This window comes from Furipterus horrens, unplaced genomic scaffold, assembly GCF_987537825.1.
Source record: "Furipterus horrens unplaced genomic scaffold, mFurHor1.1.pri manual_scaffold_7, whole genome shotgun sequence".
In the NCBI taxonomy this organism is placed as follows: Eukaryota; Metazoa; Chordata; class Mammalia; order Chiroptera; family Furipteridae; genus Furipterus; species Furipterus horrens.
The window spans coordinates 47,062,355-47,134,443 of NW_028327177.1; the positions used below are offsets into that span (position 1 = coordinate 47,062,355).

The 72,089-nt window shown below is 37.9% G+C and overlaps 1 protein-coding gene and 1 pseudogene across 1 annotated transcript; one reads left to right on the top strand and one right to left on the bottom strand.

Annotated features, from left to right (window-relative positions):
• Nucleotides 1-3,421: 3,421 nt before the first annotated feature.
• On the bottom strand, nt 3,422-21,718 carry LOC150004397 (S1 RNA-binding domain-containing protein 1-like; annotated as a pseudogene).
• On the top strand, nt 21,569-55,466 carry BPNT2 (3'(2'), 5'-bisphosphate nucleotidase 2). The gene is made up of 5 exons (XM_090283675.1): nt 21,569-22,261; nt 34,723-34,885; nt 36,229-36,324; nt 53,259-53,420; nt 54,936-55,466. The coding sequence occupies exons 1-5, from the start codon at nt 21,875-21,877 to the stop codon at nt 55,202-55,204; spliced, it is 1,077 nt and encodes a 358-aa protein (XP_090139801.1). The 5' UTR covers nt 21,569-21,874; the 3' UTR covers nt 55,205-55,466.
• Nucleotides 55,467-72,089: the final 16,623 nt, after the last annotated feature.

The following is a 72,089-nucleotide window of genomic DNA, read 5'->3' on the forward strand; positions in this document are numbered from 1 at the left end:
GTAGTGCCTAGATAATTTAAAATTGGATGCCTTGTTTATTTAGTTTTCCATGCCTCTAAATGGAGTTGAAACAATATAGAACCAAGCAATTAAATTAATGTGCTTTTCTTTCCAACATCATGTCAAGAATGGTGAAGGGTCTCAGGTTTTACTCTACTTTCAAGCTACCAAGTGAACCTGCCACAGTGTCGTGGTTTCTACCAGAAGACTGAGACTCCTGGGTCAGAGACAAAGGAGCTTATTACCCAAGGCACAGCAAGCAGCCCGAGCTTCATGTTCCTGTTGCTTCCACTTGTCCCTCATATCTCATGAGCACAAGGTGGAATAGCACATGTGGATGCTGAGAACTCAGTGGCTTGCATCACAGTTGAGAAACCCTGAGCTTAAAAAATCCCTTGATCTTTTATAATGGTCTACAAGTAAAGTTATCCCATTTATACCCTGTAGGATGATATTGTCCTTACTATCTGGACAGCAAACAAACCTGTCCTCTGCTCCAGTGGAGTCACTATCACTATTATTCAGGCTGTTCAACTACGCAAACTGCATTGAAAAAGAAATCTAAAACAAAAGTTGTCAGTCCCTATACTCTGAAGATATACAAAATACAAGAGATCCACAAAGAATGGTCTCCTAGTAGACCATAGGATTTTATTAGGGAAAATAATTAATACCTCTAGAACATTAAACTAATCAGTAAGTATTTTTTAAGTATATTTTATTGATTATGTTGTTACAGTAGTTCTAATTTTTTCCCCTTTGCTCCCCTCTGCCAAGTACCCCCCTTTCCTCCAGCAATCTCACCCCCCCTTAGTTCATGTCCATGGGTCGTGCATATAAGTTCTTTGGCTTCACCCTTTCCTATATTATTCTTAATTTCCCCCTGTCTATTTTGTACCAACTGATTATGCTTCTTAGTCCCTGCACCATATCCTCATTTCTCTTCCTTCTCCCTCCCAGCTGATAACCCTCCAAATGATCCCCATACCTATGATTCTGTTCCTATTCTGGTTTGCTTAGTTGAATTTTGTTTTTATTTTTTAGATTCAGTTGTTGATAACTGTGAGCTTGTTGTCATTTTTGTGTTCATAGTTTTGATCTTCTTTTTCTTAAGTCCCTTTGACATTTCATATAATAATGGCTTAGTGATGATGAACTCCTTTAGCTTCACCTTGGCTGGGAAGCACTTCATCTGCCCTTCCATTCCAAATGATAGCTTTGCTGGATAGAGTAATTCTGGTTGCAGGTTGCTTTTCATCACATTGAATACTGCTTGCCAGTTCCTTCCTACCTGCAAAGTGTCCTCTGAGAAATCAACTGATAGTCCTATAGGCACCCCCCTGTAGGCAATTCTCTGCCTCTCTCTTGATGCCCTCAGGACTCTGTCTTTATCTTTCACCTTTGGCATCTCAGTCATGATGCGTCCTGGTGTGGTCCCCTCTGGGTCCAGCTTGCCTGGGACCCTCCGTGCTTCCCAGACCTGTAGTCCATCTCCTTCGCAAACTTTGGGAAGTTTTCCTCATTTTTTTCAATTCTTTCTTCCTCATTCTGCAATGGTTGACTGTTTTTTTCTTCCTTATGTTCTAACTCATTGATTTGAACCCCAGTTTCCTTCCCTTCATCATTGGTTTTGTGTGGATTTTCCTTTATGTCACTTAGCATAGCCTTCACTTCTTCTCTTATGCATCTGCCATACTCAAGCATATCTCTCAAGCCTATGAGCATCTTTATCACCAGTGTTTTGAATTCTGCATCTGTTAGGTTGGCTATGTCCTCGTCACTTAGTTCTCCTACTGGAAACTTGATCCATTCCCCCTTTTGGGCCATACTTCTCAGTCTTCTCATCGTGACAGGCTCCTGTGTTTCTTTGCCTCTGCATCCCAGGTAGAGCTGTCACATCTGTTACATTGTAAGGGGCGGAGCCTTAGGGATTTGTCAATACAGGGCGACCTGCCCCACCACGCTGCAGCGCTATATGTGGGGGAGGGGTCCAAGAAGGAACAATGCCACCTGCCCAGCACTCACCCTCGCTCCAGGCACCTCGCCCACCTCTGCACCAGACCAGCGCCCCTTTAGCTGTTGCCCTGGTCGTCGTTCCCAGAGTGGTGGGTCTGCAGATGCCCTAGGACTATGGGGGACCTTTAAACAAGTGGACTCTGCTGAGACTGGCAGTTTCTGCCTCCACCCCAACCCCCACTGGTCTGCACAGTCAGAAGCAACAAGACTTAATTTTCCCTGGTGCTGGGATCAAGAACTTCGAGGTCCAGTGAGGAGCTGGGAACACTCCCCAGGTATCCCCTCTGACTCTAAAATGTGTGACTGCACTTCCATTGGCCCGCTGCTGCCACTGCTGCTGCCACCACCACACCATGTCCTCTCTGCCCCAGCCCCACCCGTTCCACCTATCTGGATGAGTATTTCTTCCCCACATCTTTGTTTTCTGGACTTCCATGCAGTTTCACCCTCTGGAAGTTCTGGTTGTTTCTAGTTTTGAGGTAGTTGCACTCCTTCTTAGTTGTGGAGGGAAACACAGCGCCTCTGTCTATGCCTCCATCTTGGCCAGAAGTCCAATCAGTAAGTATTTATGGAATGAACACTGTATACTCAGCACTTCTGTAGGCATTATGGTGGATGAAAAGCCCATGGCTTCCAGATTCAAGAAACTTAGAATTTACAGGGACTACCTGACCCAAAACAATAAGGAGCAATACGGGACAAGCTAAAGTTAAATTTGGAATAATTTATTCATTCATACACATAAGTATAAAATACTTAGTATAAATTTAAAATTTAGTGTTGACTGTATGACAGGCAATAATCAAAGCCCTTTACATTTATTTTTTTCACTAGCCATAAAACTTTATTGAAGTTATAAGTACATATAGACTTCTGAAAAATGTTTTGAGCCATCCACTTGATGGCTACAAACACATCAGGATCTGTCTTATTGGTATAGTTTTGTTTTGCTTGGCAAGGGAAAAACCAAGAAGCAAATCCAAAAGGCCTGATTTTTAAAAATCTATAAAAAGGGATTTACCTTGGTTACCTCTCGCACACATCCAAACCAGAGGTCAGGTTTGCAACCCGAGTATGTGCCCTGACTGGAAATTAAACCAGTGGCCTTTTGGTTTGCTGGACAACACCCAATAAACTAAGCCACTCTGCTCTGGGCTGAATTCATTCATAACTCCATCAAGAATTTTGACCTTGACCATAGTGTCTTCATATTTTCTCCACAGTTAATTGCCAGAATCTGATGATGCTGGATGTTTCTCATGTTGCAGAAAAAAAATTCTGGTAAAGATGAATCTTATCAACATCCACTGCATAATTCAAATCAAGATGACAATTCCATACAAGTCCAGTAAGACAAGGTGGCAAGTAGAAGTGAAATAATCTCTTATACAAAATGCAAAAGGAATCAAAGGTAAATTACAAAAGATAAAATTTTGGTCAGAAAATCATTACTACATAAAGCTACATAAGGATGCCTATAGGTTGTTTTCTTAATTGTCCCAACCTACAGATCTTTCAAGCAGACTATGCTCCTCTCAAAATCAACTTTATCAAAATCTGTTCAAAAGTCAAAGCTTTTAGGCTGGCTGAGACCATCTAAGATGATCTGTAAGATTTGTGCTGTTACTTATAATTTTTCTGCAGTTTTCTCTATTCCTTCTTTTTCAAAGAATGACTTTATTTTTTGTTACATTTCAGGCTTGCCAATCTCACACAGTGTTTCTTCAATGAATGATAAAAACCTCATTGCTATATCATATGATCCCAGTTGAATACAATTTGGGTCCAAAGGAACTGGCTCCAGTATAGCATTTGATGCAGTTTTGCTCTTCTTGCCCTGCTTCTCATTTGTGACCTCAACACCTGCTGGAGCTGTCATGGCAACTCCCTGTCTTGGACCTGTAGATTCAGTTGCTGACTACTGCAAAATTTTTGAATATAATGCTGGTTAATTCTGATGAAGCCAACACACTGTTGGAAAGATTTTGGACTTAGTCCTTTCACTTTCTTCAGCTGTTCTCGGTTGATGAAGGGCTCATTTTTCTCTTGCCATTGAATACTCTGAGTATTTTTGGCTCAGTTGGCACTGAGTCCTGTAATATGCCTTAACAAAACTCCTGAACAGATGTTAATATCCACTCTCACAAAGCTGACACATTCTTCTACAGCACTGGCCAGTGTTGTCTGGAGTAAAGTTTGGGATACATCATGCTGATACATTTCAACTCCAACATGTTTTGTTCGATTTTCACCAGCTCAGCTAACGGATCTTGTACATATCTTGTTATGAAAACTGTACTTCTCAAATTAGAGTCCAGTCCTGACATCTCTTTGTTAGCTCCAGGGCTGACACTATAGGCTAATGCTCCTGCTTCACTGAGGATACACTAAACAATATCCAGTAGCGCAGAGTATCTTTTCATTACCATGTCAGCAAAGTAAGCTTCTGTTTCCCAGCAGGCAGTTCCATTTCCAAACACTGCTGTGCTGCAGTTGAAATCCAGCAAAAAAAGGCCTTTTTATTTTCTCAGCCTCTTCAAAGCCTTGTCCATAATGCAAGTAAACCAAATCAGCACCAAGTATCTGAATGGTAAGAGAAATTATAGCTAATTTGCAGCCATGTTTGTAACCAGGCCTGGAACAAGGTTTGTTAAAAGGAGTTGACAAAGTTTCCATCCAAACATCATTACCGACTCCTTCTCTGCATGTAATATTAGTTTGGCTACAAATTCTCTACAGAGGAGAGGATAAATAAAGCACTTAAAGAATCATCCATTGACTTGTGTAAGGTTCTTATTAACTCTTGCCTTGCAAAGGGTCATGGTCTCCACTTGTTTTAGATCCACCACCTATAGAATTCACTCTTTTTATTTTTATTTTTAGAGAGAGGGGAAGGGAGGGGGAAAAAGAGGGAGAGAAACATTGATCAGTTACCTCTCTCACACATCCCAACCAGAGACCAGGCTTGCAACCCGAGTATGCGCCCTGACTGGAAATCAAACCAGTGGCCTTTTGGTTTGCTGGATGACACCCAATGAACTAAGCCACACTGCTCAGGGCTGAATTTGTTTGTAACTCCATCAAGAATGTTGACCTTGACTGTAGAATCTTCATATTTTCTCCACAGTTAATTGCTAGAATCTGATGATGCTGAATGTTTCTCATGTTGCAGGAAAAAATTCAGGTAGAGATGAATCTTATCAAAATCCTTCTCATTTACTTTTTAAAAGAACACTTTGTCAGAGATGATGGAATAGAAATATATTTATTTGGGCACAATTTCCTTTGAAGTCACGTGTGTATCTGTCTTTAGCAATCATGTCTGCTAAAATATGCTGCTCTCGCGTTTCAGTGTCCTGGAGTGTCAAAAGCCCTTTTATGTTGGGTCGAACATAAGACAGCAGATAGCGCTTCCTTGGATATTCAAAGTGTCCAGGCTCCTCCCCTAATCCCAACTGTCTTGCTCTCTGGGCTTTGGTGCCTTGGCTCCTGGTTTTACAAGGGGTGGAGAGACCTAAAAAAACAGAATTTATTTATAAAAAATTGTGTTATTTATTTTTACGTATTTAAATTTCAGTCATCTTCAAAGTACTCTCCATTTGAAGCAATACACCTATCCAGATGTTTTTTCCACTGCTCAAAACAGTTTCTGAACTCATCACTTTTGAGGCCTTTTAATGCTTCCACCATTTTCTGTTTCACCTCTTCCAGATCATCAAAACATTTCCCTTTGAGGATGTTTTCATCAGAGAAACAAACAAACAAAAATGTCACTCAGGGCAAGATCAGGTGAATAGAAATGACGGGGTATGGGGTGGGTCATGATATTTTTGATCAACAATTGCTAAACCGTCAGCACTGTGTGGGCAGGTGCACTCATAAATCACCCATCATGAAATGGGCAAAAGTGTTGAAAGAGTATTCAAAAAAAAAAAAATTCACTGAAGCTGAACGTAGCCTCTCACAACAATGTCAGCTGGTACACTGATACAGATGAGCTCCTAGAACACTAACCTAGTGGGTTAAGCCTGTACTTCAAGGAGTCTGCCCTCCAGAAGATTATTCCAGTTTTTTTGGGGGGGGTGTTATACCCTCGTATATGGAGGTGACATGTTTTCTAGTTCTTCAAAAATTTTACAGTTCAGCAAGGCTCAAGAGCTTAACCATCATGTAAGTTCTAGCATGTGAGTCACATTCTAACTAGTAAAGGAATGAGTGAATTCAGAAACTAATTATGGCTAGCAACAAAATAAACCTCAGGATAAGGGAGTAGAGAGTGGAGGTCAGAGAAGGTGTGTATGTCATGTCAGAGCAGAGGTCTTAAGATATGAGAAAAGAACCAAGCTAAGCTCTGCAGAAATAGCATTCCAGGGGAAGGGAACAGTATGAATAGGTAAAGACACTGTTTCAAGCTTGAGCTTCATACGAAAATTAATTTTCTATCTGAAATTTCTCAAGGCCCCAATGCCTACCCTATTTATGACCTCTTTTCCATTATTTGCATTTTTTAAAAATTCCTTCACAGTTTCCCTTCTCTGTTTCTCTCACTTCCTTCTTTTGTTAATTTCCTACATGGCTATCATGAAGGATGAGCACAGGAGAGAGGATCAGGGAAAGGAAATGGAGGGAAAGTAGAGAAAATGTGAAAGAAAGACTTAAGATATGATATGCTACTGTGGATGCTGCCTACTCTCATATAATATGCTGAATTTGTAAAGCTAGCATCCTCAGAAACTTAATACTCATCCCCTTCCTTCCTCCCCTGGCTAGTAAGAAGATCAGAGACAAGCTTTGTGCTCAAGTTGTATCAGCGTCCCTTAGCCCAGGTGTTCTGGCATAAATAATTCTTCAAATCCCATAATTTCATTTCTTTAGTCTTATATATTGAATTTATACTTCTTTTACATTACAACTCAGTATTTTGGGGTGTAGCTATAAATAGAAACACATTTAAATAAATACATAAGCACATATGGATAGGCCCATGGGTTGGGACTCCCATACTGGTTCTAAGGGGATTTACATTTTTTAAAATCCTTGGAACCCCTTTACCCCATGTGAATAAGCATGGACTAACTTCCTGGTGGAGAGTTCCAGTCTTCCAAGTTTTCCCACCATCCTCGGTGAGGTTTGAGATCCCTAAGTGAAGTCATCCTGGACCCTCCAGCTGGACCAGACAAAAGCACTATCTATCCAGAATATAGAACAGTGAGAAATAATAAATGTTGGTCTTATGTCACTGAGTTTTGCCATGATTTGATATACAGAAAAAGGTAACTGAGAAAAGTAATAGCACTTTCTCAAGTAAAATTCTCGAAAGTATATATACAGTCATAATCAACATTATACAAGTATTATTTTTTAAGTATATTTTACTGATTATGCTGTTATAGTTGTCCCAATTTTTCACTCTTTGCTCCTCTCTACCCAAGACCTCCTACCCTCCAGCAATCCTCCCCTTAGTTCTTGTTCTGGGTCATATGTGTAAGTTCTTTGGCTTCTTCCTTTCCTATACTATTCTTAACATCCCACTGTCTATGTTGTTCCTACAAATTATACTTCTTAATGCCTGCACCATTTCCCCCATTCTCCCTCTTCCCCTTTCCAGCTGAAAACCCTCCAAATTATTGCCATAACTATAATTCTATTTCTGTTCTGGTTGTTTGCTTAGTTTGTATTTGTTTTTGTTTTTTAGATTCAGTTGTTGATAGTTGTGAGTTTGTTGTCATTTTAATGTTCATAGTTTTCTTCTTTGGTTGTAGGCCCTTGCTTTTTATACTTTTAATACTTTTCACCAGCCCCTTCTTGCCTGCAAAGTTTCTTTTGAGAAATCAGCTGACAATCTTATGGGAACTCCTTTGGAGGTAACTCTCTGCTTTTCTCTTGCTGCTTTTAAGATTCTCTCTTTATCTTCAGCATTTGGCATTTTAATTATGATGTGCTTTGGTGTGGGCCTCTTTGGGTCTAGCTTGTTTCAGACTCTCTGTACTTCCTGGACTTGTATATCTATTTCTTTCATCAAATTAGGGAAGATTTATTTCATTATTTTTTCAAATAAGTTTTCAATTTCTTGCTCTTCCTTTTCTTCTGGCATCCCTATGGTTCAGATGTTGGCATGTTTGGAGATGTCTCAGAGTTTCCTAAGCCTTTCCTAATTTTTTTTTGCATTCTTGTTTCTTTCTGTTCTTTTTGAATGTTTATTTCTTCCTTTTGTTCCAAATCATTGATTTGAATCCTGGCTTCCTTCCTTCACTGTTGGTTCCCTGTATATTTTTCTTTATTTTGTTTTGTGAAACCTTCTTTTCTTCCTTTGTTTTTTTGCCATACTCAATTAGTTCTCTGAGCATCCTTATCATCAGTGTTTTGAACTCTGTATCTGATAGATTAGCTATCTCCATTTCATTTACTTCTTTTTCTAGGGTTTTGTTCTATTCTCTCATTTGGGCCATATTTCTTTGCCACCTCAATTTGGCAGCCTCCCTGTGTTTGTTTCTGTGTATTAAGTAGGGTTGCTTATAGTCCCTTTCTTAGTAGCATGTCCTATGTAGCAAAGGCACCTATAAATTGTATGGGGCAGAGCCTTAGGCAATTGTCAGGGCAGGACAACCTGCTTCACTACTTTGTGACTCTGTGAGTGGTGGAGGGCTCATAGAGGGGACAATGTCACTGCTTGGAACCTGGTGATTTGTCCAGCACTCACCACATTTCCGGTCACTTCGCCCACTTCCTGTATGTAATTGGTGCCCTTCCAGCTGCTGTCCTGAGGTTTGCATAGGTTCTAAGACTGTGTCAGCCCTTTAAGTGGTAAAAATTGGCAGTTTCTCCCACCAACCCAACCCCCACTGTTTTTTCACAGCCAGAGGTAATGAGGGTTTATATTCCCAGTACTGGAACCCTGGGCTGTGTGGTCTTGCCTGGGGCTGGGATCACTCACTCCCAGGGTATCCCTCCAAATTTTTATCTACCACATATGAATGTGGGACCTTATGTTCTGCCATTGCCACCAATGCTGCTTCTCCATGCCACACCACCTCTCCACTCTGACTCGGTGACTCTGCCCCTCCTACCTGTCTAAATGAATGTGGCTTCTTTAAATCCTTGGTTGTTGGCCTTCTATATAGATCAATTTTCTGAAGATTCTGGTTGTTATTTGTTTTTGAGATCTGGTTGTAACTCTTTCTATGGTTGCATGAGAGGCAAACTGTGTCTACCTATGCCTCAATCTTGATTGGAACTATATATGAGTATTATTAATAAACTATTTAACTTTTCACTAATTTAACTGGTTCATAATTTTATTACTAAACTTTCCTCAGAGTATAGAAGGATGCTTATTAGATGTGAACAGGGCAGGAAATTGAAAACAATATAATAAGGGTGAAATATATGTTTGAAAAGCCAAAATTATAAGATATATTTAAATTAAAATTTATTAATATAAAATATGGAGTCCTGTATTTTGCTGTATAGTATCTTTAACATACATATAGCATGGCTTTCTCTGTCTTGACTAAAATATTTGAGAGTAAATATTTAGGGCAAATTCTCTCCCTTGATGCAGAGGAGATGAGGATAAAAAACACAAGAAAATACCAAAGACATCTACAGACCATCATTAAATATTACATTAGAATTGGCTAACTGTTCTAATAAATAGATCCCAAAATATGTAATTGCTGACACATAAGCAGGAACTATTTATTGCTTATGTAACAGTGCTGGGAAAGTGAGACAATTTGGCTGTGTGGTCTTCCTCTATATAATCTTTCAGGAATTCAGGCTGGCTGACCAAGCTCTTCCATCTTCAGCATGTGGCTTACAATATCCCTTGTCCCAATATCCAATTCAACTCAATATCCCTTTTCTATTTCAGCTGGCCAGAGTGGGAAGGAATCTTGAAGGATCCCATTTGAGAGATATTGGTGTAGCTTTGCAATAGTAAGAATCACTCTCTATTCCATGGGCTAGAACTCAAGTACATGACTATCCAACTATAAGGGAAGCCAGAAACTCTAGTTAAGTGATGTGTTAGGAAGAAAGGAACACGGAATTTGGCGAGCAGGCAGCCTTTTGCACCCCAGCATCTTACATGCATGCATACCAACCCACTATTCCTTCCCATCCTAATCTTCTGATGAATTCACTCATTTCCCTGCCAGAACTTTGCACCTTGATTGTGCCCACCATCATTAATAAGCTCAATACTACATTAACCAGGTGAACTACAGAGAAAAAAAAAAAACTTTAAGATCACATTAACTGAGAAAGCTTTATTCAGTACAAATCAATAGTGGATATGACTGCAAGTAAGCAAAAAGTTCACCAATATCAGTCTGGTGTCCAGAATGAGAGATGAACCATTTTCTTTTCAATGATTATCTCAGACATAAGACATTTTATTCAGTGTTTATATTATACCTGCAAAGGATAAGGTGGGTCAGAAAACCAAGCCATAGGGAGAGGAGCTAAAAGAACTGGAGTTATTCAGATAGAAGACCAAAGAAGAATCAATGGAGAGGCCACAACTGCTTTCTCAGACTACAGAATTACCAAAGGAAAAAAAAAAGTCTTTTAAGATATTCTTTCATTTGATCTATTTTTCTAATTTTAGCATGCTTTTGTCACTTATATGGGCATTAGCATTTGCTCATGTTTTTAAAAAGTAATTATAAACATCATTTCCCAAGAACACATACTGTTTCATTGGGAAGATATATCATAGCCACTCACTGTTGAAGATTTAGAATGCTTCCAAGTTTTCAATATTATAAATATCATTGGGATATACAATATTCCCTTACTTATCTTGGGTATTATGTTCTAGACCCCCCTGCAATAGGTGAAATCCACAGAGTAGAAACCTTACACTTATTTTAGTATTTATATATATATATATTAAGGCTTTATAAACCCTTCCCACACACTTATAAACCATTACCAATCCCTTATTAACCTTTCCCACTCCCTTATTAACCTTTTCCACACTTTTATAAACACTACTTATGTTCTTAAACATATTCTACAGTCTTAAACCTACATAACTTTAACGATATATGTATACAGTACTGCAAAATCCCGCAATATAACAAAAAATCTGCGATAATTAAATATATTTTTAAAATCCCGTGATACAGTGAGTCTGCAATAAGTGAACCGCGATATACAGAGGAACTACTGTATATTTATGTGCAGAAGCCTTTTTTCAATTAATTTAATCAAAGTGCTGTCTACACAAATAAAGTTTCTTCATACATATGCTAAATTGTTTTTAATATTTTTCTGCCACTGGAAAATGCCTAAGAATCCATGTTTTATCAAACCATTACCATTTGGTATTACTTTAAAAATATTTTCTAATAGAGAGAAAATTCCTATCTTGTTTTATTTAATCTGCATATCTTTGAGTATTAGTGAGGTTGGACATTTTACCAAGTTTATTAACCACTTATATTTCCACATCTGTGAATTCTTTTCTACATAATTAGGCCAATCTGTCTTAGTGTTTTCCTTATTGATTTGTATGATGTAATTATGACAAAAGTATTTCATTTCTTTGACTTTGTTATTATTCATTATTTTGTCTATGGAAGCTTTAAATTCTAGGGCATTCAAAAATTTTAAACTCTTCTATTTTTTCCAATGTGTTTTAATATAAGAAAACTATTTCTAATTTAAAGGATCAGTAAATATACATTGATATTTTCTTCCATTTTTGGAGTTTGGGGGATTTTGTATATTTAATTTCTTAATTAAGCTATAACAGTATTTTCAAGATCTTAGGTTGTCTAAAGCTTTATTTCAAGCTTAGAAGTGATTTCCCCAAATAGTCATCTTCAAATATTTAAATGGATATTATGTGTGCATAATGTGTGTTGGAGAATTAAATTGGCTTTGCATAGTTCAAAGAGAAAGGATTAGAACCAATGAATTAAACTATAAATTTTGGTTTTTTTAAAGCAAGAACATTCTAAATTACTATGATATTTAAAATATGCCTCTTTTTTCCCAGGCATAAGGCATCATGTAATCAATCATCTGGTCAAGTCTGTTCCAGGTGCTGAGGAAGTTACAAAGAAAAGGACTAGATTACAAGCTTTTGAGAACTAATCATTCCAATACATAAAACAACTGACTTTAATTTAAAACATATTTAGTCAAAAGCAAACCTGTGCCAGCTGCCACTATCCAGTTAGCCTGGTCAGACCAGGCGCATGTGAACAGGGATGGGGAGTTGGCTAAGAGGCCAGAGCCCCTGGAGGGAAATGGCAGAGGGTGATGTCATCCTTGGTCATCGAGGATTCCTCCACAAGCACAGGACAGTGGCCCAGAAGCCAAAGGCAAAAGCCTTGCAAAGGGAGAGGGCATGAGAAAGGGAAGCAGGGGATAACCTGCCCCTCCCTGCAGGATAACTTGGAGTGTGCAGATCCTGGCAGCCTCCCAGTCTCAGCCAGTCTCCAATGAATCATGGCAGCCTGACCCAAAGTCCCTTGTCCTTAAGAAAGGGCCCTCCTCAACCAAACTAGCCTAGGGAACCCAACATGTACCAAATTTCTAAGGAAAGTAGATAGCAAAGTGTGCCCTTTACAGTGTACGAGAAATGCAAATAAAGAATGAGCATTTGAGGAAAATAATCTCTTGGCTGCTGGACTGTGTTTCTTTGGTTGTATGAAACTAGATCATGGTGGTGGAGTGTAATGATTATGGTGCATAAATAACTAGGAACACAATGCAGTGCTAAATTGAACAGTAAAGGTTGGGAGCACAATAGCCATTCAGAGAATGGGCTAATGAGAGTAGACTGGAGTGGGAAGAGGGCCAACCCCACGGACTTGGAGGACTGCTTAGACTTGGCCAGGCAGAGAAAGGCAGGAGGGTGCACAGCAGAAGGGAAAACAGCTTCAGCAACCAAAAGAAGCACCCATTGTTTACAATCTCAAATAGTTATTAAGGGAAAACAAAACACTTGACTTTGCTTTTGCATCTTTATTCTTTCTTTAACCGCAGCCTCAGGACTTCTTTCCTGGACATCTAAGCTTTGACTGAAGTCTGCCTTAAGTGCTCTAGCTTAGGAAGTGTGCATTTATCCCTCCTTCTGTTGCAGCCTTGCTGTAATTGATGTCCACATGTGATTTCACTTCTAAATGTCACTCTAGTTTTTCTTATGCAGGTCAATCTTTGAAGGACCTTAGGTCACAAATCCAGCCAGATTGAGAATTTAGTTGACCCTGATTATTTATACTCATTTGCCATGAACTCCTTCAAAAGGAACATCAGTTTGCCTGTTCCCTAGTCATCTGCATTCTAGTTGGACTAGTGGAAGGGATGTCTTTACTCCCTTGCTTATTTGATATTTATTTCCACTTTTGTAAGTTAGTAGGGAGAATGGGCCTGCAGACTGTGCTAGACAGAAATAGAAGGCACTTCTTACCTTCTTAAAACAGTACACTAGGATCATCTTGTTGGGACATGCAGTTTTAGCATATCATGATCTTGGCAGAAATGCAGATGTCAGCTCTGCCCCTCTACCCGATTTTGTCTCCAGAGTTACATTAACATTACATGCGGAATCTGTTTCTTGGTTTCTTTTTCTTCCTTCCTTCCTTCCTTCCTTCCTTCCTTCCTTCCTTCCTTCCTTCCTTCCTTCCTTCCTTCCTTCCCTCCTTCCTTCCCTCCTTCCGCCCTCCCTCCCTTCCTATGAGAGTAAGAAGAGGTAAGTAATGAATGAGGTTCAGAAAAGAGTACAGGGGATAGGCAATGGCATTGTATATATAGTGGGGTGAACAAAATGCACTATAAAACACTTTTTGAATATGGATCAAGCATAGTGCTAGGTTCTGGGATACCACACTAGAATAAGCTGTGGGACTTGCCCACAAGGAACTCACAAGTCCAGTATGGGAGGTAGCCAGGTAATCAGGCAGTGACACTATCAAGGGATACACACAAGAACTGTTTGCTAAGGGAACTACGCAAAAAGCAGGAAGCCTATTCTTTGGTGAGAAAGCCTTCTGGAGACTGATCTGAGACAAAGGTTGGAAAACACTCAGAGTATAAAACCTGAGAATTTGTTTCTCAGGGTTGTTCACGATAATAAGTAATTCATGAAGTAGAAATTAGAGAATCTGTAAAGTGGTATCATTCAGAAGCATTCAAGAAGGGAGGAAAATTAAAAATGCAATATGAATTAGATCATATGCAAATCAAAAGTGATTCAAAATTAAATTGAGAGAAAGAGATAAGAGCAAGAGAATGTGCCATGCCATGGAACAGACACTGGCAGGAGCTGAAAGCCCAGGCCAGTGTTCTTGCTTCCTTCCCAAGGAGGGTTATGTTGCCCATATCTAAGCATGAGATGGGAATTATTCTGAGTAGAAAGTAGGAGACCATGGTTCGTGATCCAGCTTTGGGGAACTCAGTTTACTCACCTATAAAGTCAAGAAATGGAGCTGAATTCTCTCTCTAGTGCTTAAACTTCTAGAGTTTTCAGATTTGATGTTCATCTGGCAGGTGTCTGTAGCTTTGTCTTTAGGTGTAAGGATGTTAAGATGTTACTTGAGGGACTCTAACAGATGGGACAATGGTGGTTACATCTGCCCTGGAACTCTTCAAAGGAAAAAAACCTCAGGCTATTCTTCCTTAGATAGCTATGGCTTTTACCATGTACAGCGAATGCAAATGAAAGTAACCCTGATACCCTGACTGAAAGGACTCAAACAGAGCCAAGGACCCACACAGATGTATGCAAGAACTACCACATGACACAAATAACTCCGGGTGAAACACTGCCAGTATGAGTGATCCAATCAGAGCTCCTAGAGGTAGTGTGAGCATAAGACACAAAAGAAAAAGTGGGTCACTTGAGCTGCTTTGTACTCTATATAGACTATAAGCTATTTGAAGCACTTTATGACCTGATGAACATTATAGTTTTAGAAGCACTGAGGCACAGAATGATTCTAAGTTGCTGTATATGTTTTTAGGGTCCCTTATTACTGCAGGTATTCTTAAATAAACCCTTATCATCTAGAGCAGTGGTTCTCAACTGGTGGGTTGCGACCCCTTTGGGGGTCGAACGACTCTTTCACATGGGTCGCCTAAGACCATTGGAAAACACATATATAATTGCATATTGTTTTTGTGATTAATTACTATGCTTTAGTTATGGTTGGGGGGGTCACCACAACATGACGAACTGTATTAAAGGGTCACAGCATTAGGAAGGTTGAGAACCACTGATCTAGAGTAATATGGGTGTGCTTTGTCTTTTCTAACTATGAAAACCTCAGGGACAGGCAGGAGACTCTCTGATTGAAGGATGCTCATGGGTAAAGACAGATGAGTAAGAGACTTCATTTTGCTAAAAGAATATGTGCTTCTAGAAGACCTTGCTGCATGAGAAAGTATTAGTAAGTTGAAACTTCAAAAAATATATTTTCTATTTGCTTTGCAATTATGAGAAAGAAATAAACTGGGAAAGTTGGCTTTATGACCTAATTAACGATATGGGAATTGTGACTGACAAGAGCTCTGAAGCATCTGAGATTTCACCCTACTTGCTGCTAACATGTTAGCCTGCCAGTTTCTTGGATGCTGGCAGAAGACACAAGTCTCCTGGCTCAGAGACAAAGCAATTGTAGCATTCAGGGTGTCAGCATTTGCATCCGGTTCTCAAGCCGCAATTCCCACAGGTGTAAAAGGGTTGCGACTCATGCATGCAGTGGATTGCATTACAGGAGAAGAACTTTGAGCATAGGGACCTTGGATCTTTTATAATTGGCAGTAAGTTTGCCTGACATACATGAAACAAATGTACCCCTTGCTCTGGAGTGAGATACCATCTCTGTCATTCAAGGATTTTTATTACATCTATTTGTAAAAATCTTTTAAAATCTTTTTTATTGGCAAAAATTAGGGAAACATCTACTAAGATATTACTAAATATATTGAGTTCTTATATTCTGGGTGAAATGACTTGGTTTACATAATACCTAAATCTGTGCAACAGCAGTATGTATTATGTTGGAATCCTTCCATAATATACAGTTGACCCTTGAACAACCCCCATGCAGTCAAAAATCTACTTTTGAGTCTCCAAAAGATTTTGTAATAGCCTACTGTTGACTGAAAGCCTTACTGGTAACATAAGACAGTAGATTAAGACATATTTTGTATGTTATATATATTATATACTGATTCTTATAATAAAGTAAGCTAGAGAAAAGAAAACCTTATTAAGAAAATAATCAGATTCATCTGTCAATTTTTTCAATTGTCACAAATCCCCCCCCAAAATTTTCCAATATATGTGTTGAAAAAATTCACATATAAATGGACATGCACAGTTCAAACCCATGTTGTTCAAGGGTAAAATGTAAATTATGAATATAATTTCATAGACTATATATTCTACTCATGATTGATGAATTCATTAAAACATTATTCTTTGCAGACTAGAAAATTTTAGACTCTACGCCGTATTTTTTTAACCTAATGGAGTTTTAAGAAGATAACTTCAACTTAGGTTTAAGGTAGTGTGCAAAATGTGTAATATGAATTCATACCACTTAGAGAATAAAATGTGGAAAATTTTACTTTACTAACTGAATTCATGCTTTGTCAAGCATTGAACTGAATAAAAAGCACACACAAAAATTAACAAATATTTGACATCTTCACACCTACAAAGCAAATATTTATTTCAGCTGACTTACATATTTGTGAAATAAATGTTTTGAACACACAAGATAAATATTGGGTCTTTAATGTATTTGTTAAATTCAATATTTCAAAAAATGTTTTACATGACAGACAAAATTTTGTTAAAACTAGTTTTAAAAGTCCTGTTCAATAAGTATTTACTGAGTTTGTATATGAAAAAAATCGGAGTTAAGTCAGAGGATATAAAGATATGAAAAATACCTACCTGTCTTCATGTTATTCATATAGCTTAGAGTGCTTATAATTTCAAAGGTTAAAAATTATATATAATATTCTATTGTATGTGCCTACAACATTGCCTCTATTTAATAAGTATTCACTATTATTTTTGCTAAGACCAGGGCTACAATAAAAACTTATAATGCTAAAATAATTATTTTATATTAATTGAAAAAAGTTACCCATTTAGTTGAGTATTTCTAAATCTTGGGAGACAACAATTTTAAGAATGAATGTACATCATGTAGTAGAAATAGACCACCCACAATCTTAATATATGAAAGCCATTGTCCCAAGAATTGTATATGCTGCCAAAGATACAACTATAATGACAGAACCAAATACCATATCACTGGTCTGTTAAAATATACAATTATTGTGCTTATAAGGATTGAATCATTTAAGGGAAGACTACAAATAATACTCTTCTTGGGAGTTTAATATTTAAACATGAAGAAATGCCACCAGTTCATTGTTTTGTTTTGTTTCATTCAGAAGGGTAGTAAAAGCATGTTACCTAGGGTCCAACTAGCCTGAGCCTTTAATTAATTATATTGTCCCCCTAAAGTAGTTTGGAAAAAAAAATGCAAGGAAACTAACTGGTAGACTGTCTCTCTCTCTGTCTCTCCCTCTCTGTCTCTGTCTCTGGCTCTCTCTCTCTCTCACACACACACACACACACACACACACACACAGGTAAATTTTGGGGTCAGGAGTCATTCGGACAAACCAAAATATCCTCATCGTTTAAGATGTTAATAATTTCATTAATGGGTATTATTTATTTCACATATAATGGAGAGCATAAGGAAAGATGGTATTTGTAGAACATTAGCAAAACCCAAGCATTTTAGGAGAGGTCCTTTGTTGGGTGCAATCAGGACTGGAGTAGGTCAGTTAATTGAGAAAACACAAATGATGTGGGAAATTATAGAAAAAAAAAACTAGACATCTTAAACACATAAAAGATGTCCATATATTATCACTTGCCTACATTTTAATATAAAGCAAGGACTTTTCCTTTGAGTATATTCACTAGTTGCAGTTCAGTTTTTTTTCTTAAACACTGTATCTTCAGAACATTTCATCACTTCACAAAGCTGTGCACCCATTAGTAGTCACTCCCCATTCCCCCCACCCACCAGATCCTTGCAGCCACCAATCTACTTTTTTTTCTCTATGGATTTACCTACTCTTGATGTTTAATATAAATGGAATTACACAATATGTGACTTAAAAGTTTTTTTAATTTGCATTTCCCACTCTCCTCCTTGACATTCATTAGCTTGTTCTCCACATCTATGGGTCTATATCTATTTTGTTTTATTCATTTATTTTGTTTTTCTAGTTTTCACTTAATAAGTGAGATCATATGGTATTTGTCCTTCTCTCTCTCATTTATTTCACTTTGCATAATGACCTCATGGTCCATTCATGTTGTCGCAAATAGCAAGATTTCATTCTTTTTATGGCTGAATAATATTCCATTGTGTGTATGCTGTACCTTCTTTATCTTGAATTCATTCATCTATTTCAAGTATATAAGTAATACATCATTTAGGGTGACTAGCTTGGGTTGTTTTAAGTCAAGCAATCCACTTTCAGCATCTGTTTGAACTTTTGATTTATTTTTCTTCATAATCAGCTACAATTTTTGCTCCAAACCTAATTTGATGGCAATTTTTGTTTTTAGCAACTTGCCTTTATCAAGTCATCCAAAGCTTTCAGCTTTATCTTTACACTCATACTTAGTTGTTTTACATAATATTTAACTTATATGTATTTATAATAATAACCACAATGGCAAAATGAGGTTGAAATAAAACTAACTCAAGAAGCATATAAAGTCTGATTAGTGGGACTGAATGAGGGCAGGTGCTCCAAGAACACTAACCCTACTAGGTGTGAGCACACAAATGGTGAGAGCAGTGTTTGGAAAGCCAGTTCAGTGGACGGTGGTTAAATAAGTATCTACTGTATAACAATTTTTGTTGCTATCAGTATTTACACAAAAAAATATGTTGTCCTCTTCTTCCTCAGCAAGTAGAGGTTATTTTTGAAAGACTAGTTTGCTTTAATTCACAAACCACAAATTCACAAATTATTTTACACTTACTTTCATATAATTTTCCTTAGTATAAACACATTTTTGAAGGTTCTAACAACTTGTTATTGAAAAAACAAATTTCTTCCAAATTCTTGTGGAGGTTTTAAGACAGTATCACTATCCCACATGTAATTAATCCAACTTTTTCTTCCTGTCATTAAATTGTTAATAATTACATGTTATCCCTATTTTTTAATCCTCACCTCAGGACATCCTTATTGATCCTTAGAGGGGAAGGGAGGGAGAGAGAGGGGACGGGCGGGAGCAAGGGGGAGAAACATCTATGTGAGAGAGAAACAATGATCTGTTCCCTCTCGTAGGTGCCCCAACCATGGACCAAACCTGCAACTTAGGCATGTGCCCTAACCAGCAATTAAACCTGAGACCTTTGGTTTACAGGCGACGCTCCATCCAACTGAGCCACACCGACCAGGACTACATGTTATTTTTTATCAGTTACCACCTTAGTACTAGAGCACCTCTTAAAACTATGACCTCAAAACTCACTCTCATTCTTTTCACATGCCTCGGCATTTTCTCCCACAAGTCTTAAATCCCGTTCTTCTTAATGCTCCAGAGCTTTTAGTATCTCTCTAGTTGTCTCACTGATGTTTGTATAGTGTTACAGTGACCTTGGCTTGATATTTCTTTCCAATATCCTTGGAAAACAATACTGTTTATTTTTACAAACCTCAGCCAGGTTTTCCAATACTTTTAATATTTTCATAACTACTACCCAACCCATACAAATGTTGATCCCATAATGCAGTTTCAGGTGGTTCTTTTGAATTTATTCCTTTATACTTTGACCCTTAATCTTTATATTTATCCTTGGATTTAGTGACCTTCACTTACAGATTTCTTCTGAAAGGAGCTTTGTTTAATTTTGAAGATGCTCCAAAAACTGACAAGGACAGTGCCAATTCCCTAAGATCTGGTGCTGCCAACACTCCAGGAATGGTTTTTTCGTTGATTTGTATTTGTACTGGATTTTGTGCTGTGATTATTTTTAAGCTTGTTACAGATTGCTGGCAGGGAAACCAAGCAATCATAGTCTTTGTTTATTGTATCTGTATAACCATATGTTTATCTGTATAACCATATGCAAATTCTACAGATGCCCTGAATTCTAACGAAGTGGTAAAGGTCATGCTGTCTTTAATGACTTGCTTAGCAATAGAAGTTCAGAATCCATTCTGTATACTTGCAGTTTTTAAGGTCGTTAATATTAAAGCCAACTTAAAACCAATGACTTTTGGATATTAACAGTAAAATAAGCTGCATTTTAAGTTCATTTTATATAAATATTCTAACATTTTAGAATGATACTGTACATCTTAATATTCACTTTTAAGATGGAAGATAAACTTATAAATACTAATTATAATACTCATTAAATTTTAAATATTTACTATTCTTGCTAAGATCAGTGGCATAGTAGAAGGGAGTTATTTCTATTAAATGCTTATGTAAGTACATTTGGAGGGATTATGTTGACTCAAAGATAATGCATTCTAGCTTGACTAAACATCCTGGAACAACCTGTATAGCAAGTGTTCTTGCTCAGGCAATTCCTCTCCTTCCTCAGCTTCTGGGGGGAAAGTGTAAATATCTTTGGACGTGAGAAGAGACCACAGTGTTTTGTTTCTTGTTTGTTTGTTTGTTTGTTCATTATGAAAGAAACTCCAGGAACAAGGCATGTTTTTCAGCTATATAGATCAGTGATTTTCACCTGGTATGCCCCAGAACACTGGTGGGCTACAAATATTTTTAAAACATGCAATATTTGGCTATTCAGGGGCACTTACCTCTTTTCCCTTAGATTGTCAAATTAAAAAATGACAACAGCGAACACAATGATAGCCTTCCAATGTGAATGAATCAAAATTATACCTATTATTTTGTCAGATCAGCAAAACGTATTTTTTGGTGTGCCACAGAATGAAAAAGGTTGAAAATCGCTGACACAGAGGATGGTTCATACTGTCTGGTGGAGGTAACGCGTAATATCTATGTATACATTACTGATATAAACGCATAAGCATTTAGATAACAAGAGATGCTAAAAGAATAAAGAAAGATGCAAGTAAAATATCTCCTGTCACCGCTCACCTCCTGCTTTGCCTGCAAGAGCCCAGAGAGGCGATTTAAAAAGGCAAGCGCTGAAGACAAAAGCATACAGATCTCTTAAAATGACTTATTTTCCTTCGTTCCTCAAGAGTCAATACTGTTACTATGGCTTTATTTCAGCTACACATGGGCTTTCAAAGCTCGATTGCATTTTCACGAGGCACTCACTAGCTTTTCCTGCGTGGAAACTAGTTTCGCCACATCCAGAAGGGATTTGAAACCCGATATACCCCGGGACCCCAACGAAAGGAGGTAGCCAGTCCAGTACCTCTAGGATCACGTACAGGTCAGCCTCACCCCCAAGATCGCCCCGCCCCAAGGGAGGAGTCCCTCTTGCTCCGCCCCTTACTATCGCCCCGCCCCTTGCGTAACCCGGATACATACCCACGCTACCCTTTCACCTCCCGGCGGTTGGCTAACGTGGACCTGAAACCGGCTGGCCGTTCTGCAGTAGAGTCCGGTCTGCGCAGCCTGGGGTAGCTGGGCGCGGCAGACTGTAAAGGTGTGCTCCTCGAAGCCTCTCATCATTTCCTGGAAAGGAGCTATGGGGCGCGCGGGCGCCGGGGAGCGGGCGCCGGTGTAGTACGCACGGTGCCTGTCCCGGGAGCGCGGCGGCGGCGGAGGAGTGCGCGGGGAGGCCTTTGAAGGCCGCCGTGCCGTCCGGAGCGTCTGGCCTCCGGCGCCATGGCCCCCATGGGCATCCGCCTGTCCCCACTTGGGGTGGCCGTGTTCTGCCTGCTGGGGCTCGGCGTGCTTTACCACCTCTATTCGGGCTTCCTGGCTGGCCGCTTCAGTCTCTTCGGCCTGGGCAGCGAGCCTGGCGGCGGCGTGGCAGAACCTATGGCCGCGGCTGACGGCGGCACTGTGGACCTGCGCGAGATGCTGGCCGTGTCGGTGCTGGCAGCCGTCCGCGGTGGCGATGAAGTGAGGCGTGTCCGCGAGAGCAACGTCCTCGAGGAGAAGTCCAAGGGGAAGACACGCGAGGGAGCCGAGGACAAGATGACCAGCGGGGACGTACTGTCCAACCGCAAGATGTTCTACCTGCTCAAGACTGCCTTCCCTAACGTGCAGGTGGGTGCTACGAGGGCCGGGCACGGTGGGAGCGGTGGGGTGGGAGCGGTGGGCCGAGCGCTCCGGCCAGGGATCATGGCAGCCTTGGAACGTGTGCCATCACGTAGACTCCTCCCAACAGCCCCAGGTCTCGGGGTTCTGGCTCCCGTTTTACACATGTGGATGGAGATTGAGACGTCGAACTTTAGATGCTCAAGGTCATACAGACAGTTAGTGGAGGAGCTGGGCGAGATTGCAGGCAGCATTGACTCAGTGTCCAGGCTCTCTAGCCCCTTCTCGGGTGTGTGTAAGTAAGGCTGTTGCACCTGGGATCAGAAGCTTTGGATTTGGGGAGGGGTTTCACATCAAAATGCTAAGGTTAAGCTCTTCTGTAAAATGAAGAAGGTTGCACTGGAAGCCCCAAGGTCCTCTGGCCTTTCTTGATTTAATTATTGGAACGTTCGTGACTGTTACAATACACGTTTTCTGGCCGACATAGCTTTGTGGGGTGGATACTTATGAATTAACTTTAGTCGTAGTTATCAAGACCCCCTTCATGGCACATATTTTGGGGCCCTTCAAGGAAATGTTTGGAAGTGTATTTCTCATCAACTTCTTTTCAACTGTCTATTCCTTCTTTACCCCATAAAATAAAATTTGAAAAACATTTGCCTTTGGGTCGATTTCTGGTAAGGAATTGATATTTTCTTAGGGCAATTCAGCCATTTTGACTACTGGTAAGAAAAAATGTTTCCTGTGGAATTTAATTAGATAAACAGTGAAATCTAACCCTGGGTTTCATTGGAAGGTGTTTGACCTTGTACTGTTTTTCTTGAAAGAGTTAGGAGAGTATTGTCATTGTAGAATTACATATCATGTAGGGTTCTCTTTCTTCCTCTATTTGTTTACTTACTTTTTTTTTTTTTTGCAGTGGCAGGGAAGATTGAATTTTATATTATTAGCTGCTGAATACCAGATGTAATTGATAAAAGAGTTCCCAAACAAAGCACACATTTTCACTTCTTTTGCCCTACCCTGCTTCATCATAGGCTATGCTTAGACATGTGTTTGCATCTCTCCTCCAAAACAGCATTCTTCCCTAGTTTGTGGAATAAACAAGAGTTTTAGAGAAGTTGATGTATAATAGTTATAACAGTAGGAATAGTAACAGCTTATTGAGTGTATTCTAGGTGCCCAGATACTGGCCACGCAAGACTATTTGATACTCACAGCAACTTGAGAAGTAAATTTTATTAAGGCCCATTTTACAGAGGGGAAATCCAAGGCTCATGAGACTTTATTACACAGTTTATATCAACTAACTCTTCATTTTAGCTAGTTACAGGAGGCTACTTAAAATAGAACTTATAGTATGGTTTCCTAGGGAAAAAGTAAAATTGTAAAAGTTTAAAATCAATAATAGTGAACCATAACGAGAAAAGTTGAATATTTTTTTTAAGGTAAAGATAAAAATACTCTTAAATAGTGAAAACATAAATCTGTTTGTGCATGTGTGTTCATATGCAAACACTACCCCACTCTTCCTCTGCCAAAGCTTTTGTGTTGAGTAATTTCCACAGAATTCTGAGTTTGCTTTCTCACTTACTAGCAAGCACTAAGGAAATAGCTGCAAAGGGTAGTGAGCTGTGTTTTATTAAACATCAAAGCTAAGCTTTCGAAATTGTAGATGTTGAAGTCTCTGCCTTTATGTAACTTTTTGTTTTCTTGGGATCATTCGAATGTTTGCATGCACATCTTTAGTGTTCATGTTGCATAGTGATTGATGAACTAGAGGAGGTTATGTTCATTTATACAATGGCAATATAGGATAGTGTCATGTTGAACTATTCCCTTTTGTCACTAGGTTGTTAGACTAGAGACCAAATGTTGTAGCCATCCAAATAGAGACTCAGTCATAGATTCTTTTTTTCTCTACTTCCTTTCCTTGACACCCAGCAGTACAGTCTTAAACGTCTGGTTGTTTTTGAAGCTTCACCTGAAGTTTATGGTAAGGAACTTAAATTGAATCCTGCTCAGTTTACTTTCTTATGGAAAATTAGCATCAAGAAGCCACAGATACTCATTTCTTTTATACTGGTGCCCTGTGCAAATGGAGAGAAGTATCTTCTTTTCTCCCACAACTTCCTAGAATAAGGTGCGTGAGCTTTCCTATTTAATGTTCACTTCTCAGAAAAATGATATACCAGGTGTGCCTCCAGAGCACTAAACTGGGGACAGTTTGTCCCCTACGGAGCATTTGGCAAGGTCTGGTGATTTTTGGTTGTCACAACTGGGGGTAGAATGTTGTTGGCATCTAGTAGGTAAAAGGTAAACAAACCATAATGCGTAGAAAGACCCCCAAAACAGAAATTATCTGGCTTAATTTTTCAACTTGTGCCCTGATTGAGAAGCTTTGCTCTGGAGAAGTGAATGTTGTCTTAAGAAAACTCAAGTTTGGCCTAGGATCCCTGTATCTCCTTGTTGTTTTCAGCCTTTCTCATGTTAAGAGGCTTGGAAGAGTCCTCAGTGCAGCAATTCTCTCCATAAACGCATTAGCAGTACTTGATTTCACTGCATGAAAATAATAGTAACTGCAGCATTGGTATGACCTGCATCTCATATCCTTGCGGATAATGATGAATATGAAGGCTGAAGATAGTTTGTTGGAGTAGATTTGCAGGCAAGTACATAACGAACTTAGATTTATAGTTTTGACTTAAATTAGGGAATTCTTTATTTGAGGGGCTCCTGTCTTCGACTTGTTCAGAGTTTTGACACTGATTTGCAGATGAAGCCTAGTAGTCCAAACTGGTAGGAGCAGCTTGTGTCTGTGCCTTCCTTGACCTTTAGGGTGAGAGTTAAATTTTTTCAACAGGAGTACTCACTGGAGGAGTTTAACTTCTAATATAGTGCAAAGGACACTTGCCTTGACATCTTGTCCAGTCTGCAGCCTAGGTGATTCTGACCAGTCATTTAACTTCTTTGGGTTACAGTTTCTTCTCCTTTAAAATGGAGATAACCAGTAATGTGATAATCAGTGCAGAAATAAGCATTGCAGACAGAGGGGAAGAAAGAAAAATTATGTGGGGCAGGCCTAATAGAGGTGGTATTGTAGTATGAATTTACTACAATACGTAGTAGTAAAGTTATTGGAGTAGTAGCCTGATGAGTCTGAATCAGAAGCACATGAAGAAATTAGTAAGGTAGGCCAGAGCTAAATTATATGCCAGTCTTAAAGAAGTTTGGACCTGATCTTTAGTTTAATCCTAGCATACTGAAAAATTACCTGACTTTTATTGAAGCCTACAAGTATCCCATACTTTGTTTCAGCTTTGGACTTCTGAAGGTGGGTGAGACTGGTTAGGAGACTTTTAAAATAGGCTGTGTGTGACGTAGCACCAGAACTTGGGTAATGGGAAAGTTATACTCAGCTTCTTTTAATAGCTAACATTTATTTAGTCCTCAGTAAGTGACAAGCACTTAATTAAGTTTCTTATTGCCACTGTTAATTTACTCTTGACAAAAAAAGGAGATGAGTACTATTGCCTTCATTTTGCAGATAAATTGAGGCTTGGAGAGGCTAAATAATTTGCCAATGGATATACAGCTAGAAAATAATCTTAGGTTCACAGAGATATACTTAATGATCTGAGAATCATCTCAGGTCTAATTCTGTATATAAGGTACTGTGAGAGGTATAACTAAAGTATACCCTTAAACTACAGTTTTTTGAATGATTGGAAGTGCTCAGGGTAGATGCTTGGGTAATAGCTTAAAGTGGGTAGACCAGTTAGGAGGCTTTTTCAAATGAGAGATGATACATTTTGAATTGGAGTTATGATTGTAGATAAGTTAGATGTGGAAGGATATGAGAAAATGTCTAGGGATGTGTCAAAAATGACTCCTCTATTTCTGGCTTTTACAACTGGTGTTTTGCTGATTGTGAAAGGGAGTAAGGATGACAAGTACCAGGGAGGGGGCAGATTAAGAGTGCTGGGTTAAGTTAAAGGTGCCTTTGGTATGTTCAAGGGGACATATTAAGGAGATAGTTGAATATATGTGGGTCTGAAGCTCTTGAGATTTCTGAATTAGAAATACAAATTTGTAGGTCATTAATGTTGTGATATTATTGAAACCAGTTATGGACAGGATTACTTAGTGAAAGAATATTGTGTGAAAGCAGAAGATGAGGACCTATGACTAAGGATAACAAAGACTGAAAGGAGTCACTTAAGAATAACAGCAGCCAACTTTTATTAAATATTTACTCTGCATTAAGCACCGTACTGTTTTACCTTTTCTATTTCTTTGAGTCATCCAAAGCACCTCGTAGAGAGACATGTTTGTCACCCACTTTTATCAATGGGTAACTGTAGCTCAGGAAGACTAGGTGACTAGCCTGGGTAAGTCACATACCAAATAAATCGAGGAGCTGGAATTCTGATGATAGAACACATGTTCTTAATAATGGTTCTGTATGTAGGTCATTGGTGAACTTTGTGAGAGCTTGCTTGGGGGCCTGATAGGAAGGAAGCAAAGTTGAAAAAGATGCCAGGTAAGGAAATGGAGGCAGTGAGTAACAAGAAGTCTTTCAAAAATTGGGCTAAAAGAAGGTTCTGTGCAGATATATATATCGTCGGCAGCCGTCCGTCTAGAGACGATGGTGTAGCTTCTTAAGAGTCTATCTGCACTGCCGAGAATGGCTGTGCAGTCCGACTCGGGAGTGACACGGTATCTGTCTCCTCCCGTGTTGAATCGACATCTTGCGATGATGCTGGAGTGTCCTCTCCAGTGAAGCTGAAGCTACAGAGCCTGGGCAGGGTGATATGGAGGGTCTGCTGTTGCCCATGCAGCAGACCCCCCCTCTCTTCGCAGCTGAAGGGTCCAAGGGAAAGACGGAGTCAATACAGCTTGGCTTCAGGTGCGCCGCAGGAGTTGCCGGTGTTGACTACAACATCAAACCGCCTTAGGGACTCCGGCTCCGGGTTTTCTGTCAGGGTTTACTCCCTTAACCTTTCTCCTGAAGAGGTATGCCGCAAGGCAGCGGAGGTTTTTTGGAGTCAGAGTTTTCCTTCTCTGATGTGCCCTGACTGGAAGATCGAACCAGCGACACTTAGCTCGCAGGCCGACGCTCAATCCACTGAGCCAAATCAGCCACATACACACATATGTATATTTGGTATGTTTGTTTTTAAGATGTAAGACATTAGAGCCTATTTAATTATAATACTATATTTGAGAGGTAGTAGTTGATAGTAAAAGGCTTCTGAAAATGTGAAAGAATAAGGCAGGTAGAGCAGTGTTATCCATTTAGAAAATAGTTATTGAATGCCTATTGTGTGATAGGACAGTGTGAGGTATTATATCCAAAAGTCATCAAGATCTAATGATTTATGGAGAAATGCAGTAAATAGTACCTTCTTAAGGTATTAACCAAAAGCTTCTTTAACCCCAAAGTAACTGAAGTGTCATATAAATAGCATTAATTGTGTTTTGGAATCTTGATTTCATACTCTTTAATTCCCTGTTGAGGGCTGGGACAGATAGGCAGTGGTGATGAGAGAAGGAGAATAGATTGAGTGGAAATGGTTATGAAGAAGAAATAAAACTACATAAGTGAAGAATAATGTTATCAATCAAGAACTATTTATTTAGCACCTATTGTTAAGGCACTGTTATAGGCAGAGGAGATGGGGTTACTGCAGTAATGAAGGAGAAACTATCTTTGAACTCACAGATTTTATGTTCTAGTTGGTACAGGTAGTTAGCAAACATGTAAACAAATGAGTTGACTTCATACTCATATGGGCTTGGAAGAAATAAAAATAACATATGGGAAGAGTGATTGAGGGATCCTGCTTTGGCCATGGATAGTCAGGGAAACCCACTCTGAGGCACTGTCATTTGAGCTGGAGTTGAACGATATGAAGCAAATCATCATGCAGAAATTTGGTCAAAAAGTATTATATAACCAAAAGAGTACAAGTACGAAGGCCCTGAGGTCAAGGGACCAGAAGACAAGTCTGAAGTGCAGTAAATAAGGGTATAAATAGAGAAAGGTTACTGGGGCCAGATCATCCGGGTCTTGCCTCGTAGATGATAGTAAGCAACCTGGATTTTATTTCTGTGTGACATGAAATCATTGGGAGTTTAAGTAAGGAGTAATATAATCTCATTTAGGAAGATAGCAGGTTGCTGGGGTGAGAAGGGAAGCTCCATAAAAGCAGTTATTTAGTAGTTGTTGAATGAATGAATGAGTGAATGATTGAGTCAGAGAATGCACCATAGGAGGCAAGAGCAGTCAAGGGCTATTATAGGAATTCCAATAAGGGATAGATGGCGGCTTAAACCAGAATTTTCTTAGTATACTGTACATAGTTTATTCTATGGTTTTTGCACAGTGATACTCTTCCATTCATATTCATCTGAGGTATCCTAACGTTGTCATTAAAAGTGTGGGCTCTAAAACCAAAATACTTTAATGTCTGCAAGATGGCAAGAGAGGAGTTCTCTACTGTCCTGCCCTCACAGAACATAGATTTGGGCTGTTATTCATGGGTAAGAGTACCTTTCTAGGAGACTGAGAGTCCAGTGGAGAAGTTACAACACACCACTGAAGGGGAAAAAATATTGTATTATGCTTTTTATATATTTGTTAGATGATGTTTTTGAAAATCTTGGGTACATTTATTTCCAGCTAATTTATTTCTGTTGTGAGTGTAAGTGGTTTTCTTTTTTTATGTTAAATATTTTAAATATTTGTTGCTGATCTATAAAAATGCAGTTAGTTGATAATTATTGACCTTATATCTAGCAACTTGGCTATATTTTGTTCTATAATTTATCCACAGGTTCTTTTGCATTTTTTCAATGATCAGATATCAATTGCATATTTTGCTTCTTCCTTTCTAATCCTTGTACCTCTCCCTATGCCCTTAGCCTTCTTTAGTTTTCCACAATGGCTAGGACTCTGTACATTGTTAAGAGTGGTTATGATGGAGGACAACTGATTCTGTGTCATTACTGCAGAGCCCTTCATCATCTGGTTTCCATTACTCTCTGACCTCAGAGCTCATCTCTGGCTACTTTCTTGGCTCACTTGCTCTAGCCATGCTTGCCTCCTTGCCCTGAGGTAAGCACATGCTCACCTCAGGGCCATTTTTTTATTTCATGGGCTGGAGTGTGCGTCCTTTGGGTGCCTGCTAGGCTTAGTCCTTAAGACCCTTACTCTAATACCACCTTTTCAGTGTTGCCTTTCTTAGCTACCCTGTCTTTTAAAAACAAACAACACCTTTATTGCAGAATATTTTACATATCATATTATTTGCCCATTTCAAATGTCCAGTTCAGTCGTTTTTTGTGAATTTGCTGAGTTGTGCTACCATTGTCATTAATCAGCTTTAGACAATTTTCATCACCCTAATAGTATCCCTGTGCCTATTTACTGCTCATCCCTGTTCTACCCCTGCACCAGGCAACCACTAATCTATTGTCTCCATAAATCTTGACTATTTCTAGACATTTCACATGAATAGAATCATCCAGTATGTAGTCTCTCGTGTATGTTTTCACTTAGTATAATGTTTTGGGGTTCATCCATGCTATAGTATGAATCACTACTTCATTTCTTTTTATGGCTGAATAATATTCCATTGTTTACCCATTCATCAGTTGATGGACATTTGGTAGTTTCCAATTTGGGGCCATTATGAATAATTCTAGTGACCCTATCTTAAAGTAAAATTCTTCTGCTCTCCTACAACACAATCCCTGTTCTGCCCTACTTTATTTTCTCCAGCTTACCACATGGTTTGCTTATTTATCTTGTGTATTGTTTATTTTCAATAGAATCTAAGCTTCGCAAACACAGATTTATGGCTTATATTGATCACCATTGTATATAATGACGTAGCACTGTGTCTAGTATATAGTAAGCAATCAGTAGACATTTGCTAAGTCAATAAAGGAAAAAGTGAATGGATGAATTGGATGTTTACTATGCACTGTACTAAAAATATTTTATGAAAGACATGGAAGCTAAATAACATGTTATTAAACAATGAATGGGGTAACAATGAGATCAAGGAGGAAATGAAAAGGTAACTTGAAACAAATGAAAATGAGAATACAATGATCCAAAATCTGGGAAAGCAATCCTAAGAGGGAAATTCGTAGCATCACAGGCCTATCTCAAAAAAACAAGAAAAGGGTCAACTAACAATATAACTTTACACTTAAAGGTACTTGAAAAAGAACAAAAAACAAAATCCCAAATGAGTAGAATGAAGGAAATAATAAAGATCAATGTAGAAGTAAACAGAGTTAAAAAAAAAAAAAAAAACAAAGATACAAGGTCAATGAATCCAAGAAATGGTTCTTTGAAAGGATAAACAAGATTAACAAACATTTAACTAGACTAATCAAGACAAAAAGAGAGAGGACCCAAATAAATAAATCAGAAATGAAAGACGAGAAATAACACCAAAGAACTACAAAGAATTGTAAGAAAATACTATGAACAACTATATGCCAACAAAGTGACAACCTGAACAAAATGGAAAAATTCCTAGAAACATACAAGCTTCCAAAACTAAATCTAAGAATCAGAGAATCTGAATAGACAGATTACACTTAGTGAAATTGAAGTGGTAATCAAAAAACTTCCAACAAACAAAAGCCTTGGATGGCTGGTTCACAGGTGAATTTTACCATACATTCTGTGAAGAACTAATACCTCTCCTTCACAAACTTCTTTATAATTTAATTTTCACTTTATTTATTTATTTTGAGAGAGGGGAAGGGAGAAAGAGAGGGAAAGAAACATCAATGTATGGTTGCCTCTCACGTGCCTCCAAACAGGGACCTGGCCCGCAACCCAAGCATGTGTCCTGACTGGGAATTGAACTGGTGACCCTTTGGTTCTCAGGTGGGGCTCAATCCTCTGAGCTACACCAGCCAGGGCTCCTTCTCAAACTTATTTCATAAAATTCAAGAGGAGGGAAGGCTTCCAAGCTCACTTTATGAGGCCAGCATTATCCTAACTCCAAAACCAGATAAAGACACTACAAAGAAAATTATAGGCCAATATTTCTGATGAACATAGATGTTAAAATCCTCAACAATAAATATTATATATTATAATAAATATTCAGTTTGCTAATATTTTATTATAATAGCAAACTGAATACAGCAGTGCATCAAAAAGATGATACACCACGATCAAGTGGGACTTATTCTGGGAATGCAAGGTTGGTACAACATTGACAAATCAATAAATATGATTCACTACATAAGCAAAATGAAGGACAAAAACCACACGATCATTTCAATAGATACAGAAAAGGCATTTGATAAAATCCAGCACCCATGTATGATAAAAACTATGAGCAAAGTAGGACAGAGGGAACATACCTGAACATAACAAAGGCCATATATGATGTACCCACTGCCAGCATCATACTCAAAGTGCAAAAACTAGAAGTGTTTGCTGTTAAGATTGGGAACAAGACAGGGATATCCACTTTCATCTGTTATTCTTTACAGTACTGGAAATCCTAGCCATAGCAGTCAGACAAGCAGAAGAAATAAAGGCATCCATATCGAAAAGAAAGAAGTAAAACTGTCTTATTTGCAGATGACATGATACCGATTATAGAGAAGCCCAAAGATTCCACCAAGAAACTAGACCTGATAAATGAATTTAGCAAAATAGCAGGATACAAAATTAATACCCAGAAATCAGTTGCATTTTTATGCGCTAATAACAAACTAACAGGGAAATTAAGAAAACAATCCCATTGACAATTGCTTCAAAAAGAACAAAATACCTAGGAATAAACCTAACCAAGGCTGTAAAAGACCTGTACTCAGAAAATTATAAGAGACTGAAGAAAGAAATTGAGGAGGATGCAAATAAGTGGAAGTACATACCATGTTCATGGATAGGAAGAATTAACATCACTGAAATTTCTGTACTACCCAAAGCAATCTATAGAGTCAACACACTTCATGTCAAGATCCCAATGGGATATTTCACAGAACTAGAATAAATATTTCAAAAATTTATATGGAATCACAAAAGGCCCTGCATAGCAACAGCAATCCTGAGAAAGAAGAACAAAGTTGGAGGAATCAATGCTACCTAATATCAAACTATACTGTAAGGCCGTAGTAATCAAAACAGCATGATACTGGCATAAAACCAGGCACATAGATCAATGGAACAGAACAGAGAGCCCAGAAATAAACCTATACCTTTACAGTGAATTAATATTTGACAGAGGAAGTAAGCACATACAATGGGCTACACATAGTTTATTCAATAAATAGTGTTAGGAAAATTGGACAGACACATGCAGAAAAATGAAATTAAACCCTTCTTAAACCACACACAAGAATAAATTCAAAATGGATCAAAAGCTAAATGTTACACCTGAAACCATAAAAATCCTAGAAGAAAACATAGGCACCAAAATATTGCTTGTAGCAATATTTTATCATATATCTCCTCAGGCAAAAGAAACAAAAGAAAAAATAAACAAATAGGACTATAGTATTCCCTCACCATGGGTATTACATTCTAGACCCCTCTGTAATAGGTGAAAATCCACGAAGTAGGAACCTTACATTTATTTTAGTATTTATATATATTTTAAGGCTTTATAAACCCTTCCCACACACTTATAAACTGTTCCCAGTCCCTTATTAACCTTTCCCACTCTCTTATTAACCTTTTCCATACTTCTATAAACACTACTTATGTTCTTAAACATATTCTACACTCTTAAACCTACTTAACTTTAACAACGTACATATACAGTACCACAAAACCCTGTGATATAGCAAAAAATCTGTGATAAATAATTAAATATATTTTTTAAAAAACCCATGATACAGTGAGGCCGCCATAAGTGAACCGCGATATAGAGAAGGACTACTGTACATCACACTAAAAAGTTCTTGCACAGCAAAGGAAAAATTTCAACAAAATAAAAAGACAACCCACAGAATGAGAGAACATAATCAGCAATACATCTGATAAAGTATTAATATCCAAAATTTATAAAGAACTTACAAAATTCAACACCTAAAAAACAAAACAACCCAATTAAAGAATAGACAAAGGAAGTGAATAGACACTACTACAAAGGGGAGGACAAACAGATGTACAATAGACATATGAAAAGATGCTCAACATCACTAATTACCAGAGAAATGCAAATTAAAACCACAGTGAGATGCCATCTCACATCTGTCAGAATGGCTGTCATCAATAAATCAGTAAACGAGTGCTGGTGAGGATGTGGAGAAATGGGAACACTTTTGCACTGTTGGTGGGAATGCAGATTGGGGCAGCCACTCTGGAAAGCAGTATGGAGATACCTCAGAAAATTTAAAATGGGTCTGCCATTTGACCCAGTGATCCCACTTCTGGAATATGTATCTGAAGGAGCTGAAAACACTAATTTGAAGGAACATAAGCACCCCTATGTTCATCACAGCGTTATTTACAATTACCAAAATATGGAAGCAGCTTCAGTGTCCATCAGTAGATGAGTGGATAAAACAACTATGGGACATTTACACAATGAAGTGTTACTTGGCTGTAAAAAAGAAAAATAAATTTTTACCCTTTGCAACAACATGGAGGGACCTGGAGAACGTTATGCTAAGTGAGATATGCTAGTCAGAGAAAGTCAAATACTACATGGTTTCACTTGTATGTGGAATCTAATGAGCAAACTGAACAAACAAGCAAAATAGAGACAGACTCATAGATAGAGCTGGATGACAGCTAAGAGCGGGGGCGGAGGGAGATGGGAGTGAAGAGATTGAGCAAAAATGAGAAAGGACTCAGACATGGACACAGTGTGGTGATTGTTGGGGGGAGGAGTATATAAGGGAACTAAATGTAATGGAAAAAAATTAAAATATTTTATGGTTTAAGTGACTTGTTTCAGGAATATTGCTATTTTTAACCTCTGATGATATGTTGGGATGTTTCAGGGTACTTTCCAGAGATTACTGATAGTTGTGGGTTCACCCTGTATAACTTTTTGCTCATGTACTGCCATTGTTATAATCACTCTACCATTGTACTATGGAGTCTAGGCATGGCATCACATTTAGTATATACACATTCAACTACTCTGGAAAGGGAGTTTGTCAGAAAGCACAGTAACCCACTTGTTTCTTTGAGGTTTGTATTATATTGCTTTATATTTGGGTTCTTCGTCTTGCTTAGACAAGCTAAGCTTGAATATTTGACTGGAAAGTACTTGAATACAAAATGTTGCTGGAATTTCTTTTACTATATTGTTTTATTTTATAATGAAATGCCTTGAAATAAACAAAAATATTGATTTACCTACTTGTAATTTATGTGATTTTTCTCTGAAATGTTTTTCTCTTTTGTCCTTTCTGTGGTAGTGATTTTTTTTTCTTTAAAAATGTTTTTTAACTATCATGTATTTTTCATGCAGATAAATACAGAGGAACATGTGGATGCAACCGATCAGGAAGTGATTTTATGGGATCATAAAATTCCTGAGGACATCCAGAAGGAAATAGCCACCCCTAAAGAGGTACCAGCAGAAAGTGTTACTGTCTGGATTGACCCACTTGATGCCACACAGGAGTATACAGGTAATTTTAAAATTAAAATTGACCTTAAATTTTAGATTGCCATTATATATCTATCAGGCAACCAGAATGAGGGCAGGTGGTATATATGTGATGGTAGATATTTTTACCAATCTCAGACAACTTTTCCATTAGATTTTAAGACAGAGAGCTGGATTAATGCAGTGTCATATGAACCATTTGCACTATATCTGTTATTCTCAACGTCCCTCTCCTTCCAACCAATGTATTTATACCATATTTTTAATGGTAATAGTTACTCATTATGTCACTGATTTTTCAGTGAAAGGGAAGTTCTGGCAGTTAAAACAAAATGGTTCCTATTTGACACCTATTTATTGAGGTTTTTATTTCTATATTGAAGTATGTGTTGTTATTTATATAGTCAGAATATAATATTTACCTGTAATAGTGGGAATTTTGATTTTATTGCAAATACATCTATCATTGGAATTCAAATAGGAAACCCTAGTCACCCAGAGAGCAAGTAATTAGCCAAACAGAGAATTACCACCCCTACCCTTTATTCTCATTCTTTTTACCTAGTCTTAGCTCAGATTTCAATTCTGTGGATCCTCTTCCATGCCTTCTTACCCAGAGATATCTAATTTTTGCCTTTTCTCTTTTCTCTTGGTATATATGTTAAAGTTGGTTGTGTATGTATTTGTCTTCCTCCTAGATGGTAAGTTCTCTGAATGTAGGGGCTTCTGCTTTGTCAGCTTGGTATTCCAGTGCTTAAGCACTGAACCTGACCCTTCATAATTGACACTCAATAGATAACTAATTGGAGAACAGGAAGAAGACACTAGGTTGTATATCTAATAGTAACTGAAATTATAAAACAATGTTCTGCAGGAGTAGATAATAGAAATATAGAATATTGAGGGGTTTCTTTCTAAAAAGCTTTTCCTAAACTGAGATTGGTGTGATCATATAATAGTAATAATATTTATTTAGTGAGCTAAGCTCTTCTGCAGAGACTCTTCTAAGTACTTAACTTGATTTTTAATTTAATAGTAAAATTAAAAATTATTTAATATTTAAAAGTGGTTACTTGATTAGTGTCTATATTTTACAAATGAAGAAACTGAATGTAAATAATTTTCCCAAAAAAATGCAGCTAATAAAATGATAAGCTGGGATAATAACCCAGGTACTTTGCTTACATAACCAAAACTCAACTACTTCCTTTAACTGGTTCTCATTGCTAGACTCTGTTTGCTTGAGGGGATTGTTGACTACGAAAGACATTTTATAAAATGTACATACATTTTTAATGAAATAATCTATAACATTGTATCATGAAATTACATATGTTTCTTGACAATTGTGTTTATTTCTCATAGAGGATCTTCGAAAGTATGTCACTACTATGGTTTGTGTGGCTGTAAATGGTAAACCTGTCCTAGGAGTAATACATAAGCCATTTTCTGAATATACAGGTAAGAAATATGTTAGAGCAAGAATTACCACTATTAAATCATTTGTAATACTGTCCTGTCAGAATTCCAACTATAGGTCAGTAATTATTAGTCATTCCCTTACCCTGCCTCAGCTCTTCACTGGATACAGTGAGGATATTATTGTTGGTACCAGAATACAGACAGCAGGGCTTTCTAAACTTTCTTTAGAGGATAGCAACCATTTCATGAAGATGAGAAGTTTTTAAGTGTATGAGGAATACAGCTGGTAATGGGCTCCTTTGCAGCTCTCTGTTTCTGTCATGCTGTGACTGGGGATAAGGTCCAGGGCTCTTAAACATTGGATTCTGTGTGGATTCTGAACTGGCCTTAGCAAAATCTGTTGTCCTATCAGGAAATGAGCTTGATCTTGTGGTGGTAAAGGGCAATGACAACCTCAGCATCAAAAATGGATGGTGTCATTGTGAAAGTACCAAAAATCAAGCTAATCCGTTTGTAGCCCCGGATGCTCTTCAGTACTCCTTTGGACCCTTGCTTCCTTGTGTTCTTATTGCAGTCATGTTTGTTAGCTTCCTGCAGATGGCAGATCAGATCCTTGATGATTGTGTGGGAGTGAGAGTGTGGAAGAGCATGCCAAAGAGCTTCCCATTCAGTTTAGGGTTGACCTTGCCCAAAGCCTTACCCTAATGCATTTTGCATCACTGCAGCCATTAGGCTGTAGTTTGCCTGTCTAGAGGCTAGCCATGGTCTTCTGGATAGCAGTGATGTCATGGACTATGGTCACAAGTCCACATGATAGCATGAGTTTTCATAACGAAGTTGAGGGAAACAATTACTGGTGTTAGCAATATTGTTAATAATATGAAAGGAATTGTTATACTTTTAGTTGGTGACTCCCTTCAAAAAAACATGGGGCAAGGATCATGCCCTTTTGGCTCCACTATTCTCCAAGATTATGAGGTTCTTGATGGTGACAGTATCTTCTTTGCCAGTGTTGAAAGTAACCCTAATAATCAGGTGTAGTGGGTTAAATAATGTCCCCATCAAATTCACATGTACCTTTGTACATAAAAACTACCATAAAAAACAAAAGAAAACAAAACCAAAACTGTGCATCTTTAAACAATTTGTATTTCACAGTTTTGGAGGCTAGAAGTCTAAAATCAAGGTGGTGGCAAAGCTGTGCTCTCTGAAAGTTGTAGGGGAGAATCCTTCCATGTTTTTTCTTTTAGCTCCTGATAGTTTGCCAGCAATCAATCCATGGTGGTCCTTGGCTTGTAAACACATCAATTTCTGGCTCCATTGTCTCATGGCATGATCCCTGTGTCTTTGTGACTCTGTTTCTTCTTTCCTTGTAAAGACACCAGTCGTGTTAGGTTAAGAGCCTTGCCTACTCCAGCATGATCTCATCTTAACTAATATTAACTAATTACATTTGTAAGGACCCTATGTCCAAACAAGGTCAGTTTCTGAAGTGATGGGGGTTAGGACTTCAACACATCTTTTGGGGGAGCAAAATTCAGCCCATAATAATGTGGACTTCAGTGTGCAACCTTATTTGGAAATAAGATCTTTGCAAATGTAATTAAGGTAAATATCAAGATGAGATCATCCTGGATTAAGGTTGGCCCTTACACCAATGAGAGTGCCCTTGTAAGAAAGAGAAGATGCAGACACACAGGGAATAAGTGATGTGAAGATGAAGACAGATTGGAGTGATGCGTATAAGCCAAGGAACACCAAGAGTGCCAGCAGCCACCAGAAACTAGAAGAGAGGCTGTAAATGGATTCTCCCTTAGACCATTCAAGGAACAAATCCTGCCAAGATCTTGATTTGTGACCCCTCTCCTCAAATCAAGACTGTGAGAAAATAAATTTCTCTTACTGTAAGCAACAACATTGTATTAATGTTACAGCAGCTCTAGTAAACCACTACACCAGGCATCCCTACAATTCTGTTGTTTACTCCAGCATCTCTTTTGTGTCTCATGGTGTGGCTGACACTGTATAAAAAGACTGAAGTGGAGTTTTGATTACTCTAAATTTATTTACTTTGCAGAATAACCTTGTATCCCCAGTTCTGTCTGAGATAGGCTAAACATGTGACTTTTGCCTCTGCATTCCAAAACCAAATCTTCTTTGTGGTTACTGACATTTTATCTCATCTTTATAATTCAAATAGTTTTTTTTTTAAGTATACTTTATTGATTATGTTGTTACAGTAGTCCCATTGTTTTCCCCTTTGCTTCCCTCTGCCCAGTACCACCCTTCCCTCCGGCAATCCCACCCCCCTTAGTTCATGTCCATGAGTCGTGCATATAAGTTCTTTGGCTTCACCTTTTCCTATATTATTCTTAACTTCCTCCTGTCTATTTTGTACCTACCAATTATGCTTCTTCATCCCTGCACCATTTCCCCATTTCTCCCCCTTCCCCCTCTCAGCTGATAACCCTCCAAATGATCCCCATACCTATGATTCTATTCCTATTCTGGTTTACTTAGTTTGTATTTGTTTTTATTTTTTAGATTCAGTTGTTGATAGTTGTGAGTTTGTGCCATCTTAAGGTTCACAATTTTGATCTTCTTTTTCTTACTCTCTTTGACATTTCATATAATAATGGCTTGGTGATAATGAACTCTTAGCTTTACCTTGTCTGGAAATCACTTCATCTGCCCTTCCATTCTAAATGATAGCTTTGATGGATAGAGCAATCTTGGTTGTGGGTCCTTGCTTTTCATCACCTTGAATACTTCTTGCCAGTCCCTTCTTGCCTGCAAAGTTCCTTTTGAGAAATCAGCTAATAGTGTTATAGGCACCCTTTGTAGGCAACTCTGCTTTCCTCTTGCTGCTTTGAAGATTCTCTATCTTTCACCTTTGGCATTTTAATTATGATGTGACTTGTTGTGGTTCTCCTTGGGTCTAGCTTGTTTGAGACTCTCTGTGCTTCCTGGACTTGTATGTCTATTTCCTTCACCAAATTTGGGATGTGTTCCTTTATTATTTTTTCACATAAGCTTTCAATTTCTTGCTCTTCCTCTTCTTCTGGCACTCCTATGATTCGGAGGTTGGTATGTTTAAAGTTGTCCCAGAAGTTCCTAAGCCTCTCATTTTTTTCAATTCTTGTTTCCTCATTCTGTACTGGTTGACTTTTTTTCTTTCTTATGTCCCAAATCATCAATGAACCCTGATTTCCTTCCTTCCATCCTTGGTTTGGTGTGGATTTTTCTTCGTTTCATTTAGCATAGCCTTCACTTCTTCCCTTATGCGTTTACCTTACTTAAGCATATCTGTCAAGCCTGTGAGCCTCTTTATCACCAGTGTTTTGAACTCTACATCTGTTAGGTTTGCTATCTCCTTGTCACTTAGTTCTCCCTCTGGAACCTTGATCCATTCTCTCTTGTGGGCCATACCTCTCTGTCTCCTCATCATGACAGGCTTCTGTATTGGTTTTCCTCTGTGTCTTAGGTAGAGCTGTCACACCTGTTACATTGTAAAGGGTGGAGCCTTAGGTATTGGTCAGTACCAGTGACTAGTTCCACCACGTTGTGGTGCTGTATGTGGGGGAGGGGTCTATAGGGAACAATGCTGCTTGCTCAGGCACTTCCCTTTTCCAGGCACTTCTCCCACTTCCATGTGGGACTGGCGCCCCTAGCTGTTGCCCTGGCCGTTGTTCCCAGAGTGGGTGGGTCTGCAGATGTTCTAGTACCATAGGGGCCCTTTAAACAAGCAGACTCTACTGAGACCAGCAGTTTCTTCCTCCGCCCCAACCCCCACTGGTTCGCACAGACAAACGCAATGAGGCTTTATTTTCCCTGGTGCTGGGACCATGAGCTGAGCAGTCTGGTCTGGTGCTGGGAGTGCTTGCCAGGTGTCCCTCCCTCCTTTTTAAAATGTATGATTGTGCTTTCCGCCAGCCTGCTGCTGTCGCAGCTGTTGCCTCCACCACACCGTGTCCTATCCGCCCTGGCTCCACCCCTCCTACCTGTCTGGATGAGTATTTCTTTTTTATATCTCTGTTTGTTGGACTTCCATGCAGCTCGGTTTCCTGGAACTTCTGATTGCCTCCAGTTTTGAGGTAGTTGTATTCCTTCTTAGTTGTGGAGGGAGATGCAGCATGTCTGTCTAAGCTTCCATCTTGGCCAGAAGTCCTCAAATAATTTTTAATGTTGATGGTTTGATGAGCTACAAAAGTTTTATGTTATTATGTTGTTTTTGTGATAATGTGCCTCAAGATTAATTATATAATTGCTTATGGTTCATGGATTGCTTTCACATATTTTCTTTAATACTTACTGAATTAGGATACAGATTAGGCTGCTAACTTATTCTGCTGTATTAATACGTACCAAAATACAGGAGGTGAACAAAAAAGTTTATTTCTGTCTTCTCTAACAGCCTGTATATAAGCAGACCAGGAATGCAATGACAGCTCCCTCATACCAGGCATACCAACCATTCTCTCTTTTTGTTTCGCTGTGCTAAAATTTGCTGCCCTCCTCTGCATGACCTAAGGATCACTCACTGCTTCATATTCCAGCAGTGGAGAGGGTAAAAAGGGAGACTTGGAAGACATTTCCCATTGAGAGTTTGAGCTGTAAATTTTATACATCAACTCACATCCCATTGCTCAAAGCATAGCTCACACCCCATTGGTCAAAACACAGCCTCAAGAAAGGCTAAGAAATGGCCCTCCAAGCTAAAATTAAGGGATTCTGTCACTCAGAGAAAATAGTAAAGCTGGGTATCTGGAATATAATTTAGCAGTACTACTACACCCAATATAGCTCATTAGTGAGGGACACAATTACTATTACTATTCCCACTTAGAGATAAGAAAATGAGACTCAGAAAATGGATGTATTTCTTAAGCTCATCCTTCTAAATTAGAAGAGGAATCAACCCAGGAATCTTAGGCAAATCAATGTAGCACATCACTTTTATAATAGTAATTCCATGACTCTTAACATTTGTGTAGTATTGTGTTGGCCAAAAAGTTCATTTTGTTTTTTCCATGAAATGAAAGACACATTTTTCATTTTCACCAGTAACTTCATTGATTTGGATATTTTGCGTATGTTGACTCTTTCCCATGTGGTATAATGTTGATTGTTCTCAGTTGTCTTGATTTGATCACTATCAACTTCGACTGGTCTACCCAACCGTGAAGCATCGTCCAGCAAAAGATCTCCCAGCACAAAATTTCACAAACCACTTTTGACACATTCGATCAGTCACAGCATCTTCTCCATACACTTCCAGTAGCGTTTTTAGCTTTCTTAAAATAATAAAGCATATGCTGAAAATGTGTATCTTCTATCTTCAATATAAAAATGGCTACACAAAAATTCATCAATTTTGATGTGTTTTTTTTTTTTTTAAATGCACACTGATATGACAGCTGACTCAATATAACCTAACAAAATTGTATTGAATGAAATTAAAGACAACTAAGCACTACTGGAGCCATCTTCTGGGAAAAAACCAAGCGAACTTTTTGGCCAACCCAGTATTTAGCAATTTGCTATATGCTTAATGTTATCTTATTTGAATCTTTTTTTTGTTAATTCTTTTCTTTCATGGTTTTATTTATTTATTTTGCTTTTACATCATTTATTCATTTTTTAATTACAGTTAGTTATTTACATATAATATTATTACTTTCAGGTGTACACTTCAGTGATGAGGCATTATATTACTTTTACTAAGTGATTATCCTGATAAATCTTGCACACATCTGACACCATATATAGTTATACAAAATTATTCACTGTATTTCCTATGGTGTATTTTATGCCCACATGACTATTCTGTAGCCACCAATTTGTACTTCTTAATCCATTTACCTTTTTCACCCATCCCCGAACTTCCCTCCTGACTAGCAACTATCAAAATGTTCTCTGTATTTATGAGTCTGTTTCTATTCTACCTATTTGCTTATTTTGTTTTTTAGATTCAATTGTTGATAAATATGTATGTATTTCCATTTTATTGTTCATATTTTTAACTTTTTTTTTTTTGTCTTTTTAAAGAAAACCCTTTAACATTTCATGTAATACTGGTTTGGTGAATATTAATTCATTTAGCTTTTCTTATCTGGGAAACTCTTTATATACCCTTTAATTCTAGATGATAGCTTTACTAGGTAAAGTAAAATTGGTTGTAAATCCTTGCTTTTATGACTTTCAATATTTCTTCCCAATCCCTTCTGGCCTGCAAAGTTTCTATTGAGAAATCAGCTGACGGTCTTATGGGAGCTCCCTTGTAAGTAACTGCTTTTCTCTTGCTGCTTTTAAAATTCTTTGTCTTTAACCTTTTGCATTTTAATTATGATATGTCTTGGTGCGGGCCTCTTTGGATTCAACTCTGTTTCTTAGACTTGTATGTTTATTTCTTTCACCAGGGTAGGGAAGTTTTCTGCCATTATTTTTTCAAATAGGTTTTTAATTTTTTGCTCTCTTGTCTTCTACTGGTATCCCCATGATGTTACTACTGGTATGCTTGAAGTTGTCCCAGAGGTTCCTCAATTTTTTGGATTCTTTTTGCTGTTCTGATTAGGTGTTTTTTTGCTTCCTTATACTCCAAATAAGCTTATCTACTCTACTGCTAATTCCCTGTAAATTATTCTTCGTTTCAGTTAGTGTATCCTTCATTTCTGATTGGTTCTTTTTTATGGTTTCAATGTCCTTTTTTATGTTGATGAAGTTCTCTCTAAGTTCTTCTACTCTTCCCCTAAGTTCATTGAGTATTCTTACAAGTAGTTTTTTGAACTCTTATCTATGGTAGATTGTTTGTCTTCATTTTTAGTTCTTTTTCTGGAGTTTTGTTCTGTTCTCTCATTTGGAACATGTTTGTCTCCTTATTTTGGCAGCCTTCCTATATTTGTTTCTATGTATTAGGTAGAGCAACTGTGTCACCTGGGCTTGGTAGAGTGGCCTAATGTAGTGGGTGTCCTATAGGGTCCATTGGCACAGCCTCCTGATCACCCAAACTGGGCACTCTAGGTGCACTCCCTACTCCCCCTGTATGGGCTGTGTATACCTTCCTGTTGTAGTTGAGCCATTGATTGCTTTTGACACACCATTGAGAAGCATGTACCCCAAGTCAGTCAGCTGCAATGACTGGCTGCAACCACCATGGAGAATCAGCTGTGCAGGGGCCAACCCCACAGAGGACTTACTTCAGCAGGTCTCTGGTGCCTGCTCAGTCTGCCCCTTGAGTGTGTTGCTTGTGGAGGTGGTTGGGTGATAGTACTTCAGTGTGTCCTGATGCTCTCCAAGGTGTGCACTGGCTCTGGAGCCTCCCAGGAGGTGTAGGCCGTGGTCAGTTACTGCCTTTTTTCTGCCAACGGCCATCCTGCATGGGCTACAAACTAATCTTCAGATGGAAGCTTAGAGGTGCCCATCAGAGGGCAAGCTGTGAACCAAGGCCAACGGGTGCTATTGCTGGGCCTAGGGTCACTTAGCGAGAGGTATGGGACATGGTGAAGCCAGATGCTGCTTGTTTGAGAGATTTTAGGTAAGACAGGTGGTTTGTATGGAAAACCCACTGGAAAAAGCTTGGGTGGGTCTGCAAATTGGGTGGGGCTGGGTCTACAGGAATCTTCAAGGTGGGGCGAATAGTGATAGCCAGGTTGATGGAGACTCAGATATGGAACTTGCCTATCAACTCTGTGTAGGACAGGCTCAGAAGAGGAACAGTGGCCTCTGCCAGTACTTCTGTCTGGGAGAAAACTACCCCTTCCAGCCCTCTCTTCTTTATCAAACAATTAAGTTCCTCCCCATATGTCCCTGGTGCCTCTTGAGCTGCTGCCCCAGCACTGGGACTCCTGAAGCCTCCATCTCACTCAGCCACAATCCTTGCTGGTGTGACAGCCAGAAATTACAGAGACCACTCTTCTTGGCACTAGAATCCTGGGCTGATAAGCTTGGTGTGGGACTGAGACCCCTTGCTCCTCAGGGGGAACCTCCACAGCTGAGATATGCCTCTTGATTTTTATCTGCCATATGTGGGTGTAGGATCAGCCTGTTCTCTGTCTCTGCCTCTTCTATCAGTCTCGATGCGACTTCTTTATATCATTAGTTGTAGGACTTTCTATTCATCTTGATCAGCTAAATTGCAGGTGGTTCTGTAGTTTAGTTGCAATTTTGTTGTCTCATTTGAACTTTTTGATAGTTCTGTGTGACAAGGAAAAAATGTTATTGTCTTTTATAGATGATAAAAGGGGTTACCAGCTCTTACCATGAAAACCATATTTAAAAATGTTACTATAAGGGCTAACTATTCACATTTGTTTAGTATTTTCACAGTTTATGAAGTTTATTGACATAAATTCACTTCAGCCTTAAAATAATTCTGGAAAGAATATAAAACAGGAATTACAGTGACTTTTTTAATAAAAAAAAGAGCAAGTATATAAAAGTTAAGTACAGGGCTTAAGTCTTTGAAGCCCTCTCATTATGTTGAGTGTCTCTCATTGCCTCTTCTGTATCAGGATTGCATGTAGCTGCACATAAAATAAATCTGATTACAGTGGTTAAACAAGTCAGAACTTTATTTTTCTCACCTAATAAGATGGCCGAAGAGTAGGCATTGTTTAGTGGCTTTATGATACTGTTGAGCTGGCTTTTCTGTTTTTGCTTTTTTCTTAGAAGATGGCTTTTTGTTTGCATAGTCAAAGATGGGTGCTTCCAGTTACCATAGGTCTACTCTAGGCAGAACGGAAGAGGAAAGAAGAAAGACAAAAGATCTACGCCAGCTATTCTTTGTATTAACTTGAACCTTTTGCTTCATCTTGTTGGCAAGATGTCACACGTCACCCTTAGCTATGAACAGAGACTGCTACTTCAAAGAGAATTAGAACATAAGAAAGGGAATGCAGAGGAAATTGATATCAGATAGGCAAATAGATTCACATTCTTTGGGTCCTATTTTCCACATCTGTTCACTTCGGGGGGTAAAACAGGGATAATAAAATGCCCATTTTTTAAAATCTGTATTTTATAATAATGTGTATTTCTCCCCTAGGCTTATCTCCCTTTAAAAAAATGCCAGAAGTCTCTAACTTATAGGAATAAGTTATATTCAAAAAATGTTTTTGTAAGTTACCAATAAAATGCTCTGTTCTTCTGTGATGCAGCTTTTTTGCCCATTATACTGGAACATAAAGTACTTGCTACTCAGCAAATATTCATAAGACTCAATAAGTCCTTAATTAGGTGTAGGTTGACCTTCTATTCCTGGATCAAAGGTTTGTTTAGCATGCCCTTTTCTTGGATTATATTAATATTTCCAGATCCACACTGTTTATTGATGTTGGCAGAGTAACAACTATCAAATACTGTATGTTTACCAGAATTTAGCAACACTTCACTATAAAAAATGGGATGTAGATATTATTGAGAGCAATTAGAGCAAAGCTGATTAAAGTTCTTATTAGATTTAATTAGAATTAATTCATTGAGTTTGAAACTCTTAGAGACAAGAGATACTTGAGTGATATTTTGATGAAGTAATATATAAGTGTATGTGTAGTATATCCATTCATTGATCATTTCTTGCTATTAAATGTTATAATATCTGAAGTCTGTGTAGCGAAGTACCAACTACTTTGTATTTTCTGCTGGACTGGTTTTTAAGCCTATTTTAGAGAGAATAAACACATTCTATTAGTTTTTATTTTACCTTATCACTATTATATCATCATCAATCACTAATATTTATTTAATTACCTACTGTATGATTTAAGGTAATCGAAGTGATTTTATATAAATGTTAGGACTGAATGTATCTATGTAACATGAAATATACTTTTAAAAATATTAAATTTGTAATTCTTATCTAAAATTATTCTGGTACTATCTATGTACTGAGATAATGCTGTCTTTATTCTCTTACACAATACTGACCTCTAGAGATACAGCAATGTAAATTCACTTCTTAGTAAAATCATATTTTTTGGATCATTTCTAAAATGAATTTAGACGATTTTTGTTTTTTCCACTCTTATATATCTTTTAAAACTTTTGTTATAAATAACTTCAAGCATAAAATTGTTATAAATTTGTATATAGAGTAGTCTGCCCTTATTTCAGTTTCATTTTCTGTAGTTTAGTTACCTGAGATCAACCACGCCAAAAATATTAAATGGAAAATTCCAGGAATAAACAATTTATAAGTTTTAGATTGTTCTCCTTTCTGAGTAGTGTGATGAAATCTCATGTTGTCCTGCTTTATTTATCCCACCCAGGATGTGAGTCATCTTCTGTCCATACTGTATATGCTCCCCCACCATTTGTCATTTAGTAGCCTTATCGGTTATCAGACAGAGACCATTTCCATATCACTTTTACTGTTTATTGTTATAATTCATCTATTTTATTGTTAGTTATTGTAAATCTCACTGTTCCTAATTTATAAATCAAACTTTAACTTAGTTATGTGTGTAGAGAGAAAAAAAAAAACAGAAGAAGGGTTCTGTACTACCTGAGGTTTCAAGCTTCCAGTGAGGGTCTTGGGATGTGTCCTGAGCAATAGGGTGGGACTGCTGTCCATCTAGATTTAGCAGTTGGTACCACTTTTATGTATTTGCTTTGTATTTTAATCTTTACCCGAGGATATGTCTTTTTTTGTTTGTTTTTTGTTTGTTTCTTTAGAGAGAGAGGAGGGGGGAGAGAGCATGATAAAGAAACATCAGTGTGAAAGAGAAACACCAATTGGTTGTCTTCTGTATTCACCCCTGACCAGGGATTGAACCCGCAACCTGGGTATGTGCCCTGACCAGGAATCAAACCTGCAGCCTTTTGGTGTACAGGATAACACTCCAACCAACTAAGCCATCCGGCCAGAGCTTATATATTTACTTTTCTTTTTTGCCTTTTTTTTTTTTTTACTTTGGTACTTTAAAGAAAATTACAGGGATCATGACATTTTACCCTGATATACTTCAATATGCATCTCTAAAAAAGGATGTTTCTATGCAAAAACAGAGCTATTTATATAATAATACAATTAAAAATTATTCCCAAATTTATTCAGTATTCACATTTCTCCCAGTTGTTCAAAAGAGAATTTTACAACTGATTGCTTCAAACCAAGATCCAGTCAAGTGACAAGCATTTCTTTTGGTTGTTAAGTTTCTGTGTTACATTCTCTTAATCTGGAACAACCTCCAGCTCCCTTTCCCCAATCACATTGGCACACAAAGAAGACCAGGTCAATTTTTACAGAATGTCCTACCTTTTGGATTCTTCTCTTTCCTCGGGGTGTCATTTAACTATTTTTATATCTTCTTTTTCTTAAAAAGTACAGATTAGTTCTGGGTCCATAATTGAATTAAGGTTAAGCATTTTTCTCAAGAATACATTGTAAATATTCTTCATGTAATTTCACCTACATAATATTACATGACATAATATCTTATCATCATTGATAATGCTAAAAATAATTAAGGTGGTCATGACGAGATCTCTGTTATAAAATTATTTAATTCTCTTGCCATCAGCAGGTAATCTGGGGAGATTTTGGGCATCATTTAAAATCAATATTTCTATTAAATTTTTTACATAATAGTTTTATGACCCATTAAAGATGTAAAATTGGACTTTCTAATTTTTTTTTTCCTACACATACTATTTAGAATTCTTCTATAAGGGAAATTTCTTCATCAGCAGAACTAATCTTATTTATTTTAAAATGTTCTTACAAGATAAACATTTAACTTTTCCTATACTAGTTTTTAATTAAGGAATTAGGGTAGAAACTACTTCTAATGAGAACAATTCTTATTTTAGGGTCAGGGAAAAATCAAGCTTTCTCCTTTTTTTATATATCTTTATGATCTCATGGATTTTTTACGTATTCAATGCAATTCAAACTAGAGTTTTATTTCTTAAGTTAAATTTTTGTTGTTGCTCACTTTTACTAACACCTTAATATACGAGATCTGTCAGGAAAATGTCCAGACATTGTTAATATAATGAGAACATTTGCTTGACTCTGATGTAACTTGGCAGACAAGGAGAGATGACTGGAATGCCCATGCATGAACAATGATGACTTCACTGTACTAGTCAGTGGGGGCAGTAGACACCGTTTTGTGAGCATGTGTACTGTGTGGCCATCGCAATCAAAATGACTGAGCAAGTAGAGCAACAGATCTGCATCAGATTTTGCATTAAGCTTGAATATTCCTCCATGGAAGCTATTCAGGTGATTCAGAAGGTTTTTGAGGACAAGCAATGAGTGCAGAGATGCCATACAACGAAAGCGGCCACAGCTGTGGACAACTGCTGATTGACAGCTTCATCACAACAATATGCCTGCTCATGCATCATGTCTCTTGCAGAGTTTTCTGGCAAAACATCAAATCACCCAGGTGATTCAACTCCCCTACAGCCCAGATTTGGTGCCCTGGAACTTCTGACTTTTCCCCAAATTAAAATCACCTATAAAAGGGAAGAGATTTCAGACCATTGATGAGATTCAGGAAAATACAGTTGGGGCAGCTAATGGTGATTCCAACAAAGGATTTTGCAGCATTTTGAGCAGTGGAAGAGATGCTGGGAGAATTGTTTAAGGTCCCAACATGTCTACTTTGAAGGGGATTGAGTCATCATTGTCCTATGTACAATGTTTCTTGTATCTTGTATCTTCTTCAATAAACGTGTGTCTTTTTCATAGTACATGGATGGATACTTTCTGGACAGACCTCATAAACCATAATTTTTTTTTTCAGATTTAATGTGTTTTATTGATTAAAATATTACATTTGTGCCACTTTCCCTTCCCTCTGCTCCCCTCCACCCGGTGGCCCCCTCCTTCCAGTTGTCCCCCCCTTTTAGATTATGTCCATTAGTTGTGCATACAGTTCCTCCCAACCTCTCTCCGTCTATTCCATTCCCTCCTACCATGATCCCCAATTCCTATATCATCTCCCTCCCTCTCCCCACTCCCCCTCCCTGTTGACCTCCCCCCAATATGCTTCCCTTACCCACAGTTCCTTTTCCACTCTCGTTGCCTGTTTCGTTTGCCTTTGTTTCATCTCCCTAGCTTCTGTTTTTTAAACCAGTCCCTTTAACTTCTCATATAACAGTGGTTTGGATCTAATGAACTCTTTCAGTTTTATTTTGTCCTGGAAACACTTTCTCTGTCCTTCTATTCTGAATGACAATTTCGCTGGATAGAGTATTCATGGTTGTAGGTTTTGGATTTTCATTACTTTGAATATTTCTTGCCAGTCCCTTCTTGCTTGTAGGGTTTCCCTTGAGAAGTCAGCTGATAGTCTAATTGGGACCCCTTTGTACATAATTCTTTTCTTCTCTCTTGCTGCTTTTAAGATTCTCTCTTTATCTTTAATTTTTGACATTTTGATTATAATGTGTCTTGGAGTGGTTCTCCCTGGGTCCAGTCTCTTGGGAACTCTCCTTGCTTCCTGGACCTGCAAGTCTATTTCCTTCCCCAAGTCTGGGAAGTTCTCCTTTATTATATTTTCACTCAATTTTTCAAGTTCTAGTTCATCTTCCTCATTCTCTGGCAAACCAATGATTCTTATGTTGGGCCTTTTATAGCTGTCCCAGAGGTTTCTGATCCTCTCATTGTTGCTTGCCATTTCCTCTCGCTGCATTGGTTGACTGCTTGTTCCTTCTCCATATTCCAGTTTGTTGAAATGAACTCTGGATTCCTCACCATCTGTCTCGTACGTGGTTTTGTCCCTTTCGTTATGAAAGTTTTTCGCTTCTTTCATATCTTTTTCCTGCTCTTTTGTGAATTCTGTAAGCCACCTGATAACAATGGCCCAGAACTGAGCCTCTGACAGGTTTCTTATCTGTTCATCTGTCAGGTTCTCTATCTGCTGCCTGGTGAGCTGCACCACCGGGATCTCTATATTTGTCTGCCACATTTTGACAGATGCGTTTTGTTTTCCTGGGCTGGCTGTCGGGGGCGGTGCCTGTGTAAGCGTCACAAATCAGCGACCTGCCGGCGCCTACCTGTCCGCGACCTATTTCGCAGCCCTGTGGTGCTTTCTGTGGGGGCGGGGGTCCAAGATGGATTCACACAGTTATTCAGCTAGGAGACCGGGATCCGTCCTCCCGCCCCCCTGGGCCTCACTGTTCAAGGCGATGCTGCGGCTGCTCCCCAGCGCCGGAGTCACGCACGCCAGGGGCTTGATTGGAGTCGCGCAGGCCAGGGGCTTGATTGCCTCCGGGCTTTTTCGCCGCCCTGCCCCCCCGCTCCGCAAACAGCTTTGCCTTCTTTAACTCTTACCTGCCCAAATGGCACCGCTGGTTTATAACTTCATATGTTGGGCTTCCGTGTAGCTTTATTTTCTGGAATTTCTAGTTATCCTTTGTTTTGAAGTAGTTGTATTCCTCTCTGGTTGTAGAGGGAGACCTAGCGTGTCCGTCTAAGCCTCCATCTTGGCCGGAAGTCAATTTTTTTTTTCTTTAAGTAATATCTGTTGGTTTTCTTCTATGAGCAAAAAATTAAGTCAGCTTATTTTAGCCTCCTTCTTAACCACTATTCCATTTTAATCAGTCACTTTTTTTTATGTTTATCTTTTTCTGTTATTTACCTCTTCAGAATTAAATGGTATCTTGGCTCTCACCATTCAACTATGACATAACATTTATGCACCTTTATTCTCTCACCTTTTTCTTATCTTTGGTGTCCTCTTAAATTCACAGTTAAATTTATTCAGTGCACCCATCCTATGCCCTTTTTTTTTTTTTTGGTTAATGTAAAAAGTGTTGAACTGCTGTGATATTTGTGGGCACATGTTGATTCTTATTGGCAAAAAGGATGATAAGGGCCTTGGTCTTTTTGCCTGGAGTGCCAAAGAACTTTATCTTTAAAGTCTAATAATAAAGCTATGATATATCTCAGATTCAGAGTTTGCATCTGGAAAGATGTCTACATATGTCTCTCAGTGTGAACACTTAGGTCTTTTATTTCACAGACATTTTCTTGAATCATAATTTTAATGACTAGTTCTATTTCTCCCCTGGCCCCCTTTTTCAGGGACTCCTAATGCATGTTTGCTGATTTTTCTTTCACTGACTTCTATCTATCACTTTCTGGTTCTTTTTATCTGTTTACTTGTTTCACTTACTTTTTGCTTGTCTCATTGCTTGCTGTGCTTTTGGACAAGTCTGTTGTCTTTTGTATAGTCTATAATTTAATGCTAAGTCTTCAGTGATTGTGTCTTTCCTTTATTTTCCCTCTTTTGTTATAAGTTCCCATTTCATGTCTTTGTATTGTTTGTTTGTTTTTTTCTTGAGTTTTTGTTTGTATTATACCATTCTTTTTTATTTTTGTTGCTTATTTTTAATCATGTTGGAATGTTGTATTGTAGTTATTCTTTGCTTTCTAGAAATTTTTAAGTAGCCTGAAATGTTTTAATCTTTAAAGATTTAAAAAAGAAAGAGAATATTGTTTATTTTTTTCTGTTACCTTTTAGCTCCCTTACACCTTCCTTCCCCCATAATCTTTATTTTCTGTGTTTTCTTCTTATATTTTTCAATGGACATTGTGGTTTTACATTTTTTCATATTTGAACCAGCTTCTATGGAATCAGTTGGAGGCTGGTGATTCTCACTTCACAAGCTATCTTTTTGTTAGCATGAAGAAGGCATTATCTGTATTATCATGTGTCTTTTTATGTTTTCACATTTCTTCATTCTTGTTTGATCTGATCTTATTTCAACCCCTTCCTTCTCTTTAATTCTATTTGCTGTCTTCCAAACTGTCTCTGTTTTGGAGAGATATCCTAAAATATGTTGTACATCATCCAGTGTGTTATTACGACTTCACTTTTGGTTCCACGTCTTCTCCAAGCCTCTTCTTCTCATTTTTCTAGTGCCAAGTTTCAGACCTACTTTCAAGCAGTTCTCATTTTAGATGGGATCTTTTCCTCACCACTGAGATTCTCTGACCTCTTCACACTTCTGTGACACTCCTACTGTATTCCCCACACTAGGGTCATCTGCAGCACTTACTCAGCTGACCCCCTTTCCCATAAATTTGGATTAAGAGCTGTCTTCTCTCTTCTACTTGTAGATATTGATTAAGGGTGTTTGTATTTCTCTCCTTGTTGCTATGTGGGGTTTATAGAAAGAAGTGTGAAGAATCCTTAAGGAACTCAGAAACACAGACTCTTATTAATTATTTTTTAATTTTTCTTTTTCTGCAGCCAGGAATATGTAGTAATGCAGCTGCTTTCATTTTTAGCCATGGTGGACTATATTTTATCCCATAGTGAGTGACTGTTAGAACAGTCTAATTGAGGTAATTCTGAGTGAGTTTGTTTTCTTGTATAGTTTGGGAGACAGTGAAGAAAACTTCCAAACCAAGATAAACATTTCAAGCTATCTCTGGGGTCTCCCCACCTTCTTAAAAACTTCTGTTCTACTTTGAAATCTAGAACTTTTTTTTTAATACTGTTTGACAAAGCAGATATGTAAACCTAACTTACCTCTTCAACGATCTTAAAATTTAAATTCTTCAGGGTAATTAGTTGTGCTGTGTCATAGGTTGTCACCGGTTGGGTTCTCCAGGAATCTGACTTTGAGATAGAGGTTAGCATGCAGAATGTTTTCTAGGGATGCTTTTGGGATTAAGTGTGTGGAAGGGAGGTAAGGAAGCTGGATTAGATACAGGGAGAAGTTGAGTTGCAGTGCAATTCCAGTGAAGACTCAGCCACCACCCCACAGGGAGCTCTGGAGCCTAGGTGTTTAATAGTTATTATCTCTGGCTAGGCAGGGTTTATGGCCTTTTGTTAGCTTTGTCTTAATATAACAACCATATTGCTCTTCACTCAGAAAACAAATAAAGCTTCTGTTTTGGAATAAAAATACAAGTAACTCTGTGGAAGAAAATAAATTTTTTTTCCGTCACTCTTGGTACTTTTAAGTTGTAGTTTTTAAGATTCCAGTACTACTAATGGATTTTTTATTTTCAGCTTGGGCAATGGTAGATGGTGGGTCAAATGTGAAAGCCCGCGCTTCCTACAATGAGAAGACCCCAAAGATCGTCGTGTCTCGCTCCCATTCAGGAATGGTCAAACAGGTTGCTCTTCAGACTTTTGGAAACCAGACTACAATTATCCCAGCTGGTGGTGCTGGTATGTTTCTACTCCCCTGTGATGCCTGTAAAGTATTCCCAGCATGGTCAGGGCTTATGCCAGGAGAAAAATTTGGTTGCCACACGTTTGGAAAAAACTTAGAGTAGGCAGTATACTTACAAGACAGACCTGGTCTCCTGCTTGGCTATGTCTAGGGTGGGATTTCAGCCTCACATGCCTTCCTGTTAGAAACAATCTCCCAATAGGAACAAACTATTTCACAGTAGTGGTTTCTGTTCTTATAATACTACAACAGCATCTTCCTGCCAGTGATGTACTGTCAGTGGTTTTTTTATATATGACCTGATTTCAAAATAACTCTCCTATTATTTTAACTCTAGGAATATCAAAGAGAGAAAGAAAGCTCCAAGTACATTATGATGCTTCATATGGTAGAAGGATGCTAAGAATCATCATAAGTGTTGTTACAATGGCTAATCTCTGGATCACTTTTTGACACCTGTGAACTCCTCAGCTTGTATATCTGGGATGAGCCAGGGTGTCGAGTGCCCACCCAGCTAGTTTAATGTATATTCTGTACTGTTGTATTGCCCATATTGTAGATCAGGGTCAGCTGGCTTTTTCTGAAGGGCCAGGTATTATATATTTTAGGCCTTGTGAGCCACATATGGTCTTTGTTTTGTTTTGTTTTTTCAGCTACTTTTTCAAGATATAAAAATCAATCATAGCTTAAGGCCTATATAAAAATAGGCCCTTGGCCTGGAGTTGGGTCATGTGCTGGTTGCCCACCCTTGTTTTGAATGCTGTTTAATATCATAGAAGTAATTTAATTCAAATAAATAGCAAATAATTGTCAGGAACATTTGTGTTTGAAAGCCTTTTCAGCACAGTAATAAAGGGAAAATAATGCTTATTAACTTTTGAGCCTAACAGTTTCAGTTTACTGATCACATATATCTGCCTTTCTTAATATGACTTTATCACTTTCTAATAGCTTGTCAGGTTGGTTAAGAACAGTAAATGACCAGAATACTCAGTAGGAAAGAGGTAAACCAGGTTCTAGATCCATATTCTTCTGCGGTTTTATTATTTAATTTTTAAACTCTTACCTCATTACAAACAGGATGTAAGATGATAGTGTTATTTTTGTATTCTCTTCTTTCAAATCTAACCTTACTACACAGTCAAGTGAAACCTGTAGGTGTTTAGTTTCAGTATAATATTCAATATGAAATTATATATAGTGAATAGTATTTCATAGAAAACAACCACAAAGTAGATGTAAATTTTTTAAATTATAAACATATATTTGGTTATGCTTGAGAATAATTTAATAAGTTACTTTACACTGTATATTTTTTTTCATTTGGGTTTAATATCTCTGATGTTACTTTAAAAGAACAATTTAAAATAAGTTTAGACTTAGTAGTTGCAAAGATTGTACAAAGACTTCCTGTATACCCTGTGCTGTTATTTTTAACAATGTACTCAAAAATTAAGCTAATTTCTTTAAATCTTTCCCACTGTGACCTAATTTCTGTGTTTATCTTTTAGGTTATAAAGTTTTAGCACTCTTGGATGTGCCTGAAAAGAGTCAAGAAAAAGCTGATTTATATATTCATGTGACATATATCAAAAAGTGGGACATATGTGCTGGCAATGCTATCTTAAAAGCCCTTGGGGGGCATATGACTACCCTGAGAGGTGAAGAAATCAGTTACACCGGTTCTGACGGCATTGAAGGAGGGCTCCTGGCTAGCATCAGAATGAACCACCAAGCTCTAGTCAGAAAGCTTCCAGATATAGAGAAGACAGGACATTAATAAGCAAAGTTAATTATAGATTACAGCTCTTCCAGAGCTGACATAGCCTGAGATGGTGGAGGCTTCAAATGATCAGAGGAGACGAAGCATGGCTAAGGCCATCCCGAACTTTTTAAAGTTATTTATGAAGCATCAGAGACTTATTTTCCCTGTAATAGGATACAAGATCAGGGAAGATGGATTGCTTCATGTCTCAAGTATTGTCTTTGTTTTTGATACTATTTTCGTACAGTTGTCATACACAAGGTATATATATGTGTGTGTGTGTGTGTGTGTGTATACATATACATACACATTTATATATATTTGTGAATTAAAATCTGTAACTCAGTCTACATTGTTATGAGTCACCATTTTCACACAACATCATGAATCTTCACTGTTAGTACTTTCATGTAGAACTGGGCTGAAGAAAGGATTGATTTCGTATAGATGTTTAATATTACTTTATACTTACATCTTGTTGAAAATAAAGTAATTTGGGGTATTTAACCCCTAATTCAGATGGAAAGCACAAGAAGCCACATGTTCGTTAATATGCAACAAATACTCCGTTTATCTGTTCTTGAATATTTCTTATGGATTAAAATAGAAAAAGCTTAAATTGTTTTTTTTTCCTTTGAAATTTTAATAACAGGTTCACCAGCTAGTAGAGAACATAGATATATGATAGTTGTGTTGTAATTTCTGTATGTGTGTGTTGTGTGTGTGTTGTTTCTACAATGAAAAATAAGTTTATACCCATGGGTTCAACTTTTCTGACATCTTGCTGTTGATTTTCATTTGCTCCATAGACAGTGCATGATTTCATCCTTTCCCTTTTGACCGAACATTTTAGCCTTTTACTTGTACGGTTTGGATTAAGATTTCAGGGTTAGCTCTAGTATTTTGGTACATTTTCTCATTAGGAACAAAATATGCTGTAAGGCACTACAAAAATTTAAAGAATTCTATTATTAATAGAAAGTATTTGACACTATATGAATTGTGCTAGATTTCATTTATTTTCAAAAGCTTTGTTTAAGTACTTAAAAAAAAATTGCCAGGGGTGTATATAAGAATTCTCTTACTATCAAAAATGAGTCATGGTTGCTGTTACCAGTAATAAATGGTTCTAATCTAACCAAACTCTCCAAGTAGTAAGTTTTGAGGTCTTGAGATATTTTGTAGTTGTTCTTTAGATTAAAATAATGAAAATTAAAGTTAATTTTTGAAGCATTATTTTTCTAGTCAGTATGCAGAATCTGGTTGGAAGAAAGATTGTGGCATATTCACTGTGTCACTGTAATTAGAACCTTGCTTTGTGAACTACCACTGGTATGTCTGATTTCTCTCATTGTGATATCTGAAAGTTTTGTGTATGCAAACAGTACCATTATTTCATGTGACTTTCATGTCCTTGTATTCCATAACAATGATAAGGAGAGGGATTTCTCAAGGTTTCTTCCCTGCCTCCCTCCCTCCTTTCCTTCCTTCTTTCCTTCCTTCCTTCCTTCCTTCCTTTTCTCCTTTCTTTCTTTCTTTCACTATTTTAACCCTAAAGCAACTTTCCATTTATTTCCTATATGAGGTAACATTGACCAAAGAATGAACATCCTCCCCTGGTGGAATGTGCATAGGATTTTAGGTTTGTGTATAACACTGTCATCCAAAGCCCTTTAATTCCTCATTAGAAAATTGAATTTAGTATGATGCACATGTTTCCACCTAATCTCTAGCAACTAGCCAGGAATCTGATAGAGTAGTTGACCTCAATGTGTAGGCTTTTATTCAGTGAAAATTTATTCAAGAATTTTGGTAGTTGGAATACTTGATATTTAAACAGGGCTTAGGAATTCTGAACAGATTATTGAATACTTCATCTTTTTACATTGCAATGAGATGAGGGAATACTTTTTTCTCAGGAGAGATAGCAAAAAGACATATGCTCTTTCCAGAGTTCTGTAGTATAAAAACATTTTTGTCAATGTAATGTGTCAAACTTAAGGAAATAGGACTAGCATAGTAAGAAATGGAATTTCTTTCATTGGAGTTGGGTTTTCTCCCTACATTATATGGAAACTCTAGCAAGTATGATTGCTTTGGTTTTATTTTTAATTTTATTCATTGCATGTAGATAATGACTTTGTGAAGGATTTGTGTGCAAAATTAATATATTGGATGTCAGCTAAATGCATTTTTATAATTTGGTATATAGTTACTAATAATTTTTAAGTGCTTATAGAAAGTGTAAGGTTTTTTTTCCTGAAACTTAATGTACATTACAGGACTAATATAACTACAAAAAACAGTATATATATTTATTTATATGAGACATTATTATGCCAGAACATACTAGCCAAACACCTTCATGAGTAAGTGAGGCATCTAATGTCTCCCTGGATTACATAAATTATTTCTAAATGTAGCAAAATAACTAGAGTTTACTTTTAGTGACTCTCACCTCCCCAACTCCTGGTCTTTCCTTTCCCTCATCTTTGTCCTTATTTAGAGGATAATTTTCCCTTATCCCTTTGAGCGCCACATGTAATTTGAAATTTGGATCAACATGAGAAAAAACTTATATCAATATATAACCTGAGGTACAAAAAAAGAATAAAACATAAAATACAAATTATTCCATTGTTATTTTTATTTATAACCATGCGTGGGGAGGAAGAGTAACTGGGAGCAACGCTGGCACTTTTGGGAAAATTTGTCAGTGTCGCTCTCAGCGATGTTGGCACTCAAAGGGTTACAATTGAGTTTTACCATCATATTTAGTAAAAGCAAGATCAATAACCTCGGTAGACATCAGCTGTCCCCTCTCTCTGCTTCTCTTCATTTCTACCTCATTCCCTACCTCCCTAGCCCCTTAGTGTTCTCATTTTATTTCTACTCTTCTTTCTTAACCAATATACTCTCCCCAAAACCTTATCCAGGAATTCTTTCATAGACACATTTCTCTCACAATTGGCTGCTAAATCTTTAGGTAGAACTGAGACTAGTAAAGTTTCCATTGATAGATCAATCCTGGAGGAATCCTAGTTCACCATTTTCAGACTCCCCTGAAGAAGTAAAATCACTTCAAAACCACATAGCTTTATGTTGTCAAATCTAATCCAATGCCTTTGTCTTTACAAAGCAATTCTTCCAACCTGTCCTTCAAAACTGAAAAGGCAGAAAATACAAGAGAGTTTGGTATATAAGCCTATTTGAGAAAACTTTCTTTTTCTCTTAGTTTTCATACTTGAATCCTTATTTCAGTTGAGATTACAAGGACCTAGGAGATAGGTCCTAATCTGTCCTTGGTATTCAATTGTCCCCTTTTCCCCAATTTTAGTTTTTTTTTTAACAAATTAATTTTCAAGTAAATTGTTTATAGCTGTATAATGAAATAACAAGTATGCTAGTTTATGTGTTTCACGTAACAGTTGTGCAAACTGTTTGCTGGGTGCTCCCTTTCAATATTGTGCAAACTGGGGCAGAGGAAGTGGGGGATGAGCAGTGGCTAAGAAAAGGGTGGGAAAGAGGAACATCAACTCAGGGGAAGGGTAACAGGGGGAAGCAAAGCGAACATCTGTCCTGGCCCTTGTGACCGGGAACTCTGACCTTGTCTCAGATATTTCATTCAGAACTTGGATTTCACTCAGGTTGAAGGTGACAACTATCCTTGATAGCCTGAGCATAAAGGAAAGCAGGAGTGCACCCCCTGTTTTTCAGAAAAGAAAATATCCAGCTTGCCTCTCCTAGATATCTTGAAAATGGCCTTATGAATACAATCTTTGGCAAGTTAAAAACAAACTATTTGGGTTATTCTAGCTGCAATTATTTGGTTATGTGCTGATAGCTCACAGATAGAAACAATGATTTTTCATTTTAGTTATTTTCAGTATATGCCTACAAAAGTCTATTTTGTAACTTGCATAAAATAAACCTAATCTATGGTTTTATTTTTATCCTAAAAAAAGTTGTGCCTTAACAATAGGGCATTGTATGTTAATAAGGGAAAACAATTTTTTTTAACAGATGGGGAAAATAGGAACTTTTTGCCATTAAAATTTAAGTTCTTTTAAAATGTTTTTAGTATTAGAGTTGGAAAAAATTAAAGTTAAATAAAATTGATATAAAATTATTTTTGCATAATCTAGCATTTACAACAAAAGTACATTTTTATAACTGGCATCTATCTTGATATATAGGTTCAAAATGATACTTTATCCTTTGGTTTATAATTTCAATTAATAAAAGGCCAAGATAGGTTACATTTTAAAAAATATTTACTTTTAAATCATTTAGTGTGCTATTATTATATGTTCTCCTAGTATTGAATCACTTCGGAGTTTTAAAAAATAGCTATTTATTCATTGTGCCATATCAGTAATTTATTAATATTCAAAAGTATTTTGTGTATTACATAACAAACCAGAGCAGTTCCTAGGTTGTGGAGGGTTCTGATTACCAGTTACTATGTGGGCAAGAAAATTAAACTTTGTACTTCAAAAGGAGGTTTTTATTTTTTGAGGTGCTGGCTATGTAAGTTGTTGATTTTTATTGTCTCAAAGCCTGGCGGGTATTTTCATTGCAATTTTTCATTGGTAAAGGCTTACAAGAAAGCTTTTTCTTTTGTTTAATTATTTTTAAAGTTTGGTGGTGAATTAATTCTGTAGGAAAAATGAGATATAGTTTCCTTTGAGATAAAATAATATAAGCCAAACTTTCAGAAGTTAAGGATGATGAATAATATTAAAACATCTTTGTTATATATTGTGTTTGTAAGGGTTCTCAAAGTATTATAATTAAGGTAGTTTGTGTAATTGCAAAAGCAGAAACATGTTTATTATAATATTCTGTTAAAATTCTCTTTGAGGTATATGTTATACACATAGTAAATTATTATTCAAGAAAGATCTTGTATTTTTTTAAATAGAAGATATAGATTATCAAGTCATCATTAGTGAGCCTACAGAGACTACTTCTTCCTTAAGATGAAGTCCGCTTCATTCATGTTGAGTAAAGAGAGAGTATAGGATTTAATTTATGTGTAAAATATAAACTTCAAATTCAACTACCCTTATGTCCACCATTGGCAGCAGCTAAAATTAGCTTCATAGCCTAACAGGAAGAGACCTTGTTCTGCCATGATGACTGTGGTGGTGCCGGTGGCTTTTTTCCCATTTGATGGTGTTACTTGAGCTACTAGATGCATATACACAGGGGTTGAATTTACACTAAAACTATGAAATGGTGGTTTCCCTCACTTCCTGTCAATCTCTTTCATATAATGGGCTACCAATGATGACAAGGATTAAAATATCTTTGAATACCCCTTCGCCCTCACACATTTAAAGCTGTAGAGGAACCAGACCACTTTCTGTTGCCAAGATGTACTTGGACCCCAGAGGTTACTTGGCATGCTGTACCCTGCCTCACTCACACCACCAAATTTAAGAGGGGTGAGTAAAACTCCCTCCTCCGTTTTTAGAGCATTTAATTTTGTTTTTTTGTTTTGTTGTTCCTCACCTATCACATTCATTTATAGATGTGCTGTTGTAAACTTTTTTTTTTTTTTTTTTTTTTTTTGCTGTTGTAAACTTTTAAGGGCAGAGATTATGTATCTTGGTGAGTTTTATGTTTCTACATCAACCCCTGCAGGTAGCCTAATGTTTTGAACAAATGAGGTGCTTAATGTATGTGGAACTAAGTTGAATAAGTGATTACTACTAGCATTAGCATTTCTTCTCATGGCTCAGTTGTGTAAGCTGATTGCTTGTTTTATTTCCTCTGCAAATATTTATGATTATCACCCCACCCACATTAAAGTTCTGTTTTGGATACTACCTCGGCCAGTTAGCTCTAGAAAATGTGATTGCCTCCAGTGAAGTGGTTATCTCAAACTCTCTACCCTTGGATATACTTTGCCAAACAAATCTGAATTTTCTCAATAAATTGGTTATGTCTGAAATGATGTGTCACATCTGCTTTTTTTTCTTTTTTCTTTTCTTTTTACTATAGTAAGAAATATATATATAAAAATTTTACCTTTCTAACTTTTTAAGTATACAATTCAAGGGGCATCAGATACATTCACCATGTGCAACTGTCACCACTATCCTTTTGAAGAACCTGTTCATCATCCCAAACTCTATACCGGGTAAATGGTCACACCTAATACCATAAACCCTTCCCCAACTCCTGATAACTCATGCTTTCTTTCTCTGAACACATGGACTTTGAAACTCCTAATATGTGGGATTCCCTGTCTATTCTCTCACCATTTTCACACAAGTCATGTTTGAGAATGGGAGTATGTGAAAAAAATTGCTATAACAAAATTATAACTTGAACCCTTTATTAGATTTTTTTTTTTTTAAGTAACTGAGATGGAGGATAGAAAAAGAGCAAAAGAAAAGGCAACAAAATTGTAGGAAGGTGGTAATAGAAAAAGTACAATGAGACAGATACGCAAGGCTTTTGTTTTCCTCAGTCGGTCTTGTAGATAATAAAAAGGTCATCAAGCTCCCTTACGATGTTTTAGTTTTAAATATGTTTTATTCTGAGGATAAAATAAAGCAAACTTCAGAAGAGTAATACCTTTTATTCTATCACTGGCAAACTATACATCACCTCTACTGGGCTGCTCTTTGCTACAATGTTTTAAGTTCATTAGCTACACCTTGAAAATATAAATTTATATTCTTTCAGATGCTACCTGATTTTTCTGAAATTTTGCTTCCTGTATTTCCTGAGCATTTCTTGAAAAATTATCTGTCAGCTTTGCAGGGTAGCATTTTCTACTTGACAAACGATTATAAAAATGACACGATGACATGCAACATACTACTTTGAAGTGTGTAACATAATCATTTGACATTTAAATACCCTACAAAGTAATCGTGATAGGCCTAGTAACCATCTGTCACCATACAAAGTTACTACAATATTCTTGACTATACGTAGTTCTTACATATCAACTATAATTTTTTTTTTAAATGTCAGAGTAGGGGAGATATATGGGCTTGCAGGCTTGCTCTTTTTTTTTTTTTTTTTTTCTCACCTGAAGATATGTTTATTGATTTTAGAGAGAGGAAGCAGGGAGACAGAAACATCGATGTGAGAGAGAAACACTGATTGGTTGCCTCCCATATGTGCCATGACTGGGGATCAAACCTGCAACGTAGGTATGTGCCCTGACCAGGAATCAAACTTGTGACCTTCTGGCCTATGGGAAGATACTCCCAACTGATCCACCCAGCCAGGGCTATATGGGCTTGCTCTTAAATCTAGTAAGCCCTGTTCTGCCTGGGAATTTCTAAGCGGTTGATATTCTGGGATGTTCTACTACTCTTTCCAGACCTAGCTGGTCTCTGTCAAAGTATAAAGGTAGCCAAGATGCAAACCTTGTCAGAACAACAGGATATGTTAATCAACCTGGTCAGAATGACAACAACAAGATACAAACGATCTACTGAATATGCTAATATGACAAACTCGCCCTCACTGAAAGGTGCAGTTGATGAGTTTAAAAAGAGTGCCTGCAGAAATCCTGGTGGGACTCCTACGGGCCCATGCAGAGGACTGGAAGTCTCCATTCCCCTACTCCCTTGTTCCTACAGGCCTCGAGTCAGTCCAGAAGTAGCCTCTCCTTTTCACCTCCTCCCTCTTTGTTCCCTCAGGGTGATTTCTCTGTGAAAGGCTGTTCTAACAGTATCTCTAGGCTGCGTTTACATACGAGGTCTGTCCAGAAAGTATCCATCCATGTACTATGACAAATAGAGACATTTATTGAAGAAGTTACAAGATACAAGAAACATTGTACATAGGATAGTGAAATCTCAGTCCCTTCAAAGCAGGCACCTTGGGGCCTCACACAGTTCTCCCAGCTTCTCTTCCTCTATTCAAAACACTGCAAAATTCTTTGTTGGAATCATCATCAGCTGTCCTGTCGTATTTTCCTGAAATCTTATCAATGATCTGTAATCTCTTCCCTTTCAAAAGTGACTTTAGTTTTGGGAAAAGCCAGAAGTCACAGGGTACCAAATCTGGCATGTAGTGGGGGGCTAAATCACCTGGGTGATTTTATGTTTTGCAAAAAAAAAAAACTGCATGAGACATGATGCATGAGCCGACGTGTGATGAAGCTGCTAATCACCAGTTGCCCATAGCTGTGGCCACTTCTGTCGTATTGCATCCCTCAACGGAGAACATGGAGGTAGTACTCCTTATTAACTGGCCTGGAGGGAGTACTTGTGGTGGACAACCTCCTAATCAAAAAAACACAGTTAACCTGCTCTTGATCTTGCTGCAACTTTGCTGCCAACCTTCTTCGGCCATGGAGAACCAGGTGACTTCAATTGGGACAACTGCATCTTTGTTTCTGGATCATACCCGTAGACCCACAATTCATCTCTGATTATGAGCTCCTTGAGGAAATCTGGTTCATTGGTAGGAATTTGAATCAAGTCATTACAAACTACAGCACAATATTCGTTCTGTTCTAGTATCAGAAGCCATGGAACCCGTCGTTGTCGTCGTCGTCGGCAGCCGTCCGTCTCGAGAGACGATGGCGTAGCTTCCTGAGAGTCTATCTGCACCGCCGAGAATGGCTGTGCAGTCCGACTCGGGAGTGACAATCCCTGCCGCACTTGGTACAGGTGAAGGCAGATGGCTGTTGTTGCTGCTGCTGACGCTGCTTCCGCCTCAATCTTTTCTGGACCGCCTCCTCGTTGCGCGCAGCCTCCGCGCCTGACGTACCTTGCCTGACCGCCAGCCTCCAGGCTAGGCGGTTGTCTGCTTGAACTTCCCATATGTTGAGATTGATGGAGCATTGTGTCATGTCCTTTATGCAGATGTCTTTGAACCGCAGTTTTGGGCGCCCTGTCATCCTCTGGCCTTCTGCTAGCTCGCCGTAGAGGAGGTCTTTGGGGATACGGCCTGCATCCATTCTTTTGACATGGCCGAGCCACCTGAGGCGTCTCTCGCTAAGAACTGCATGCAAACTGCTCATATTGGCTCGCTTCAGCACCTCGGTGTTGGGGACCTTATCCTGCCAGGCGACATGCAGGACGCGTCGCAGGCACCTCATGTGGAAGCTGTTGAGTTTCCTTTCGTGCCTTGGAACAAATTTTGCCATAACACGTTTCATGCCAAGATCCTGCGTGAAAATCTCGGACACAGTAGTGTTTGGAATCCCCAGATCAGCTTCTAGTTCTCACACTGTGAGTCACTGATCTTTGTTGATTGCAGCCTGTACACGTTCAACATTCTCAGGTGCTCTGCTTGTTGCAGGTCTTCCAGAATGTGGGTCATTGTCAATAGGTTATTGACCATCTTTGAAGTGTTTGTGCCACATTTTTGTTTGCGCTGCACTCATTGCATTGTCCCCAAAAGCCTTCTGAATCACCTGAATAGTTTCCGTGGAGGAATGTGCAAGCTTAACTCAAAAGTTGATAAAGATTCGTTGCTCTACTTGCTCAGTCATTTAGAATGTGATGGCCACACAATACACATGCTTACTCAGTGGAGGCATCTACTGCCCCCACTGACTAGTGCAGTGAAGTTATTGTTCACACATGTGCATTCCAGTCCACTCTCCCTGGCTAATAGTTTCCATTGATGTCGTACAAACCATTCTCATTATATTAACAATGGCTGGAATTTTTCTGGACAGACCTCATATAGGAGGCAAAAAATAGCTATTCGATTACCAAAAGCAGATATTTTAGTGACACAGATGTCTTCATACTGATTGTAAGCACTCAGCTAAGGAAAGAGCAGTGTATTAGTGTTGTATTTTGTTTAACTAGCTATCCTCCCCCTCTTAACCACCAGTGAGATAGAGAAAATTTAAACCCCTGGCAACCACTTCAAATCCATGGCATCTAGCCAGAAAATATCAAGAGTTTCCATGTTGGTAGTGAGCTTTTTTCATAGTACATTTTAATTTCATGGTATATTGGATCAGCTCTGTGGCTCTCCTAAGTATTTCTGTTGCTATGCTATGTTCATATTCTGACATGAAAAAGATGGTTTTCTGTTCCTTGAGAACAGCATAAGCTAGTGGCTTCATTTCCTATAGCCCCCGTCTCCTCCAAAGTAGGAGAGACTCCTTGCACTTCAGTGCAAGCATCTTGCACTAAAACAGGTTCTGTCGTGGATTATGGGAAAAGTTGTACCTGGAAAAGCCAAGATCAAGGAAAGTAAGGTAATCAAAAGGCAGCAAAAAGTGCAGTGTGGTTTTACCAATTATTTGAGGAAAGTAAGTGATGTTTACACACAAGGGAGGAAAATTGATTATGTGCATCTGAGGATTTTTAGATAACCTGGTTTTTGTAGTATTTTTACATTTCTTCTTTCAATCTCATTGAAAGCCCCTAAAGGGGAAGGCAAATTCCCATTTTAGACATGGTCTCCCACCCCCCAAACTGTGAAGTACCAGTGCCTGTCTTGCTTGGATTTTGTTGTGGTTGATTAGTCCTTCTTCCTGGAAACTGTCTTTGCCCCTTTGATGTCTGTAACCTCATTTTCTTCTGGTTTTCATTCTACCTCTTTACTCTTTTGTCGTTTCTTTCCTGGATTCTCTGTACTGTCCATCCCTTTGATGCTTGTGTTCCAGAGGTTCCAGTCATGGGCTTCTGTTAATCCTATTATCATATTCTCCCAGAGCAATTTTAAACTACTACCTACGACCTATTGCTAATGACCCCAGCTTCATAGTGCCCATTTAACATTTTTCCTATGCTCTAGACTGGTGGTTCAAATGCTTACCTTTAATTGAATATCCTGCATGTTCCTCGATTTAAGAATATTCAAATCTAAACTAATTATATTGGGTTGGCCAAAAAAATGTGTCCTTTTTTTTTTTTCATAAGATGGTTCCAGTAGTGCTTAGTTGTCTTTAACTTCCTTCAAAACAGTTTTGTTAGATTGTATTGTGACAACTGTCATATCAGCTGTCATATCAAAAAATACTAAAATTGGTGAACTTTTGTGTAGCCATTTTAATATTGAAGATGGAAGAAAATACGCATCATTTCCAGCATATTTTGTTTTATTATTTCAAGAAAGGTAAAAACACAATTGAAATGCAGAAAAGAATATTCGTGCAGTGTATGGAGAAGGTGCTGTGACTGATCGAACATGTCAAAAGTGGTTTGTGAAGCTTTGTGCTGGAGATTTCTCACTGGATGATGCTCCATGGTTGGCTAGACCAGTTGAAGGTGATAACGATCAAATGGAGACAATCAACATTATACCATGTGGGAGATAGCCCACATACTCAAAATATCCAAATCAATAAAGTTACCAGTGAAAATGAAAAATGTGTCTTATTTTATGGTAAAACCCATACAGACTTTTTGGCCAACCCAATATTCCTATATCTAATCTCTGCCAATCTCCTTAGGTAAGGACATCAGTGTCCCAAAATTCCCACAAATTAAAACATAGAAATATTTTCATTATTTTTTTCTAGTGGCCTGCCACTGTTTTCACCCAATCTTAAGTGCTTATCAATATACCTAGAGATGGGCTAGAAATATCATTTTAAAGTAAGACTTCTTAAAATTATAAATATAACATATGCTTACAAAGAATATGAGTAAAACATAAATAAGCAAAAAGTAAAAATATTAAAGCCACCCTAATTCCACCACTCACAGGTATCCATGATTTACACTTTTATGTACATTTTTTTGCTATTTTTTACCTATGGAAATATGGATTATAAATGCATACTTTAACAGAAATATACTTACATATTTTTTCTGCTTTGTCAATTTATATTTTTTTCATATTAGTATTCTTTTACAGCATAAGTTTTAATAATTATCATATTAACTGGACAGATGTATATGATTTACTTATTATAATTAATCTAAATATTACCTATTGTAATATTTAGACTATTTCCACTTTAGTTATTACAAATAACACTACAATGATTACCCATATGTGATTATGTCCTTAAACTTCTATATCAAATGATATACACATTCAAAGGATATAAACAATAAACACAATTTTATTAAATCAGCAATATATGTTTATTATAGAAAATTATTGGTCAGCCAAAATGGTAGAATCCCACACACACATAATCAAACACAATTAACATACTTGTTTCAAGTTTGGGAAGTTCCAAGACAATTCTCAGGTTCAATAATTCACTAGGAGGATTCAAAACTCACTAGAGCTATTCTATTCCTGGTTATTGTTTATTACAGCCAAAGGATGCAGATTAAGATCAACAACAGGAAAAGGCACAAAAGGCAGGGGCCAGAAAGGTTCCAGGTATAAGCTTCCATTGTCCTATCCCAGTGGCGTCGCATAGGCAGTGTTTATTTGCCTCATCAACCATGTGCAGCAACATGCACAGAGTATTGCCAACCAGGGAAGCTCATCTGGGCTTTGATGTCCAGGTTTCTTATTGGGGGTTAGTCATGTATGACTGACCACCTCATGGCTGACCTTAGTCTCCAACCCCTCCAGAGATCGGGTTGATACCATATGGCACAAAGGCTTCACCATAAGTCACAGTGTTAGCAAAGACTTTCCAGTAAGGACTAAGGACCCCTAGTTCTTTATGTCTAGTACCTGTTGATTTCAAGAAATACTCATCTTGAGCAATGAAGTATTTTTTCAACAAAATTTAATATTAGGGTAAGAGGGCACACAGCCTCTGGAAGAAAATATTTACTATTATTTTTAATCATGTTTTTAAATATCAATATTTTATTACTTGGTTGTTAAGAAACATCAGAAAATCATAAGAAAATAAAGCATGGTCTAAAAATACAGTAATCTTTACTAATTTTTATAATCACTGTTTTGAGAATTAATATGTACTTTTGAGATTAAATATATGTAGTCTAATAAAAATATCAGGATGACTATAAGGCACATAATTTAAACTATGAAGTCATTGGAATGTAAAAAATTTTATACTTTAGACTTTTGTTTCCTGAAGATGAACCTCTTCTAATTTTATAATTTACATGAATTTGGACAGTATATTGAATTTAAAGGCTATTTATATGGTAATAAGCAAAATAACAGTGAAGTTAATACTTGAGTTCCATTATTTATGAAGGCAATAAAATGTGTTTCCAGTTAGAAAAAATAAATATATTTTTGGCCAAAAAGAGTACCATTTTTATCTTCAGTTTACTCAGAGACACTAATGACTCCAGCAATTTAAGTACTAAAGTCTTGAAAAAAGAGCATCTTTGAGTAAGTCACGAAGGTCCCAAGGCTACTTCTTGAAGAAAACTTCCTGGCCTACATGGGGAAAGAGATTAATGCAGCCTGGGTACATTGGACACAAGGAAAGATGTTTGGGATAGCAAATGTTAAAGTAAAAGCCAACAAAAAATTAAATCTTAGTGAATTCTGGGCAGCCAGGACAAAGAATAGCATGAGCCAACCACCTGTGACACCAGCCAGCTGTGCCATGGCCTTTGCCTTCTGCTCCCTATCCCTCCCACTCTGAGCTCTGGATCTGTTCCACAGTGTCCACAGGAAGAGAACCATCTAGATTTATATGCAATAATAACTAGAAGTAATTCAGTGGGTACTTTATAAAAACAACAGTAGTTTTCCAAGGACTACTTTCCCACCCTGTCAATCAAGAACTTCACAAATTTTAGATAATGCATGTTAATCATGTACAACAACCATAAAGGCTGTTAGGTGGGATTCTAATTGTAATTTATTATTCTATCTCTCATAGAAGTCTTCGAACAACAACCAACCTTTGTGGCAGCCCAGAGAAATTTTTCTTTTTGGGGAGGCAGTGTGGTGTAGTTGTAAACACAGACCTTAGAATAAGATGGGGTAAACTCAGATCTGGTTGAGTGCCTTGGACAAATAAGCTATCCTCTACTGTATATGCCTCATGTATGCAAAAAGTGGATAACAATAATATTTCCCCATAAGGCTAATCGTGAAAATAAAGTCTCCTATAAAGGTTAGCTACTATTAATATTTCATTTTCTTAACCTGTAGTCCTGTTTCTCTTTGAGAGTTGTCTTTCTGACCCTCTGTTCTTTCAGATCCATTTTTTCAGCATTATATTATCACAGAAGAGAAGATTTTATTTCCTTGCTTTAGTAGAGCAAAAATCCTTCACATTGGGTATAAACACCTTCCCTGTCTATAGCAGCTCAGCGTAAGGTTTGTCATTTTATCTTTTAAATAACAATAATTGTTCACTTCATCATAGAAGCCTCACAAGTGGCTTTTCAGGTCTGTTATGCTGATCTTAACTTGGGAATTTAAAGCCCTAAACTTTTTTTATTTCACCCATATTCCTGCAGCACATTAGAAACAACCAACCAGCCTCATTTTCCTCCCTTCTTAAACTAGTATGGTCTAGATAAGTACTTAATCACCAAAGACTTCTCTCTATAGGTGCTTGATTATAGGGATATACAAGTAGTAATTTGTATAACTGTTTTTGCAATGCTTGTCATTTTTTTCATGTCTCCCTCCTTTACCACTGGACACAGAGACATTAATATCTTTAAATCTAATCAAATTGAAAAATCAACTCAATATAATCCAGCATCAATTCTAAGAAATTATCCTTAAGAGTCTGTTCCTCTGGAACCATTCTTTGAAACAAATTTGCATCATTCTGAAGTCAGAGAAGCAGAGCCACTGGGCATGCATTTATGTGTATGGACATGCATATGTATATGAATGTAAGTATATATAAAATAAGAAACTTGTTTATAGAAATCTGACTTTAGTTAAACAGTCTCTCCAAGTTGCTACCTTTGTGCTAATGCTGGAGAGCAGGGTAGTCATAAACAAGTCATAGCGCCCCAAACTGAAAATCAACAACACCATCAGCATAAGATTTTTATTTTAAAAAGCCTGGAACAAGAAGGATCTCAGAAATCGTTTGGCTTGGCAATAAAATGGAATATTTTCCAAGACTACACAGCAGGAGGGGTTCAGCAGAAGTTAAGTTAGTTTGGGGAGTAGTTGGTCAAGGAGAGTTCCCTGAGGAAGAAGGAATCGTTCTTGTGGATGCACGGCCACTGTTCCAGAAATTGGGATTTTATCTGGTGAGGATCAGCTGTGAGGTCAAGGACATTCGGGGACCACAGTGAAGAACTCTCAGTCCTTGTCTCTCCCAGCAAGTGTGAAGCCAGTGGAGAATCCTTTTCTTCTCCCCTGAAAGGACTCCTGACTACTAAGAGCAAGGGATCAGCATGGCACTGGGCACTGGGCACAGAGGGCACTGGGCACAGAGGGCAAGCTCTGGCACATATTGTTGACCTAAAAATGACACAAGGAGGGAAAAGAGGAACAACTGAAGAGTAAGATCACAGAGAACCAGAAGGAGTTCTCTGGAGCACAGATGAGGTGGGCTTGACTTAAGAAGGGAGAGGAAATCTCTCTTTTCTTTAAGACAGAAGAGAACTCACGTAAGAATAAAAGTATTAGAAGTATAAAGAAAGCTAAAAAGGGATTATATAAAAGTCCTGGCATTTTTATTTTGGGGGAAGTGGGAGTAGGATGAAAGATTTTAGGGACAGTGATAACAATGTTATTTTCAAAGCTGGTGTGGGGAAAAGTGTCTTTGAAGAATGGGTGTCCTTGAGGAAGAATTAGCTCCTGTTACCTACAGGAAACAGTGCTCTTATTTGGGAAAGCCATTCCAAAGTGGCTCTTCCCTAGGCGGATTCTTATCCTTCAAGCAGGTGTTGGGACCTGGAGGAGTCAAGTCAAGGATCTCTGTCACAATGGACAAGGCAATCTTCATGGAGGCCAGAGAATACCAACAATATGAACAAGGAGACTTAGAATTTGCAATCATAAATCTGATGTGCAAAAAATATGAATTCATTTATAACTGAGTGCAACTAAGGACATCCTCTTCTGGTTAATGGAGAAAAGAGTTAAACTTGTGAGAAACTGAATAAACAAATGGATAATGGTTAGATCAAATAAAAACAGAACTTTGACCCTCAACCTTCAGCAACCTGTGCAGAAAACAAATTCCTTATCTACAGTAAACATCCCAGGAAGCCAGTGTGTAAAAGTTAGACTTGCAGGAAGCCAGTTTGCTCTCTCTAGTGACAATCCAAGAAGCATAACAATAACTTCTGTAATAATTAGCCCCAAAGGGCCAGGAGTTCATTAATAACCACTAGCTTTCCCTAGTTTTTGTTCCTGCTTCTAGTTTAGGATGAACCAGAGAAAGCCAAACATCTTTCTCTAATCAATCACATAGGATACCCCACTCCTAGTCAGCTTTCCCACAGCCTTCCCAGGCCAACAGCCTCCAATAAGGGCACATCTGAAGCCTTCCTTTTTTCTACTATAAAGCTTTCCCATTCTTCTGTCTGCCTTTGAGTCCCTGCCAAAATGCAAGTGATGGTAGCCAGAACAAATATCCTTTACTTTGCTCTTTTCATTTGGTTTGTCTTGTTTATTTCCATGCTTGTCAAATCAAGATAATACTGTCATTTCTGATATAGGATTGGGCTTGTTAGGAACTATAGGCTGTCACACTTGAGAGTTCTCTTCTGCATTCAGCTTCCTGTGGCAGACCAAGTTCCTGGAGGTTTGTATTACCACCTTGTCAGTGGGGTGGTGCATTTGGTCTGAGTACCATCCTCTGCCTCAATCTGGTCTCTGCTGAGACCACCATGCCCATGATCTTTGGGTGTTGACATTTGTCCCTGATGCCTGATGAGCCCTGATATGCACTGTGGACTCTGGCTGTCAGTCCATGTGTCTGCACTCCCCTGTTCCGACCAGGGTCCACCAGCCTTCTAAGTACTTCTGTGCCCACTTGGAGGTGTGTGGGACTCTCCGCATATTACTCCTCACCTTACTGGTGTGCAAGTGACTCTGAAAGGCTGTCCTCAGGATCACTTATGTGTAGGGTTAC

What these genes read in the sequence shown, in the direction of transcription:
- BPNT2 (XM_090283675.1), top strand. Translation starts at nt 21,875, where the DNA reads ATGGCCCCCATGGGCATCCGCCTGTCCCCACTTGGGGTGGCCGTGTTC. An exon ending in TGCCACACAGGAGTATACAG is followed by an intron (nt 34,886 to 36,228) that starts GTAATTTTAAAA and finishes TATTTCTCATAG; the next exon opens with AGGATCTTCGAAAGTATGTC. An exon ending in TATCCCAGCTGGTGGTGCTG is followed by an intron (nt 53,421 to 54,935) that starts GTATGTTTCTAC and finishes TTTATCTTTTAG; the next exon opens with GTTATAAAGTTTTAGCACTC.